This window comes from Eubalaena glacialis, chromosome 19, assembly GCF_028564815.1.
Source record: "Eubalaena glacialis isolate mEubGla1 chromosome 19, mEubGla1.1.hap2.+ XY, whole genome shotgun sequence".
In the NCBI taxonomy this organism is placed as follows: domain Eukaryota; kingdom Metazoa; phylum Chordata; class Mammalia; order Artiodactyla; family Balaenidae; genus Eubalaena; species Eubalaena glacialis.
Window position 1 is genome coordinate 43509888 of NC_083734.1, and position 68885 is coordinate 43578772.

The 68885-nt window shown below is 52.7% G+C and overlaps 4 protein-coding genes across 4 annotated transcripts in view; all 4 read left to right on the plus strand.

The window, feature by feature from the left end:
• The first annotated feature begins 4818 nt into the window (after nucleotides 1–4818).
• LOC133080404 (keratin, type I cytoskeletal 14-like) lies at nucleotides 4819–9061 on the plus strand. The gene is made up of 8 exons (XM_061176295.1): nucleotides 4819–5337; nucleotides 6599–6681; nucleotides 7278–7434; nucleotides 7589–7750; nucleotides 7834–7959; nucleotides 8057–8277; nucleotides 8371–8417; nucleotides 8964–9061. Exons 1-8 carry the CDS (start codon nucleotides 4819–4821, stop codon nucleotides 9059–9061), a joined length of 1413 nt encoding a protein of 470 aa, XP_061032278.1.
• A 10094-nt stretch (nucleotides 9062–19155) lies between these two features.
• On the plus strand, nucleotides 19156–41517 carry KRT9 (keratin 9). Its single transcript, XM_061176924.1, is given in 15 exon segments — nucleotides 19156–19519; nucleotides 19522–19560; nucleotides 19563–19732; nucleotides 21420–21502; nucleotides 21617–21773; nucleotides 22049–22142; nucleotides 22145–22229; nucleotides 22924–23041; nucleotides 23167–23304; nucleotides 23306–23394; nucleotides 24115–24196; nucleotides 24199–24357; nucleotides 36057–36178; nucleotides 41223–41349; nucleotides 41440–41517. Coding segments are annotated over 15 exon segments (1905 nt in total).
• Nucleotides 41518–57855: 16338 nt separating this feature from the next.
• On the plus strand, nucleotides 57856–61557 carry KRT19 (keratin 19). Its single transcript, XM_061176769.1, has 6 exons — nucleotides 57856–58358; nucleotides 59862–59944; nucleotides 60172–60328; nucleotides 60637–60798; nucleotides 60911–61036; nucleotides 61168–61557. Exons 1-6 carry the CDS (start codon nucleotides 57939–57941, stop codon nucleotides 61420–61422), a joined length of 1203 nt encoding a protein of 400 aa, XP_061032752.1. The 5' UTR covers nucleotides 57856–57938; the 3' UTR covers nucleotides 61423–61557.
• Nucleotides 61558–66806: 5249 nt separating this feature from the next.
• KRT15 (keratin 15) overlaps nucleotides 66807–68885 on the plus strand; it is a 4162-nt gene continuing 2083 nt past the window's right edge. Inside the window, exons 1-3 of the mRNA XM_061176768.1 lie at nucleotides 66807–67301; nucleotides 68130–68212; nucleotides 68296–68452. Of these exons, the coding sequence (XP_061032751.1) occupies nucleotides 66807–67301; nucleotides 68130–68212; nucleotides 68296–68452 (735 nt within the window). The remainder of the gene's footprint in view (nucleotides 67302–68129; nucleotides 68213–68295; nucleotides 68453–68885) is intronic.

Sequence of the window (68885 nt, forward strand, 5' to 3'; positions counted from 1 at the left end):
AGGCTCCTGGTTGCCTCCTGGGCCTGCAATCCTACCTGCCAGCCTGCTCCTGGTCCCCGTGCTAGCCCTACATTTCTGGCGACAGACACTCAGGTCCAGGTCAGTTCAGGTCCCAGCTTGTCATTCTTAGAAGTGACAGCCCTCAGCTCTAGGAGACTTAACCCTTGCTGTACACAGGTGGCTGGGACTTGGGGAGAGGGATGGGCAAAGTGAAGGGGTCTGGGCAGGGGAGAGTGTGGAGAGATGAGGAAGGAAGGGCAGGGGACATAGGACTCTGCCAGGAGGAGATGAGAAGCCCAGCCAGCAGACCCTGGAGAGGAAGGTGGTCTGAGAATCGCAAGGAGGGCTCCAACTGGTTACTTGACTGTGAACCTCTCTGGACCTCAGACTTCCTACCTGTGACATGGGGAGGACCTTGACTGTCCCTTCCTTTCCCCCATGGCTGGTGGGGGGCTAAGAAAAGACTATAGACATCAGTGGTTAGAGAAACACTTGGTATCTCTTAAGGGAAGAGGCCTGGGAATACCTTAGGGTACAGAGATGGTTTGAGAGGGCCCAGGCTGGCTTTGGGGCTGGACAAGAGAGGAAGAAAGAGTTCTTTCTTGGGCCTGGACCACTCCCCCAATGTCTCCTAAAAGCCACAGTCCCTCAAGTCTGGATAAATGAGGCTCTAGAGCCAGTGGCCATCAAGAGCTCTTTCCCTCCACTGATGGATTCAAAAACCAGTGGGTGAAAGTTTAAAGAGAAACAGGATAAGTTGCATAGTCTCAAAGTATCTTCCTCAAAGTATTTATTAGTTTCAGTGAGAAAAATAATATTACAGTGGAGAAACCTAGCAAACCCCACCTTAGCCAATGAACAAGGTTAATGTCACCAGCCCTAAGACACATCAACACACGGATGCCTGAGATGATGCACTGAGAAGACCACAACGACGCTTCTGTGCTTTTCTTGCCAAAATGCATCACCTCAATCTGATGTTGAGAAAATATCAGAAAAACCCCAACCGAGGGATATTTTACAAAATAACCGACCAGTACTCTTCAAAAGTGTCAAGGTCTTAAAAGACAAGGAACGACGAGGAGGGGCTGTCACAGACTGCAGGAGACATGACAACAAGTGAGTGGAATCCCGGATTGGATCCTGCAACAAAAAAGGATCATTGGTGGAAATACTGGTGAAATTCAAGTCTGTCGTTAATTAACAGTATTGGGTCAACATTAATGTGTTGGTTTTGATCGTTGTATAATGTTTATGTGATCTGTTCATATTAGGGGAAGCTGGGTGAAGGGTACACATAGACTCTGTACAATTTTTGCAACTTTTTCTGAAAGTTTAAAATTATTTCAAAATAAAAAGTTAAAAAAAAAAGAGCTCTCTCCCAGAGCCATTGTCTATTTGTGAAGGAGTCAGAGAAACTGGGTGATGGGGAGTGTGGATCAGAGACCTGAGAATTCTGTGCTTCCCTGCTGCTCCCTCCCCGGCGCCTTTACATGTTGAGTTAGAGCTGCTCCCAGAAGCCGTCTGGACTGGCCCTGCAAACATCTTATCACAACCATCCCTCCAACAAGTTTTCACCACTGCCTCTGCAACACGGATAGTTACGGGTCTGTTACATGGTGTAGTGGGTTGAATAGTGTCCCGCTCAAATTCATGTGCACCCGGAACCTCAGAATGTGAACTGATTTGGAAATAGGGTCTTTGCAGATGTAAGAATTGAGAGAAGATCATACTGGATTAGGGTGGGCGCTAAATCCAATGAATGTCCTTAGATAGAAAAGGACACATGGAGACACAGAGATGCTGGCCACGTAAAGACAGAGGCAGAGATTGGAGTTTTGTTGCCACAAACCAAGGAATGCATGGAGCCGCCAGAAGCTGGCAGAGGCAAGGAAGGATTCTCTCCCAGCACATCCATAGGGAGCATGGCATCTTAATTTTAGACTTCACGCCTCCAGAACGGTGAGAGAAGATTTTCAGTTGTTTTTAACCACCAGGTTTGTGATAATTTACTTCTGCAGCCCCAGGAAATGAATACACACGAATTGCACTTTTCTTATGTTTGTTCGTATCTTCAGTAATCCTGATGTGTAGCCTTTCTTTCCTTTCAGGCTGGGGGCTTCCAAAGAGACAGTCTCTTCCATTAGACCGGGCTCTGAGAGCAGGGGCTGTGCCTCCCTCCTCAGACTGGGCTGTCCCTAGGTCCCCTCCTTCCTTAGGATCCCATCCCCTGTGCCCAGCCGGGTCCTCAGCACACAGTGTGAGCTCTGTGGGGGCTGCCTCGCCCTGCCCCTTCACCAGTTTGGATTGGCATTGGTCCTGCCTACCACAGGTTGGTGCCGGGACACTCACCAACCACAAGAGGCACCGCCCCAGGCTCCTGACATGCCACACAAAGCCTGCCTGGGACTCCAGAGGTGGGGGGGGGGTACTCCAGCTCCAACAGACAACCCCCCATCACATTAGCCACGGCTGCCCCCGAAAGCTGCCTCTCTTCAAAATGTCAGGAACACCGGGCTGGGCTACTTGCATCTAGATCCCTGTGTGCAGGGGGAAGGGGACTGGCCTTAGGATGTGAGCCAAGGTCTAGTCCTGGGTGAAGGAGGAGATCAGACTTGATTCCCATGTTGGGATTCCAGGGTCCATGGAGGTAGAGAGGGGGCTGGCAAAGGTCTCTTCCTAGATGGTGTGCGTGAATTTATATGTCATGGGTTCCCTACCTTCTTTGTCTTTTGGATTCCCCTTGGAGAGGGGCAAGGAGGGAGCCTCTTTTGGGTTCCACTGAATCTAGTGAGAGGGAAGAAGAGCTTTTCCTGTGTCCCGTGCTCCAGGGATTCTATCTGTGGTTCCCTGTGGTGGAGAGAGACAGGGTGGTGGGTGGCACAGAGGAAGTGGGTGTTGGGCTCTGCACCCACTGGTGCCCCCCGGCTCCCTCTGGATGCTGCATTCTTCTCTGGAGAGCACCACCCCCCCTCCACCCCACAGCCGACTACAACATCTTCTAACAAAGACTTCCCCCTTCAGCCCAAATCCTTGCTGCCCCTCACTGAGGAAGAGGTAGGGCTGGGCCGGGCCTGGGGGACCATCCTCCGGAAGGAGATTAGGGGTCTCTGTCAGGGGTGGTCACTCACTTACTCACATACTCACATACTTGAGCGTCCTCAGCATGGCAGTTTTGGGGAGCCCACAGCCTCGAGTGTCTGTCTCAGCATTGTCTTCTAAGCCCCAGAGGCAGGGGGCGGGGAGGGCGGCTCCCTGACTTCTGCTTTGGGTTAGGGTGGGGGGAGAGGGAGGCTCCGCTCCCCTTCAGGGAGCAGTTGATCCTAGGAGGAGTGTTGGAGCCTCCAGCAGGGGCTGTTAGGACCTGTCTGGGGAGATGGGACGCGTCAGGCAGCCCCAGACACGACCACATTCCTCCCAACATTCCTGCCGGGGTCCGTGGGGCTGAGGGGCGGCAGGAGGGCGGGGTGAGGCCAAAGAGGGTGCCTTTGGAGGTTGTCTGGTAGACCTGGGATAGCTGAGGTCCCCATATACAAACCTCCAAGGCAGAACTTGATGGACCCCTGGACATGTCCCCTGACCCTCGGGGCCTCAGTAGTCCGGGACCCTTGAGTTCACTTTCAGGTGCCTGCACTCCTCCCGCCACCGAAAACAAACAAACCCCAAACATCCCTTGAGTCAGCTCCACAAGGGGCTCAAACAAGTGTGCCTGAGCCAGACCCTCCCACGAGGGGCTGCCCTGGGGGCCTGAGAAAACACCTGGGGCTGGAAGCAAAGAGGCCCCTCCAGTCCTGTTCCAGGAGTGCTGCTTCACCCGGTCTGGGGCCCAGACGGGGCTACAACAGTGCTACCCAGACTTTGTGCCACCCTCAGCTTACAAAACCCTTTCACATCCATTGCCACGTTGGATTCTCAGTGCTGACTCTGCAGTACTCCCACTTTACAGATGAGCAAACTGAGACTCCGAGGAGGGTCAGGGCCTAGGTCACACAGGAGTAAATAGCAGAGTCAGGACTAAGTCTGGCTCCACGCTCTTTCCCAGTGTCTCCTGTGACACCACCTGCCCTTGGCCAGACTGAGCAGCCAATGCCATGGGCCCATCCACAGATGTGTGGAGGATCTTAGGGTCTGTGCCTAGGGCTGGGGAGAGCTGCCTGGATTTCCCTTTACTGGGGGTGTCGGGATAGAAGCCTGAGCCACCTGACTACTGGCTGGGCATGTTTTGGGGATGTGACAGGCCCCATGGCACAGCCCAGCAGGTCAGAGTTGGGAGGGCCCCAAAACCTTGTTTCTTTTTATGGGTGGTAATGCTGAGGGGGCATCTCTGTGCCCCATGTGACCTTGCCATGCCGGTGTTCCTCCTGGAACATGGAGTGCTGGGCTTCCTCTAGGTGGATGTCAGAGACCCACCTAGTTAATGCGGACTAACAAGTCACTAGGTTTATGGTGCAGAGACCCTCTCCCACCACCTGGCTGAGCCCAGCACGCAGAGGGCTGTGATCCCAGGGCCCAAAGGGAAAGTGTAGCCTGCAGGCCCATACGTCCTCCTGTGAATCACACCCGGTGGGACAAGAAACCCCAAACACCCCGAACAATGAGTTTCCAGTAAAATATGACAGACATGATGAGGCGGAGGAGAGGAGGGATGTGCCTGGGAGTTGGCACTGTCCCCTGGGTGATGAAAGCCAAGGGGAATGGAAAATGCCAGGCCCGCCCTTACCCAGGAGTATAAAGCCTTGCATCCTTTTCTCACTCATCTAAGCACCTTTCTCTTCTCTCTGCCTGCTCACTCGCTCACTCACCTCCCTCCTTGGCACCATGACTAGCCGCCAGTTCACCTCCTCCAGCTCCATGAAGGGCTCCAGTGGCTTCGGTGGTGGCTCCTGCCGTGGGTCTTACCCCCAGGCCGGAGGCTCCTGCCTGGGCCCCATCACCTATGGGGGCCTGTCCTCCTCCCGCTACAACGCTGGGTGTGTCTACGGGCTGGGGGGCGGCTATGGCGGCGGCTACAGCAGCAGCAGCAGCTTTGGTGGGGCCCTGGGTAGTGGCTTCAGTGGAGGATATGGCGGTGGCCATGGCGCCAGCTCCAGTGGTGGCTTTGGTGGTGGTTTGGGTGGTGGCTTTAGCTGTGGCGATGGGCTCCTGGTGGGCAGTGAGAAGGTGACCATGCAGAATCTCAACGACCGCCTGGCCTCCTACCTGGACAAGGTACGTGCCCTGGAGGAGGCCAACACTGACCTGGAGGTGAAGATCCGCGACTGGTACCAGAGGCAACGGCCCACTGAGGTCAGGGACTACAGCATCTACTTCAAGACCATCGAGGACCTGAGGAACAAGGTGCGTGGATCAGGCAGCCGGAGGTGCTATTCCAGCCAGCTCATTTAGGGGCAATGGATGCCTCAGGCCACTGGTTGCTTGGGATTCTTAGACAGGATAGCTTCCAGCTCCAGATCTCTTCTTTTGGCTCTGGATGCCTCCAACAGAGCTGGTCTATGAGAAGATGGTCTCCCTTCCCCTATCTTGCTCATGCCTCTCTGAGCTCCAGATTCTCAGACCACAAGAGACCAGGGATTCCTACCCTTACATTTTACAGAGGAAGAAGCTGAAGCTTTGGGCTGTCTGCCCAAGGTCACACAGCAAATTAATGGCCGAGCCAAGGCTAAAGCCCTTGTGCCCCACCTGCCAGTACAGGAGGCAGCAACCCGTTCTCCAGCACCGGGGAGGAGCGGGGCTCTAACTGCACCAGGCTAGACATCCAAACCACTCATTAGCTCATTAGTCTGGGCTGTGGCGGCTGCCGCCCATGCGCCCTGGCACAGGTGGCCCCTCCCCACAGCCAGGAGGGCATGGAAAACCCACAGAGACAATCACTGGTGGCCCACTTTACGTGCCCCGCGTAGGAGAGGGCCTGGGTGGCTTGTGTCATCTGACTCCAGCCCCCGTTCCTTGCTCCCATGTCACCCCAGGAGTCTGCTCTTCCTGCTTCCCTTGGTGTCTGGCTCTGATGCTTTGAGTGGATTAGGGAAATTAGATGATGACGGAGGGAACTCTAGCCAGTCCAGGGTTCAGTCTACCTTTTTTTTCTTTCCTTTTGCTTCTTCTTTTCGAAGCCCCTGTGCCAGATGGATCTCAACTTTCGGGAAAGCCCCACTTTGAGGTCCTGTGCTCTGAAGACTTGAAAAGGAGTGTATGTGCCTACAGAGGACTGGCAGGGCTGGCTTGTGCAGAGAGAGGAGAATTCAGATTAGGAAGGGGGTCTGGAGAGTCCGGTCACTCCCTTCCTCTGTGGGTAGGGCGCTCGAGGGCCTGAGACCCATCTCAGGTTTTGCAACAACTCAGTGGTAGATACAGCATCAGAACTCAAGGGCTTTTTATCTAAGGTCAGGGCTCTTTCTACCCATTCTGCTGACCACAAGTAGCCAAGTCCTGGGTCAAATCTGGACCACTGGAGTCATCCTTTAGGCTGCAGTGGCAAAGGCTTGTGAGGAGTAGCAGGGACTCAGGCAGAAGCATGAAAGCAAAGTCCCGATGCAGGCTGCAGTCAGGTCTGGCTAGTGCTGTCCACTGGACCAATGACCTGTGCCCTTTCCACCTGCAGATCCTTGCAGCCACTGTGGACAATGCTAGTGTCGTGCTGCAGATTGACAATGCCCGTCTGGCCGCTGATGACTTCCGCACCAAGTGAGTTTGCAGTGGTGTTTCAGAGCATCCAGTCTCCCCTGGGTTGGGCATTTTTGGAGAAGTGTTCCCTGAACAGAGCTGGCTAGTGCCACAATGGCTGTGTTGAAAACCCCTTGGGGTGTTTGTAAAAATACAAGACCCTTGGGCCCCACCTTTGGAGTTCTGATTCAGTTATTATTATTATTTTTGATTCAGTTATTTTTAATAGGCTACCTGGGTGATCCTGACCCACAGCCAGATTAGGGAGCCACTGCTTTAGGGAGGGGCAGTCCCCACTTCCCCGCCTGCCCCTGAAGTGCAGGAGGTAGTCATATCTGGAGGCCTTGTGTGCTACTGGCTGGCTGAAGCCAGAAGCATCGCCCCTCCGTGAATTCTATAGCACGATCAACTGTCTTATTCTTGGCACTGTCCCCTTCCCCAGAATTTCAGATCTGAGGAATAATGGGCTCTGTGTCCATCCATGCCATCTTCAAGACTGGCTCACTAAACCGCCCACAGGATGCCAACTATGGGCAGAAGCTGCAGGGGGAAGAGAACAGAGCCTTCAGTGTGACCAGGGAGGGTGTCTCATTCCTTTTTTTGCTGGGTCATTCCAGGTACGAGACGGAGCTGAACCTGCGCTTGAGCGTGGAGGCCGACATCAACGGCCTACGCAGGGTGCTGGATGAGCTGACCCTGGCCAGAGCCGACCTGGAGATGCAGATCGAGAGCCTGAAGGAGGAGCTGGCCTACCTCCGGAAGAACCACGAGGAGGTGAGAGCAAAATGGAAAAGCCAGCTTAGAGGGTTCGCTGGGAGGGAAGAGATGGTGGAGAGGAACGTTCAGACCAGGAACACCTCTGACTAGGGAGCCCTAATCCGTTGCCATAGTGAGGCCCCTGACTGTGGACCGTTCTTTGGTTGTGCAGGAAATGATTGCCCTGCAAGGCCAGGTGGGCGGGGATGTCAACGTGGAGATGGATGCCGCCCCCGGCGTGGACCTGAGCCGCATCCTGAACGAGATGCGCGACCAGTACGAGAAGATGGCAGAGAAGAACCGCAAGGACGCCGAGGACTGGTTCTTCAGCAAGGTGGGTGGCCTTCGGAGTGGAAGGGACCCAGGACGCCTGCCTCCCTGGAACTTCCAGCGCCAACGATGTTTTCTTTTCTGCAGACGGAGGAACTGAACCACGAGGTGGCCGCCAACAGCGAGCTGGTGCAGAGCAGCAAGACCGAGATCTCAGAGCTCCGGCGCACCCTGCAAAACCTGGAGATCGAGCTGCAGTCCCATTTCAGCATGGTAGGGGCGGCTGCCAGGCCTGGGGCGGTGTCCAGGGCCCTGGAGGGAGAGAATGACCACCCTCACTGATTCCTGATCTTCTCTCCTTCCCTCTCAGAAAGCATCCCTGGAGAACAGCCTGGAGGAGACCAAAGGCCGCTACTGCCTGCAGCTGGGCCAGATCCAGGAGCTGATCAGCAACATGGAGGAACAGCTGGCCCAGCTGCGCTGCGAGATGGAACAACAGAGCCAGGAGTACAAGATCCTGCTGGACGTGAAGACGCGGCTGGAGCAGGAGATCAGCACCTACCGCCGCCTGCTGGAGGGCGAGGACACCCAGTGAGAAGGCCCCCCCCACCCCAGTCCTGCCCCCCACTGTTCACTCACTGCCCCCTGTGTGTCTGATCATCTTGCCCCTTTCTGTCTTCACAGCCTTGCCTCCTCCCAGTTCTCCTCTGGCTCTCAGTCATCCAGAGATGGTAAGACTTTCCTCCTCATCAAGCCTGGACTCAAGACCACCCCCTGTCTCCCAGCATGTCTAGGATGTTAGATGGGGGCTTCTGGAGGGCTTGAGCTAGGGTTTTCTCACCCAGTATCCCTTATGCACGTCTGTGGGTAGAAGAAGCCATTTTCTAAACCCTCCTTATGGCAAGGAGTTGGTGGCCCCCTATTTGTGGCAGATCCCATAGTTCTCGCGGTCAGCATCACAGGCAGAGCCCCACATGGGTCTTCCCACCAAGACCAGTCCATGTGGGCAGATCTGGATGGAACCATTTTGGGCTGAGTTATTAGGAAGCTCCAGTCTGAAGACACAGACACTGTCCCTGACCTTAGGGAGCTCTAGTCTGAAAGAAATGTGCTGATGATATCAGTGCCGGGGCAAGAGCAGTGGGTGAAGTGGTAATCGGGGGAGAGGGCAGCAGGGAGACAGTTTGTTCCAGTGCCCTCGGCTCCTTGCCCTCGCCCTCCTGATTTCTCCATTGCCTATCCGCCGCTGATAACGCCCTCTCTCCCCTCTTCCCCAGTGACCTCCTCCAGTCGTCAGATTCGCACCAAAGTCTTGGATGTGCACGATGGCAAGGTGGTGTCCTCCCACGAGCAGGTCATTCGCACCAAGAACTAAAGCTGTTCTGCACTGTTCAGGCCTAGAAAGCTCCCCATGTGGACGCAGATTTCACTGGGGGAATCCCCTATCCTGTCCCCCACCCCCCCCCCCAACCACAAGCACTTCACACCTGAGCCCTGTTTCACCCTTGCCCCTCCCAGCAATCAATAAAGCTTCATTATCTGAATTGCACAACTCCCGCCTCTGCCTGGTCATTGTCAGGAGGGGTGGTGGGGAGAAAGCGGAGGAAGCTTCTCTTTGGAGCTCTCATAGCACCTGGCTATGGCATCCGGGACTGGGAGAAAGGACCTGGGGGCAGATCAGGCTCAGGTCCCAAGATTGCTTTCGCCATCGCAGAAGATAGATGTGTGTACCAGGTCATTTGTGGTGTCTCCTGGGGCATGGAGGAACATGCATTCATTTACTCACTGATCCATTTACTTATTCATTCAACAGATATTATTGAGTAATTTTTGTAAGCCAGGCACTGTGCTAGGTGAGGGAGTCTTAACATTTTGGTCTTTAGGGATTCCTTTGAGTATATATTGAAAACTGTAGATCTCTTCCCACCCCCAATAAGCATACACACATTTGCATATAATTCATGAGATTCACGGGTCCCCTAAAGCTCATCAGTTGAGGTCCATGAACCCAGTAAGAGAGTTTTGTCTCCCTCCATTCCACCTGCCCTTGCCCCCACAGCTGGGTCTGAATGCTGCCTGCTCTTAGTTGACATAGAGCAAGTTGATTAGCATTGCCAAGCCTCAGTTTCCACATCTGTAAGGCGGGCACAATGACAGTACCTACCCCGGGAGTTTTTTGTGAGGATTTGCATGTCAGGCCTCTACCGCAGTGCCTGGCACAGTGCAGGCTCAGGGCACGGCTGTGTGAGTGATACTGTGTGAGCTACCTATTGTCCATGGTGACTCTCGTCCATAATGAGAGCTTTTTTAGAGGCTTGGGAACAGACTGACTGGTTTCTAACCCTGGCTTTGTTCTTCTTTTAAATTTTTAAAATATCTTTGCTGGAGTATAATTGCTTTACAATGTTGTGTTAGTTTCTGCTGTACAACAAAGTGAATCAGCTGTACATGTACATATATCCCCATATCCCCTCCCTCTTGAGCCTTCCTCCCACCCTTCCTATCCCACCCCTCTAGGTGGTCACAAAACATCGAGCTGATCTCCCTGTGCTATGCAGCAGCTTCCCACTAGCTATCCATTTCACATTTGGTAGTGTATATATGTCAATGCTGCTCTCTCACTTTGTCCCAGTTTCCCCTTCCCCCCCGTGTCTTCAAGTCTGCTCTCTACATCTGTGTCTTTATTCCTGCCCTGCCTGGCTCTGTTCTGAATCAGCTCCATGACCTTGGAGAGTCTCAGTTTCCCCATTTATTCAGTAAGCATGGTGAACTCTGCTTCTTGGAGTTCATATGGGAATCCAGTGAGTGAATGCACATCAAGAGCCAGGGCTGTAGGAGCCTCCTCTGGTGGGGAGTGTCTTTTCCTCTCTTTGGGGGGCTGGAAAAAGAGGAGGAAGGGGAGGACGTCGCCTGAGTGAGGTGGGGAGGGCTCACCGCCCCAAGCTAGGAAAGAGTTGACTAGTAACTGTGTCACTTTCTACAACTCATTCATTTAGCCACATGAATGAAGCTTTGAGGGGGAGTCAAGGGCGGGACTAGGGTTAAAGAAAAGACTTAGTCTTTGAAGGCAAGGGGACTAAAAGCCTGGGCTGGAATCAGACATCCTGAGTTGGAGTCACGGCTCCTACACTGACTAGCCTGGAAGAATCTGGGCAAGATCCTCTTTTGCAAAACAGGCAACGAAAACCCTCACTGCATAAGGCCATGGAGGATTAAATGATCTCATGTAGGAATGGGTTTAGCATTGGAGTTGGCACACAGCTGGCGCTCCGTAAATGGAAGTGTAAGAGTGTGAGTTATTAGGAAAAGGAATGAAGTAATGTTGGTTTCTTTGACCTCATTTTCACCTCAGGAAAGGAGGCCTGAAACTCTGGGATGTCTTTTTACCTGAGTTTTGGCTCTAAAAAGGGTTTATCTGGGGTGATCTCTGGGTGAGGGTGGGCCATTCTGGAGGTGAGTGACAGAGTTTTGGAGGAATGAGGGGACAGCTCAGGGAGGAGGGAGGTTTGAAAGATCTTCCTCGGAGACTGGGAAGGGATGGTTTTATGGCCCTAAAAGTGATAGGACCCTGGTGGGGAGGGGCTGCATGATATTCCTAGGGATGCTGGACCCTGGGGACCAGTGTTCTCAGCTGGGCAATGAGCTCAAGTGGCATGGAGTCTGGGGAGTGGTCCACATTCGGGAGGCCACATGGGCCCGGGCAGAGAGCAAAACATATCCTTAGTCACCGATGAGGACTGCATTAAGAATCCCCAGACATCACTCTGCCTTGGAGGTGGTGCCGGATTAAAGTTTCCACCCCCAAAGGAGATCTGCTTTAGAGGAATATAGAAATGTGAGATTTCTTAGACCTGGCTGCGGTGGGGTGAGCTTCCTCTCCTTGTGAGTAGCTGCTTGACGGTGAAGGTGTAGCTGGGGGCTGCCTGGCAGGGGGCAGGCTCGGAAGTGGGAGGGGAGGAAGTCAAGCAGTGCGCTTTGAGGTGGTCCCACCCTGTATGCTGGGCCCTAGAGGGAAGGAGCAGACAGGCAAGTGTCTAAGAGTCCCACATGGAGCCCACTGGCTCACCACCCTACCCCACTAGGGAGAGTGAAGCCAACACTTTGTGTCCAGCTGCTGACAGGGCTCTCCTCCACAGGCCCTGGCGCCACAAGCACCCACCCAACTAAAGACCTGGGCCATTCCCTCTGACGAAGGCAAGACCGCCTACCCCCTCGCCACCCCAGATCTAGATGATAGGAAACTAGGAGAGTGACTTCATAGCACAGTCTAGCGCAGGCAGCAGCGGCTGCCTCTCAGAGTCCTGGGGCCGGTCACGGGGCCCCTCTGGCTCCACTTCCCCCGAAGCAATTAGGGAAGATGACCCTCTCTCCACCCTCAGAACACAGCACAGAAGGGCAGCGCTGAGAGGGCTGCAGAGATGGCTCCGCCAACCTCCTCCTCTTCGGGGCCTGCTCCGGGTCATACAGACGGAAAGTGGCTAAGCCCAGCCCCGCTTCCTGGTCAGGTTTGTCCTCATTCCTGTTCTGTAGTCTCTCGGGATGAAGCTGAGAGCCCAACAGGACCGAGATGAATTTCTCCTAGCTGACTCCAAGGTTTTTGTTTCATGGGATAGTGCCCATTTTGATATTCTGGGGTCTCCTTTAGTTTGGGGGGGGCTCCTTTTTATTGTGAAAAGACCTGAAACATGTCCAGGGGCTTTTACAGGCAACAAGTGGTCTATCTCCCTATGGTTCTCTGATCAGGTGAAGGGCACGTCCTCACGGCAGCAGGTGATCTGGTTTGGATAATGTAGCCAGCTAGTCTCATGGGCTGGTGTTGGACGAGGCAGCCCCAAGGAGGCCTGAAGCCCAGGAGGATGGCGGTCCTGACGTCCTGACCTGACCCTCGCTGAGATCGGATGCTGCCATAAAGGGGACAAGGGGGCACTAGGGACTTCCAGGGCAACGCCTGGACTCAGGCAGACACAAGACAGGCACCAGCTCCGAGAGCTGCCCTTTGCCAGGCCAGCACTTTCCTGATGGGGTTCCCAGTGCAGTACTAGCAGCTGTAGGGCAGGCCTGGGAAAGAGAGTTTTTTTCCTTTTTCGGATGACCTTTGGGGTGATGGCATGGGAGAGAGGGTGAAAAGAGACACAGAGAGATGGAGAGAAATAGACATGCATATAGACAGAGAGAGAGAAAGAGAGAGAGAGAGGAGTCAGAGAAAAAGAGACAGAAACAGAATCAGAGAAAGACAAGAGTGAAGGCCCTGGGCTAGGAAAAGGTAGTGAGGCTCATTCATTCATTCATCCATCCATTCATTCATTCATTCATATGTATTTATTGAATCTTACTCTTCTAGGTGTGGAGAAACCTAAGGATGAATTGAGACAGACTGAACAAGGAAAGAGACAAAGTGAGGAGGCTGGTGGTGGAGAGAGGGAGCCCCGGGCCTTGTGCCCATCTTAGCTCGCACTCACTGCAGGACAAACCTGCTCCACTTCCTTGTTTAGCTCTGTGACTGTGGCCAAGATACCTACCCTCTCTGAGCCTCAGTTTGCTCACTCGTAAAACGATTGCAAAATCAGTAGCTACCTCATAAAATGACTCTGAAGATTAAATACGACAGGGCAGGCAAAGCAACAGGAGTCTTACCTGGAGGCCTGGAGGGTCTCTGATGGAAGAAACCATGATCCTCCAAGCTTTGTGTGCCCTTCTCAGCGCCACTTAGCACAGGTGAATGGGAGCTCAACAGACTAGGAGGATGGACTTATTATCGAGAGGGCTGAGAGCTGAAGTTGTCCATAGTCCAAGGGGAAGTTGGGGGCATACACTGCCATTGACAGTCAGAAAAATGTCTTGCTGTGTACCAAACCCACACCCACGGATTTACAATATTAGCTCTTTTGAACCTCACAGCAACCTGGTGAGGTCAGAACTGTTTTTCACCACCCAAATCCTTTGCTTGACAACTCACTGCCCTTTGGCCATATTGGCCTTCTGTTCTGTGACCGTATTGCTCCTCCTCACCTCAGGACATTTGCACATGCTCTGTCTCACCACCCCCCGCTGCACGGCCCAGGATGCTCTTCTACTGGCTCACTCGTACTCACCCTTCACTCAAGGGTCTCTTTCTCATGGCGACACTCCCTGATCTTCCTGACCGGGCCACACCCTCATTATGTGTATCCCATTCTCCTACGGACAGCAGCACTCAGCCCAGTTTTGAATTACATATTTATTCTTGAGAGTCTGTTTTATCCCATAGCCGCCCAGGAAGGCAGGGGCTCTGACTGACTTCATCACCTCATCCTCAGCACTCAGTACAATGCCTGGCACATGGTAGGTGCTCAGTAAAGGATGAATCCAAACTTACAGTGAGGAAATTGAGGTCCAGAGAGGGGAAGCAACTTTCCCCAAGTAAGTGGAAGAACCTGGCTTTAGACTCAGACCTGTTCTGCTCCAAAGCCAGTGCCCCGAACTCCTCTGCTAGGCGAGTCCTCGCAGACACAAGGCTGGGGTGTTCCAGGCTCAGGGGAGAAGCCTTCTGAGGACTGCATCCCCCCTGCCCCTGCCCCTGCCCGTTGGTCTTGGAGGAGGGGAAGTCTGGCTGGGTGGGGTGGTGGCAGGCACCTAACATGTGAATAAAGACTCAGCCTTGACAGAAGGTTGCAGGCTCCTTGGCCCTGCTTAGGTGGCTAATGGAGGGGCAGGCCTACGCACCACGGCTGCCTTCCCTCCCCCAGCAGCCAGCTACATGATGACTCAGGGCCCTCCCTGGGCCCCTCCTGGGCTCAGTGACAGACAGCAAGTCGGGGGGAGCAAGTGGGAGGTGTGAGCAACTGGCTACAGGCCAGCAGCGGGGTCCCTGTGGCCAGGGGAAGGCTGTCATTGTCCCCTAAGTCCCCATAGCCTCCGTCCTTTGGCATCCCAGTGTGGCAACATCAGTCCTTGAAGCCCCTTCTCTCTGTGTGCTGCTCTGCAATCCAAGGGCACGGCCGGCACGGTGGATGCTGGCTGCACTGTGGTGCCGGCTGCAGCCTTGCCCAAGGGGCTGCAGAGGCAGCTGACTCTGCCTGGGTCTCAGGCGCCAGGGTGTCCTGAGCTGCGTGTGTGCCGTGCCTCACTCACGCCCTGGAGGTTTCCCATGGCGGGTGTTGGAGGTGGGCTCAGAGGGCAGCCCCTGAGCCCCGAGAGGGGAGAGGAGTGAGCCATATCACATGGCCTAGAAGAAATTGCTTGCTCAGGCCAGGGCTCTGCCAGCCTCCCTCATCCCTGACCCCGCCTTGCCCAGTCGGCTTCCCTGGGCCAGACAGAGAGCTCGGGAGAAGGGAAAGGACGGGCCCCCAGGTCTGACAGGAGTAGGACCTCATTTCTGCGCCATAGGAGCTGTGAGCACTGAAAGCTCCTTTTTGTATTGGAGGCAGGGCCAGATGTGGAGAGGACAGATGTGGGGAGCAGGGCGGCACATGGGGAGTAGTGGGCACTCATCGAGAGGCCCCTCCAGGTAAGGCCTCACACGCACTGTCTTTATGGCCCCTGACAACTCTGCACGCAGCAGCTTCTCATGAGGCAACTGAGGCCAAGGCCCCAGGGATGGGGACAGTGGGGCTGGGAGGCGGCTCCTTCTCTCTCCAGCCCACTGCTCCCCCGAGCCCCAGGGGGGAGGGCCAGCTGGTGAGAGCAGAGGCAGCCTTGGGAAGAGGCAGCAGGCACTGCAGCAGATGTGCAGGGATGCTCAGAAGTGGGAGGAAGGCCCCGGCCCTCTTAGCTCTCAAAGAAGGGAGGGGAGCTGGCAGTGGTCAGGGTTCCCTCCATGCGGGCAGAGAATCAGCCAGAGAAGTCCAAAATTCAGGGGACAGTCAGGTGTAACAAGCAACCCAGAGCAAATAAACTGTCAAGTTCTCATCTCGCCGACCCTGGGAAGGGGGTGTGGGGAGAGGGCCGGCTGTGCAGTGGTTCCCGCGGGCAGTCAGCCTTCCAGGGCAGCTGCGATGGAATTCTCAGGACCGGGCCTTGCTGCTCTGAGCTGAATGAGAGTTAGGGCAAGCCTGGAGGGTGGGAAGTCGAGGAGGTGGCTGAAGGTAGGGATTGGTGGGCTTGGGACCAGGGCTGGAAATAGGCCATTTCTCACGAGAGCCAGCAGGGAACCTCTGGTCAGTCAGGCGGGTCTTGACTACCCTGATACGGACAGGCCTGCATTCTTAGGGTCCCCCAACATGAATACATTTGCAGGGAGTATACATGCAGGGTCCCAGAGGTGCTGTTTTTTTTTTTAAAATAAATTTATTTATTTTATTTATTTATTTTTGGCTGTGTTGGGTCTTCGCTGCTGTGCGCGGGCTTTCTCTAGTTGCGGCGAGCGGGGGCTACTCTTCGTTTCAGTGCACGGGCTTCTCATTGCGGTGGCTTCTCTCGTTGTGGAGCATGGGCTCTAGGCGCGCGGGCTTCAGTAGTTGTGGCACGTGGGCTCAGTAGTTGTGGCGCACGGGCTTAGTTGTTCCGCGGCATGTGGGATCTTCCCGGACCGGGGCTCGAACCCATGTCCCCTGCATTGTCAGGCAGATTCTCAACCACTGCGCCACCAGGGAAGCCCCCAGAGGTGCTGTTTTGCTTGCTCCCCACCCCCCAGCTCAGCTGAACCTTTCCTCCATCTAGCTCAGGCATCCAGGACCTGGGGTTTCCATCCCAGTGTGGCAACATCAGCATGGGGATGGGGGCAAGAGATAGAAAGGACAATAGAAGTGGGCCCAGGTCTGGGATAGGGTCTCCAGTCACATTGTAGGTGGATGCTGGGCTCACTGGCAGAGCTTGGCGGAAGCCTGGGAAAGGTTTACAACCAATGCTCTCGTCACCAACCTTGGTCTAAGAGTTTTCTAGGTGTTAGGCATTCACAAAATGCCTTCAATATTTTTTGTACTACCTGTTTAATTTTTTATTTAACATATTTAGTCCTAGCCATTTAATTATTTAGTGCATTTTGGTACACCAGCTCACCTTTCATTTCAACAAAGATGAATTATGAAGGAAATCCTATGTTACTATATTACTACCAAAAAGTGAAAATCAGAATCACTTGCCAGAAACAGAAGGGAATGATATAAATCAGTACTTAACTTCTAACTAGATACTGTTGCCTCCTAAATGTTCTGAGTCCAAGGCTGGCTTTGATTTTGTTTTATGGGGTGATTGTCAAGTGTGGAAGGGTGTTGGAGAGGCCCTACGATCTGAGATTTTCTCCTTGACTGAGCAAAGGATTGAAAAATGGAGAAAGGAAATACTTTTTTCACCAAGTGATGTACTAATTTAACATAACCTCTGTACATCACCTAAAAGCATCTCAGGAAACACTGGTCCTTTATGAAACTTAAACATCCTTTAGCTGCAGCCCAGAGGTCATTGCCTCTTCTAGAGGTCGTTGTTGACGACCTTAGCCTCTCTCTTCTTAACGCTTAACTCTTTTGTTTGGCTCTTAGCGTCTCCTACCTGGAGCCATCAGTTATCTTTCCTTCATCCAATTTGTTGGGATCCTATTTGGACCAGACACAGTGTTGGACACAAGAACTAGTTCAAGATGAGCAGCGGAGGCACAGAGGAACTTATCCTGTTGATGGGGGGTCGGGGGTTGGGGGTACGGCGATACACCGTGGAAACTGTAACGGAGAGAAGCACAAAGCCAGAGGGAGAGAACAAGGAAGGCTTCACAGAGGAGGGGGCACATAGATGGTTTGCCAAAGAAAAGTAGGAGTTTTCTGGGTAGAAGAGACGAGAGGAACTTTTTTAAAAAAAATTTATCTATTTATTTTTGGCTGTGTTGGGTTTTTTTTTGTTGCTGTGCGCAGGCTTTCTCTAGTTGCAGCGAGCAGGGGCTACTCTTCGTTGCGGTGCGCGGGCTTCTCATTGTAGTGGCTTCTCTTGTTGCGGAGCATGGGCAGGCGCGCGGGCTTCAGTAGTTGTGGCTTGCGGGCTCTAGAGCGCAGGCTCAGTAGTTGTGGTGCACGGGCTTGCTCCACGGCATGAGGGATCTTCCCGGACCAGGGGTCGAACCCATGTCCCTTGGTTTGGCAGGCGGGTTCCCAACCACTGCGCCACCAGGGAAGTCCCGAGAGGAACTGGAGGGAACTGCAAGTGTGCACGTTCTCTGAGGTACACAGGGTGCGTGGGAGCATTGTATGGTTTAGTTAAGGGGTCTGGGGAATGGTGGGAGATGGGGCTGGAATGAAAGATCGGGATGGGCCTTGAATGCCAGGAATGTGGACCCTGTCTTGGGGGTGAAGGGAAGTCAGTGACGGTCAGATAGGAATGTCTACTCGGCTTCTTGCGTGGAGGAGTCAGAAGGCCTGAAAGAAGCAGGGAGAACAGCCAGGAGCTGGTGGCAAAGGTCTGGGTGAGGGCAGAGTGGAGAGGGACTCAGGGGGCTGAATGAGCAGAGGCCAGTCTAACATTTGTCAGGTGCTTCTCATGCGTCTCTTACTAGGAGATGGGCTGACTACTAATATCATCATTTTATAGAAGAAGGAACAAAGGCATAGAGTAGTCAAGTAACTTACCAAAGTCAAACAGCTAGTGAGCTTTGAGCTGGGATTGAGCTCAGGTAGCCTGGCATCAGAGCCTGCTCTCTTCTTGTCTTGCCCACCAGAATATGCTCTGACTTTCTGCCAGGAGCAGCGGCTTGTAAATTCCTGGAGGACAGGATAAGTCACACATCTCAGTATCTTTCCCAGGGCTCAGTATGGGCTAGACACCTGGGAAAGGTCAATTCCATACTCATTGCTGGGCCCTGCTGAAGGACCAGGACAGTCGAGCCACTTGCCTTCCTGCTCCAAGGTCAGCTAGCGTTAGCAGTGCTTTTATTCAGTCTACTCTCTCCCAGTTCCTTCGTGTGAACTCTGCTTGCTGTTTTCAAGTATTGGGGGGCACGCTGCTTTGTAACTGTCTCAGCCTTTCTGCCATGCCACTCGTCTCTTCCATCAGACTGGAGACTCTGAGAGCAAGGACTGAGCTCCCCAGCAGATTGGGGCTCCATGAGGCCAGGGGTCGGGCTTTCTACCCACACAGGCAGCTCCCCCATCCTCTGTAACAACTCCTTGGTAGCCTGGTCCCAGCTCACTCACAATGGGCACCAAGTGGGAGCGGGGAGGGGTGCGGACAGCAATGATCCTCAGTGGGGGAGGTGACTCTGTTCCAGGGAGTTTCTATCCCGGAGGGGCTAAGTCTCAGATCTGCCGTCGGGCCAGTGGAGACCAAACTGTAGGATCTAGGTCACCCCCTTGGTGGCAGAGCTGATTTATGGTGCCCCTGACAGCCTAATATCGTCACGTTACCCCACACAGTGGAGAGAGGCTGGGCCACCTCCAGGCAGTCAGCAAAGGATGTTGAGCCTGGGGCTGCTTGGGGCAGCCCGGCCACCTCCTGGATCTCAGCCCTCCTTTGGAGTCTGTCTGGGGGAGACGGGGGCAGACAGCGGGCACACCCAGGCGTGCCACCATCATGGAGGGTATAAGTAGGCAGCCTCGGGAACTGCTCTGCATCCTGGCTCCAGAGCTGGCGGCACTCCTGCAACTGCTTTCAGCCACAAGCTGCGGGCAGTGTCGTGAGTTGCAGACAGCTCTCATCATCCTGCTGGAGCCGGGTCGGGGAGGCACGAGGTCCTCCTTTAGCCGCTTCAGCTCCTCTGGGGCTGGTGGAGGAGGGGGCCGATTCAGCTCTACCAGTAGCTATGGTGTGGGGAGCTCTGGGGCCTGTGGGAGGGGAGGTGGCGGCAGTTCTGGCTCCAGTTATGGCAGAGGATCTGGGCGTGGTTTTAGTGTTGGGAGTTTTGGTGGAGGCTTTGGTGGAGGTTCCAGGGGCTGCGGGGGGGAGGCTTTGGCGGTGGTGCTGAAGGCGGAGATGGGGGCATGAACTTAATAGCCGGCTGGCCTCCTACTTGGATAAGGTGCAGACACTAGAGGAGGCCAATGCCGACCTTTAGAGTAAGATCTGGGACTGGTACAAAAGGCAGGGGCCCAGGACCGTCCAAAAGGATTACTCTTGTTATCATGACCCCATCTGGAATCTCAAGAACCACGTAGGCCCTGGAAACTCGGATCTCTGTCTCCCCGTCTCTCTCTCTCACACACGTGTACACACACGCTCACACACTCACTCACATGCTTTATCTCCCCCCAAAAGGCAAGATGCTGGACTCTAAGCTTAGACAGTACCTGGAGAATCCGACTCTTGGAAACTTTAACTTAAAAAAAATTTTTTTTTAAATTGAAGTATAGTTCTTTACAGTGTTGTGTTAATTACTGCTGTAAAGCAAAGTGATTTAGTTATACATACATATGTACATTCTTTTTAAAAATATTCTTTTCCATTATGGTTTATCATAGGATATTGAATATAGTTTGTGCTCTACAGTAGGACCTTGTTGTTTATCCATTCTATATATAAAAGCTGACATCTGCTCACCCCAGCCTCCCACTCCATCCCTCCCCCAACCCCCTTCCCCTTGGCAACCGCCAGTCTGTTTTCCATGTCCGTGAGTGTGTTTCTGTTTCATAGATAGGGTCATTTGTGTCATATTTTAGATTCCATGGAAACTTTAACTTTTATCAGAAACAACTCTTGGCCTGGCCTAGGTGGGGAATGCAGAGGCAGTGTGGAGGGAGCATAGCAATGGGGCAACCCGGTCCTGAGTCTGATACCAATTCACTGTGTGATGTTGGGAAGCCCGATGCCCTGTCTGGGCCTATTCTCCCATCCTTTTAATGCAGAGGATGGCCAGACTAGATTTCAGGTCCCTGTTGGTTTAAAATTTCTGTAATCTTATGAAAAAAAAATGAGAGTGCTGTGGTCCAAAACAGGTGGATCGTATGCCTCAGGAGAGGGGAGCATCTGTGCCTGTCTCTCCTCTTAACCCCTAAGAGTTCAAAGCTTTCTAGTTAGGAAAATTAGAAATCCTATCTCTCACTTCCTACTTCTCCTGGGCTCCTATAAGGACCTGTCTTGATTTTTCCAGTTTGGCTGGATCCAGATACACATGATAGCTGTTCAAGTGATGGAGAGGATCGAGAACTCTGGGGGTAGACATCATCTATCCACCCATCCATCCATTCAGCCATCCATCCATCCACATGTCCGTCTATCCACTCAACTTAGAGACTGAGTACCCTCAGTGTTGCTCTGGGCAGACATAGTGATGTCCCAGACATGGTCTCTGCCCTTGAGGAGCTCATAGTCTAACTAAGTCACAGTTTCCACCTGTTTCCCTTGCCTTCACAGCTTCTGATGAACAGCCTCTGGATATCTTGTTTCTTCTACCCCAAATCTCTTCCATCTGTTTATTCATGTGTGACCGTAGCCATCCTTCAGGGACCAATTCAATTGCCACCTCCTCCCTGAAGTCTTTCTTGATTTCCTGTAACCATAAGTCAACTCTCCTTTCCTTGAACTCTTCTAGGATATTCTGGACTCTGTAGTCGACTGTGGCCTCCTTGAGGGGCAGTATCTCATTGATCTCTAAACCCCACAGTGTGCTTTGTAGTAGATCTTCAAATATTTGTTGAATGAATGAATGAAGGCCACACTGAACATCCCTGCTGAAGCCTGAGGGATCTGTGCCATGTACCAGCTGTTGGAAGCTCCTCCTGCCTCTTGGGCATTTTCCTGGATGGGATCCTCACCTACTATGGCTTTGCCCGGCCTCTTGCTCTCCCAGAAGTGGGTCATAGCAGGGGTGCATGGGTTCCATGCCATCTCCTCTTTTTTAGATTGTGTACATCACAGTGGACAACAGGAAGATTCTCCTGGACATCGACAACAGTCGCATGACCCTGAATGACTTCAGGATGAAGTGAGTCCTGCTCCCGCTCCTGTCATCCATCCTTCCTCCAGCCCCTGGTGCTCTGGAGGTCCCTGTAGGGGCTGGTACCCCCTTGCTCATGCCCTACCCCTGGTTGGTCTGCAGGTTTGAGATGGAGCAGAGCCTGCGGCAAGCGGTGGAGGCTGACATAAATGGCCTGCAGAAGGTGCTGGATGATCTGACCATGCAGAAGTCTGACCTGGAGATGCAGTATGAATCTCTGTGGGAGGAGCTGGTGGTCCTCAAGAAGAATCATGAGGATGTAGGGTCCTGGCTACTTACCACTCGTTGGGGAGAGGGAGGAACAGAAGTGCAGGGACAACTGGGGGTGGAGGGGAGCTCTGGACCATTGCCTGGGAGACACCCTCTCCCTCACACTCGAGGACGACACGCCCAGCCTACGGTGGTGGTCGGGCTTTGACTTCACAACTGTGTCCCATCCTATTTTTGCACCCCAGGGGGAGGGGAGGGAGAGGGCTGAAAGGTGATGGAGAGGATCCCAGCCCCCTGACTTCATACCCCCTTCTTCCCTGGCAGGCGATGCACCAGCTGTGAGGGCAGGGCACCGGGGATGTCAGTGTGGAGATGAACGCTACTCCTGGCAGAGATCTCGCCAAGATCCTCAGTGGCATGTGCAGGAGTACGAGCAGCTCAGTGCTAAGACCTGAAGGGACATTGAGCAGCAATACGAGACTCAGGTAAGCAGCCTGGGACACCAGTTCAACCTTTTCTCCCTCTGTCCACGTATCCTTCTCTTCCTCCACCCGGCCCTCCATCTCTGAGCCCAGCTGGGCTTCTCAGTCATCCTTCTTCAAATGAATTCACTGCCCACAGGTGTAATTATCGAGTAGCTTCCCAGTGCCAGGTTTCATGTGGAGTGCTGATGTCTCAGAGACGAGTCACACAAGATCGCTGCCCTCGAGAAGCTGCTCAGTGTTTATTGCATGTGTGAACAAAGGCAGAGGATGAACAGCTTACGTTAGGCTGTGTGCTGTCAGACTCTAGTAGAGGTACCCAGGTGCCCGTCACACTGCACTGAGCTCCTTGATGACTCCCTTCCTGCTGGGTGTCCAGCACCTAGCGTAGAGGTGGGCACAGGAGGGCATGATCTGTAGTGTGTATGCGTGCATGTGTTTGGGTGGCACTTTGAAATAAGGTTAAAAAGTGGTTTAGGGACAAAGTATGAAGAGCCTTGAAGCCCTGCTGAGAGGGCATGTTGAGTTGAGAGAAATTGACAACCCTGCCTGGCTGGAGGGAGCCAGAACTCAAGACGACTTGTCTTTGGCTTTGGCTCAGTCTTGGTCCTGGAGGCGAAGGTGCTGACGAGTGGGGAAGAACCTTCTTCATTCAATGAGCTGCCCAATGAGCTTTTGTTGTTTGAGGATGAGCCAGATTGAGCAGGGGGTGACAAGTTGTGGCCAGGAGGTGACAAGTTGTGGCCAGGAGGTGGAGTCCAACAAAAAGGAGGTGACCAAGCTTCGACACAGTGTCCAGGAGTTGGAGATCGAGCTGCAGTCTCAGCTCAGCATGGTTGGTAGCCCTGCTCTGGACCCTCTGCCCGGGTGGGGCACAGGAGGCTGGGCACGATCCCCAGGGGAGGGAAGGGGAGCAGCTATGAGGTAGCATCCCTCTCAGTGCCTCCTCCTGCTGCCTAGAAATTGGCCCTGGAGAAATCCTTGGAAGACACAAAGAACCGCTACTGTGGCCAGCTGCAGCGGATCCAGGAGCAGATCAGTAACCTGGAGGCCCAGCTTACTGAGATCCGGGCAGAGACTGAGCGCCAGAATCAGCAAAACATACAACCTTGTGCTCAGTACCAAGATGTGGCCGGAGCAGGAAACCAACTTCTACCGCAGCCTCCTTGAGGGTGGCCAGGAGGACTTGCATGTGCCTCAGGGCTCTGTGGAACCCCTAAGAAGTCCTAGGCCCCTGATGCTACTGCTGTTCTTCTAGATAGAGGCGGCTGGGAAAGTTCCTGTAACACCAGAGTCTGATGGATCGAGGATCTCTTCATCCCATGAGGGGAACCTCGGGGCCTTTGGGCTTTGAAGAAGGAGGATGATGACAACGAGAGAAGGGACTGCTTCCTGTTCCAGGCAGAGGAAAGCTCTCCCCTCCCAGCTGTGGTGCTAGCCCAGCCTCTGCCTTCTGCCTTGCAGAAAGGAAGACTTAGGAGGACTCACATTTGGGTCTTCTCTCCAGGTTCATCCTTGTATACGTATGTGGAGGTCACTCATTTTATCTCTGTGTTTTCTTTCTTTGTTTTTTAAAGAGCTCCTGACTTATTTATTTATTTATTTATTTTTAATTTTTTGGGCTGTGTTGGGTCTTCGTTTCTGTGCATGGGCTTTCTCTAGTTGTGGCAAGCGGGGGCTACTCTTCATCGCGGCGCGCGGGCCTTTCACTGTCGCGGCCCCTCTTGTTGCGGGGCACAGGCTCCAGATGCACAGGCTCAGTAGCTGTGGCTCACGGGCCTAGTTGCTCCGCGGCATGTGGGATCTTCCCAGACCAGGGCTCGAACCCGTGTCCCCTGCATTAGCAGGAAGATTCTCAACCACTGCGCCACCAGGGAAGCCCCCATCTGTGTTTTCTTTACTTCTCAGTGAATCTCATGGAGCTGGACAAATTGGCTTTGGAGGTGGCAAAAGAAGTGGATCTCAAGGTGAAAGTGGAGGCAGTTACGGAAGAGGAGCCAGGGTGGAAGAGGAGGCAGCTGTGGAGGAGGAAGTGGATCCAGGGGTGGAAGTGGAGACAGCTGTGGTGGAGGAAGTAGCTCTGGAGGAGGACGTGGAAGGACATCCCAGCCCCCATCCTATTCCTCAGTACTCGTGGCTGTGATACACAAGGTAAGGGACAACTCTAGGTTGTGGGGTGGGGGAGGAACAGGGGTTACCTGTCAAGGTACCACCCCTTTGTGAATATCCTTGAGCCTCTCTAGAGAGAGAAAAGATATTCTAAACAGAGCTAGATTTTAGGGAGGTCTCTGGTGAGTGCCATAGACTTGTCCTTGTTTCTGAATTGATCATTATTTTTGACAGAGCCTTAAGTAAGGCTAGGACACACGTGGCTTAAGTCTCAAAAGCATAGGAGATGAGTTGGAAATGGTGTATTAGCTTGTCTATTTCTCCCCACACCCTACGAGGTGGGTATTGTTATTATCCCCATTTTAGAGATAAGGAAAAAGAGGTTCAGAGAAGATAAGTAACTGACTTGAGGTCATACAAATCATAAATGAGAGATCAGCTCTGTGGGGCCCCATAGCCAGTACTTTTAATCATCATGAGGATGGGGACACCTGGGTCAGCCACGGTTCAGGTAGAAAAGAAGCTCAGGGGTTGTAGTCAGTGGTTGGCTTGGGCAAGCCAGTTTTATGATGAAACTGCCAAAAGGAGCATATATTAAAAATAAAGTCTAAATGCAAGAAAGAGTCACACAGGTGAAGTGGTCTCTAGGTCAGAGAAAGTTCTCCTTGTGCACGTTGAATCTTGTAAAATAAAAATTTACTATGAAGTTGTAGCGAAAGGCTGGTTAACATGATTGGGAATGTTTGGCTCAGAGAAGCCTTGAGGTGCCTGGGAGCTGGTCTTCTCTAGAGAGTCTGCTGTGGTTTTGTGTGTCAGGTGGCACTGCAGGGCCATGGATGTGCATCTATGGGCAGAGGCTGAGGCCATCTTTCCCTCAACATGCAAGGGATTTACTAACAAAAACTGTTGCATGGAGGAGGGGGCTGCCTCATGAGCCTCCATCCTCACATATGGGAGAGCATCTGCCAGCTGCTGCAGGAGATCTTCAGGAATTGGATGGGGGCCACTAGGACCCGAGGGTCCTTCCATCTCAGCATTCTCCAGCTCTTTGAGCTCTAGCCTCCTTGCTCCCAGTTGCCTATCTTCCTCCAAGTCCTGGTCTCTCTCTCTTGCTCTAAGTCTTCTCTTTTCACTCTCACCTCCCTTCTGTCTCTCCATAGGCTACCAGCTGCGATACTAGAGCCCTTGTAAACTTTCCCAGCCCCGCCTCAGCTGAGCATCCCCCAGACAGGCAGACCCTGGATGCAGCCTGCTCATTGCATTGTGACATTGGGAATAGCTAGAAACAAGCCTCCAGGCCCATTTGGAACGGGGCTGACTGGGCATGTCGTTCCTCTGACTGCCCATTGGCTCCCTCCTCTGGGAGGGTTGGGGGGACCTCTCTCCCTCTGTCTGTTCTGGGGGTGACCCACTCCCTGTCTTATCTCGACTTCCCAATAAAGCTTTCTTACTGCAAATCAGACTTGGACTTTGACCCATTGTTCTTTGGGATTGAGAAGGGGCAGAAAGGAGGTGAAGGGAAAATCAAGTGAATCCACTCTAAGAGTGTTGGTTAGCTTTTCTATCAGTTAGCTTTTGCTTGTAACAAAGCAACCCACAATTTAGTGGCTTAAAATCACAACCATTTATTTAGCTTGTGCTTTTGCAGTTGACAGTTTGGACTGGGCAGTTCTGTTTTCCTTTAAGCATCTGTGGTCAGCTCCAAGTCAGCTGCGTAGCTCTGCATCAGGGGCTTGGCTGCATACTGGTTACGGGTGAAAGGGCCACATGACTCTCATCCTCCAGCCAGCTGGCTCAAGCAAGTCTGGATAATGAACAGAAGTGTGTAAGGTCTCTTACCTACAGAGGGAAACAAGGCAAAAATGATGTGGGCTTTGCCTTGGAAGATTTCACAGATGGTGAAACATATAGGCACAAATAAAGTGCTCCAAGGCAAAGCGAGGAACATTTTCACAAGACAGCAGCTGACAGTGTTCTCCAAGGATTCTGACTAGAGACGGATTCAGACAGAGCCCTCAGCTTATGTTCCGGATGCTACAGCTGTGTATCAAACCTCCCCAAAGCTTAGAGGCTTAAAAGAACAATGTTGATTTGGGGGCTTGGTGGGAACAGCCCACTTCTTCTCCACTTGGTGTCACCGTGGCTCATAAGCTGGGGGCTGGAGTCATCTGAAGCCTTGCTTGCTCACATGTTTGGCCCCTGAGCTGGAAACACTCAAACCTGGGGGTGGCCCTGCAGGGGCTCCTGGGCATCTCTGCATGAAGACTCTCAGTGTGATCCCTCCAGCAGGGCAGCCTCAGGGTAGCCAGACTTCTTACATGCTGACTCAGGGCTCCCAAGACATATGTTCTAAGCAAGAAAGAACCAGGAAGAAGCTGTTTTTCTTCATTGCCTAGATTTGGAAGTCATGCAGTGTCACTTCTGCTGTACTCACAGGCTTGCCTAGATTCAAGGGGAGGAAGCATAGACCTTGCAGTAGGCAGAATTCTAAGATAATCCCAGTTATTCAATCAAAGACAGACTTAGGTGCTGCTGTGAAGGGATTTTGGAGAATTAATTAAGGTCTCTACTGTGTTGGCCTTAAGATAGGGAGGTTATCCGGTGGGCCTGACATAATCACGTAAGCTCTTTAAAAGCAGATAGCTTTCTCTGGTTGGTTGCAGAAGAGCAAGTCAGAGATGTGAAGCATGAAAAGATTTCAATATTCCATTGCTGGCTTGAAGATGGAAGGGGGCATGAAGCAAGGAATGTGGCTGGCCTCTAAGAGCTGAGAGCCACCAAGGAAACGGGGACCTCAGCCCTTCAGCTGCAAAGAACTGAGTTTTTCCAAGGATGAGAAAGAGTTTGGAAGTAGATTTTCTCCCAGAGTCTCCAGATGAGAACTCGACCTGGCCAACACCTTGGTTTCAGCCTTGTGATACCCTGCAAAGAGAATCCGGTCACACGTGCAGAACGGCAAGCTAATAAATAGGTTCTCTTTGAAGCTGCTACATTTGCAGTAATTTGCTTGGCAGAAATAGAAAACAAAGACCCCATCTCAAGATGGAGGCGTGGCAATGTCACACTGAAGGACAACATGTGGAATGAGATATATTGATCTTTGGAAAACATAATTTGCCACAGACTCTCTGAATCATTGGGGGAGGGATTATGTAAGGGTAAACTTAGGACATTAAGCAAACACGGAACCTCAGGAAAACCCAAGATCCTGGGATTTATGGAGGTGGAAGCTGTATGGTGTCTCTGGGTCCAAGATGGCTCTAGCAAGATGCCTGAGCAGTGAGAATTTGTGATCCTTTCTCTAGTGCTTTGCCCTTAATGTGCAACTGGTGACAGTCTTCTCTGGTTCTCTTCCTGCTACCAGCTCTCTTCCTCTCCTATCTTCTCTCTATCTCTATTTGGGGAATGCTCCATCTTGAGTCTGAGACTCCCCAAGAACTGGTTTTCCCAACTTCCCTTGCTGCTAGGGCATGGCCATGTGGCATAGCTCTGCCAATCAGGTGCTCCTACACAAGACTTTGATTTGTATGTGAAGGAAGCGCTGAGTGGAATCTAATATGGCAGGAACAGGGCTGGGGCAGAGACAGGGAGTTTATTAAGGCTATAGTAGTGGTGGTTCTGCAGGGATATGCAGTGCCCAACATCAACGGTTCGAGCTGCAATGTCTGTGGCCAGCAGTGACAGCAGTGGTGTCTTCCTGGAGCAATCATTTAGTGTGATTTGGGCAATGGCTTCTGTTTTTATAACCCCCAAGTCTGATTCTCTGAAAATGCTGGAAAAGATGTACTGCTTTCTCTGTAGGTGAAAGCAAACATATTCTGGTATTCTTTGCTTATTGGGATAGAGAAAAAAGAAGTTTCTATATCAGGTGCCAAGGATTATTGTGATCCAATGTGGATCAATGATTGCTATTAGAATAGACATGTAATAACTTGTAAAATAATCCTTCCCTAACATCTGCCCATATTCTGCACGGAGAAAATGACAAGTTAATTGGAAAGTGATCAGAGTCATCAACCCTGAATTTATCAGATCTTTCATATGGCACTAATCTCTCTCATTCCCTTAGAGATATAATGTTGTTGACTCTTCTCACCACAATAATCCTTACTCCATGGATCAGGGAGCCATTTACTGTCTTCTTCTATTCCATTTCAGAGACTGGGAAAAAAAACACAGGCTGGGTCCAGGGTACTATTGGGCTCAGGAGAGGCAGACTTAGGTCAAAACTCCATTTGCCATATGATCCTCTGTAATGGTCAGATTCTCAGCTGCAACCAACAGAAGCTACTCTGGCTGTGTTAACAAGTAAGGGATTTATAGTTGCTCTAGATAAATCAAAGAATCATTAGGAGGGTTAGAGAAATAGGACCTATGCTGAATTTCTAACATCTCCCAAAATGACACAGCAGAATGGGTCTGCCAAGGGAGCTGTTGCCTCTGCCAAGACTAGGAAGTTTTCAAGTCAGGATGCAGCCTTCTGAATCAACAGCCTCCCCAGCTTGGGCTTCAGGACAACACTGTCTCTGCCATCCATGCCAGCAAACTAGATGCCCCAAGTGGAGCCCATACTTCACATACCTCCCTTCTAAGTCTCACATGGTGCACCTGATTGGTAGAACCTAAATCACCTGGCTTATCTTAGTGACAAAGGAAGCTGGGAAATGTAGTTTTTGGATTTACCTGGGAAAGAATAGTGATCGAAATGACAGATATAACCTACCCCCACATAAGCTTTCAGTCTAACTGGTGAACCACAGTGTTGTTCTGCATTTTCAGAGATTAGAGTTAGTTTGGAGCCAGAGTCCAATAATCCCCAAAGGTCTGGATATTTTCCTTCCCCCAGTACACAGCTACTCTTGTAAATGCTCACAGGCTCCTATGTGGAAGGTTAAGAGGTAGATGTACAGTACTTGCTTGTGATGTTATTGCAGAGCCCTTCCTCAAGGGTACCTGGACTTCCCTTTATTCAAAGTCCTCCGGGTCTAGGAGCTGATTCTGGTCTTGGAACTGGATAAGAGTCTGTCATTCTCTAACACAAGGCTTAAGACAGCCTTCTTCCTGGCCTAAAGTTTTCTTTTTGGGGGGTGGGGTAGGAAACTATGGCAGATATGAGAGACCGACTTGCTCATATCAGTGCCCACATCCTTTTAGTGAACTTTCCTATTCTCTAGAGGCAGATAATCTTTAACCCTACTTTTTCTAGACTCCCTTACAGTTACAGATCTAGGTGTAATTTGGGTTTTTCCAATCAGATGCACTTCTGTGGGACATGAGTTGAGTGGAAAGAGATCTGGAGGAAGGAAGTGTTTTTTGTTGGAATAGATCTACCAGTTACTATATGGTCCTAGGGCCACTTATTGTGTCAGACCAGGAGTTCCTTTGGGGGGTGGTTCTGTGGTGTTAATCTGGGAGCCCTTCCTAGAGGCTCAATCTAGAGTCTGCTCCTCCAGCCTTCTAATGATTTTGTAAGCAGCCAATGCTCTGTATTAAATTCCTTCCTGTTAAGAAAGTGAGATTTGTTTCTGTTACTTTAAACTGAATGTTCACTGAAGCAGGATTTTGGTGGTCTGCCCTCGTCTTTTGGTCATAGAGATCCAGGATGAACTAATCATCATATGGATCCCTACAGGTCTTATCATTCTGCTTACTATTCCAGCCCTCCAGCATTGAAGGGTCCCTACTTGTCCTCTGCCACCTGGGACCCCATTTCTATAGAAATCAGGGAGGCTAATTCAACTGTAGCATCTCCCATCCACAACCCCAAAGAACAACTGCTACCATGCTTTTCAAAGACACTGTGTTCCCTCTGGTCTAGGTATTTCTTAATTGCCAGAGTCTAGACAGTGTCTTCTGGGCTCTCATAGTTGGGAACTGGTTGAATGGGTTCTACATGATAACTCCACCCCAACATTTCTGTTTCCCTGGCTGGTTGCATTTCTTCTTCTTTATTCCTCTTCCTTTATTATTATTCCTTCCTTCTCTGCAACAAGGATTTTATGGAAACTCAAGTTTATTTTGTATAGGCCACTATTCAGTTCAGTTTCTGCCACCCAACTGAACTAATATTTAGACCAACTCCTAGACACTCAAGCTAGCAGCTGAATTGTGAATCTCTGGTTAATGCCTCTATATTGATTAATTCAGCCTGATCAAAAATTAGGGTCCACGCCCAAACCCAGTATTCACATTTCTGCTGATACAGATTAGTAACATCTTGAAATTCTCTTGGCGAGTAAGCCTTTTTCTCTCAGCTTTGGCTTTATAATGGACCTCTTCCCTTGGGGGTCTGATTTATAATTTTGGAGACGATAAAGGATGGTAGGGTGGAGTGTGAGGATAATTTGGAGTTTGGGGGTACTATAAGTCAATTAAATTGACTCATATATTTCTCTTCCAGTTCTGTAGGTGCCCCTCTTTCCTGATCGATGGTCTAAATTTTACATAAGAGACTTGGCAAGATTATGATTTCAACTGATGCTGTGGTTTGGCAACTTGGAGAAGTCAACTTTAAGATGAACTATTAGTTACTTCAGCCTTGTAAGTACAAGAAATAAGAGATCTTTTCTGTATTATCATGGAAAGTCCCCAGTCCTGTGACCATCCATAGAGTCCAGATCTTAGGAATTTGAGTATATTACTCTTTCTGGAAATTCTCCAGTGCAGCTAGAAGAAACTAGACAACCCCTCTTTTATCACTGCATGCATGGGCTTCTAGAGTCCCATATTTTAATAATAGCTGGATTTTCACTGCCTTCAGGCCCATCTAAGCTGGATAACCATTCTGATTCTCATGTCATTCATGCAACAAACTTTACTGGATAAATATACATTAAATTCCTTCTATGCAAGACACTGTTCAATGGACAAAAGAGACAAAGATTCCTGCCTACGTGGAGCTTACAATATAGGTAGGGGGAGGGGAAAACACTAAGTGTCATAAATAAATTATTACATTTTAAGGTGATAAATGCAAAGAGAAGAAGGGAATGGTGGGGGGATTGGAGTGCTGTGGTGGGGTGGGGAGGGTTGCAACCTTAAATAGGGTGGCCAAGGTCAGGGCCATTGAGAAGGTGAAATGTAAGCAATGACTTGACAGAGTGAGGGAGGCAGTCAGGTGGGTATACGGTGGGAGAGCAATCTAGGCACAGGGCTTGGGTGTGTAAAGGCCCTAAGGTGGGAACGTATTTCATATGTTCAGAGATGAGTAGGGAGGCCAGTGTAGTTGGAGCAGAGAGAGTGAGGAAATAAGTGATGGAAGACGAGGTCAGAGGGATGAGTGGTTACCTCATTTAGGGCTTTGTGGGACCCTTTAAGGAACTTGGCTTTTATGCCCAGTGAAACGGGAAGCCACCGAAGGCACAGGTGAAAGTGAAGGACTCCAAGATGGCAGATGGCAGAGGATAGTAGAAGCCTGAATTCCTGAGTTCACTGCTTGGAGGGGAGCTAGGAACAATCACACAGTCCTTACGTGAGCAAGTGACAAATGTTCATCACGTTAAGCCAGTGGAGTTTTTGAGGTTGTTACAGCAACTAGCACTGCCAAGCATGACTAGCACACAGGGCTTCGAGCTGAGAAGTAGCCCCATCTAAGTTATGTCTTAAGAGGATCTCTTTGGCTATTGTTTGGCAAGAGGCCGAGAGATCAGGGGTAGAAGCAGAGAGATCGGTTGGGATGGAGGTAATCTTAGTGAGAGACAATGGCACTTGCTGTGGAGATGGTCAGAGGCAGTTGGTTCTGGACGTAATTTGAAGGTAGAGCCATCAGGATTCTTGAAGAAAGGAAGGAGTCAAGGATGTCTCTGAGTCTGTTGTCTGAAGAACTGGATGAGAGGGGTTGCCACCCACCGAGATGGGAAGACTGTGAATGGAGGCGGTTGGGGTGAAAGGTGAGTCTGTTTTGGACATGCTAGATTTACAAGGTCTGTTAGACAATGTTATGGGCTGAATTGTGTCCCCCCAAGTTCATATGTTGAAGCCTTAACCCCTGGTACCTCAGAATGTGACTGTATTTGGAGATAGGGCCTTTAAAAAGGAGATTAAGTCAAAGTGGGACTATTGGGGTGGCCCTAATCCAATCACTCTTATAAGGATTGGTGTCCTTATAAGAAGAGGAAATTTGGACACACAGAGAGACATCAGGGTTGTGCTTCCTCAGAGAAAGACCGTGTGAGGACACAGCAAGAAGGCGGCCATCTGTAAGCCAAGGAGAAAGGCCTCAGAAGAAACCAAACCTGCAACACCCTGATTTTGGACTTCTTCCACCCCCCAGAACTGTGAGAAAATAAATTTCTGTTGTGTAGGCCACCTAGTCTGTGGCATTTTGTGGCAGTCCAAGCAGACTAAGACAGGCCCCCAAGTAGAGATTTCTTAGGTGTCTCTTGCCTGCAATCACTCCTTTTACTAAATTCTGTATCAATCAGTGTTTTTACCTACAAAGATCAGAACCCTCACTTCGAAGCCAGTTTGTTAAGGGATGTGAGGTAAGTCCTAGAATCTTCAGGAAGAACTTCCAGAGAACGAGGCTTGAAGACTGCACAGCTAGAGGAATCCCACTCGTGCCACCATCTGTGAGCACAGACCTGGCGGCACGTTCCACTCGTGGCTACTGCTACATCTCTGGCATTGCTGCTTCTGGAAGCTGGATGTCTCTGTGGCCACTCCTGCCAGATGGATTCCATGGAGCACCTCCTTCTTAGGACATTAGCTCCCAGCTGCAGGCTTTTGTGATGTGTTTGTTTGGGGGATCCTGGTCATGTCACATATCTGTGCTCCAGAGACAAGGGAGGCTGGAAGGCTAATTTCTGGCTTCTACAATGGGGAGCATAGCCACCAGATAGAGAATTACTTTTCAAAGGAGTTGGGTGACCAAGAGGAAGAACAACTGTCCACAAAAGGAATGGGCAGGGTCAAGCATTCACTGAATGCTTACTGCGTGCCAGGCACTGTGGTAAACCCCTTATATATATTACCTTATTCAATCCTCACAGCAACCTCACGCTGCTGCTTATATTTTCACTTTACACATGAGTACACTTGCTGAGAGGGATTAAATGACTTGCCCAAAAGATCACACAGCTTCTAAGTGGTGGAGCCAGGATTTGAATATGGGACGTCTGATCCAACAAAGCAGGGGTTATTATACCCATTTTACAGATGAAGAAACTCTAGCTCAGAGAGGTTAAGTAACGTGTCTGAGGCGACACAGCTTATCAGTGACTGAGTAAAGACTGGAATCCAGTTTGGCCTGGCTTCAAAGCAGGTGCGCTTTTTCCTGCCCTCTCTGTCCTCAAACAATTATTGAGCCCCCACTGAATACAGAGACAAACAACTCCCATAGGCAGAAGCTTGTCAGAAGTGCCCTGCGTGGGAGGCAATGACTCTACAAAGGACTGGGAAGAAGATGGGTGACGGACTTCCCTGGTGACGCAGTGGTTAAGAATCCGCCTGCCAATGCAGGGGACATGGGTTCGAGACCTGGCCTGGGAAGATCCCACATGCCGTGGAGCAACTAAGCCCGCACGCCACAACTATTGAGCCTGCATGCCACAACTACTGAAGCCTGCGCGCTTAGAGCCCGTGCTCCGCAGCAAGAGAAGCCACTACAATGAGAAGCCCGCGCACTGCAATGAAGAGTAGCCCCTGCTCGCCGCAACTAGAGAAAGTCCATGAGCAGCAACAATGGCCCAACCCAGCCATACATAAATAAATAAATAAATAAGTAAATTTATACAAAAAAAAAAAGAAAAAGAAGATGGGTGACTTCCCACGCATGGATTCTTTCCCAGGACCTGATTCCCCGCCTAAGGCCCTGGCTCAGTGCTGAACAATGGGAGGTGCGGGTAACTGAGCCGATAGTGGAGGAATGAGGGTGACAGCTGGATGGTCTCCAAGAATCCTCTTGGCTCCTGCATCTATTACTCCAACACTCATATGCCCCGAGTGCCTTGATCTCCCTGCGTTTCCCTCCCCTTCGAGTCTCTGCTACATGTCGAGGCTGCTGCCGGCCGTCTTGGCCTCGGGGCCCTGAGGCTCTCTCTCTCTCAGGCCCAAACAGGAACATAATCAGTTCCCTTCTCTGTAACTCTTAGTAGACTGAGAACCTCTGGGATTATCGGAGGGGGTTCCTGTGGAACCGAAAATAAAGTTCAAGGGGACGAGCCACCACCATCAGCAACAAATAAAACCCAGCAGCAACAGTACAGTGTGAGGTTAAAAGATGTAATTGCTTCTTCAGATCATTCATTCATCTGTTGATTCATTCGACGAATATTTATTGGTGCCTTTTCTGGGTCAGGGGGTGGAAATCGATAAAACTGTGAACGAAAGAGATGAGGTCTGTTTCCCCATGGGGCTCGCAGTCTAGTGCTGGGGGCAGATAAGCAGCCTGGTCATTGCTAGATGATGTGGTGTGTGCAGTCGGTGATGGGAGGGAACAAGGGCTGGGAAAGCACACAGGCCCGCTGACCTGACCATGGCGGCAGGGGACGCTTCCTATGACAGGTGTGGTACAGGGATGTTCCGTAACATCTCATTATTTCTCACAACACCTGTGAGAGGTAGCTATTGTTGTTTCCGTTTATAGATGAGGAAACCAGGGCTCAGAGAGGGAAGTAAGTTGCCCAAGTCACACACACCAAGGTTGTCCTGGCTCCAGATGCTGCCATCCTAGTACTGCCTATGTGGCCTCTAACAATTTCTAGCACTTTTTTTTTTTTTAGCTTATTTTATTGAAGTATAGTTGATTTATAATGTTAATTTCTGCTGTAGAGCAAAGTGATGCAGTTATACATATATATATTCTTTTTCATATTCTTTTCCATTATGGTTTATTCTAGCACTTTCTAAGGTCAGAGATGGGCTTCTGAAGAGCAGAGGAGAGCTGTTTTGAGACAACTGTGCAAATAATTAGGCAAGCTCTGCGATGTCTGGCCTCAGTTTCCCCCATGAAGGCACTTTGTCTGAGCTTGTTGAAGGAATGAGTGAATGAATGACACTAAGGAAGGATGAGGGTTTTGGACCAGATGGTCCCTAAGGACTCCTCTGCCCCAGCACTGTCTGGTTCTGACACTCATACATCTTCAGATGGCTTTGATCTTCCTGAACTTTGGGGAGTCTCTAGTCCTGGAGACTCTCGATCCATCTTTGCTGCCACCAGCACCCTCAGTCGCAGGGACTTGCCATTCTCACCTTAACTCAGGCCCGACCCAGCCAACTGTGATCTCTCTCATCTGTTCCCCTAGGCATGGCTGAGACACGTGGGCCATTATCAGAAGTACTTTCGTCAAGGGAGAGGGAAACCTCAGGAAAGTGAATCAAGAAAACACAAAACCTGTAAGAAAGAGTCAAGTCTGAGATCCCAAGGTGGGGTAGGGGTGGGGAGGAAGCTGGCTCCTCCGAGCCTCCTGCTCATGGGGGTTCCCAGTGGAGCCCGTGTCTACCTTTACCAAGTCATTGACCCCTTCATTCACAACACGCACTTATCCAGGGTCTGCTCTGTGCATGCTGCTGGTTACTGGGGCTACGACAGGGACCCAGGCGGACACGGGCTCTGCCCCGGAGTCTTACGGGGGGAGACCAACAAGTAGCAGAAGCACAAGCCAGGGTGCTGAGCTCCACTCTGGGAAGCCCGGGAGCCCTGGGGCACACAGCAGGAGTCCTAACCCAGCCTTGGGAGTCAGGGAACATTCCATGGAGTCAGGGCTGGGCCGAGACCTGAAGGACTGGTTGGATTTATCCAGGTGAAAATCGATGGGGGTGTGGTGTTTGTGTGCATGTGTGTGTTGCGGGGAAGCCAGTGCTCTGGGCAGGGGCAGCTGTCAAGGCCTGGAGGTGACACTGAACTGGATCCCGAGGGCCCCAGGTAAGCCCGTGCCCTCTCTACACTCACCTTTTCCCAGCCCTAGTGTGGGGGACAGAGCCCTATTGGCCAAGAAGTGCCACCATCTTTGGTCCGGATGCAATCCTCCTAGTAGAGAATGAGTCTGGCAAGAAGACACATGGTCTCCAATCTGGTCGGAAGCCGCACTAGAGTTGGGAAGCATCATTTATCAAACTCCCAGCACCTGCTTTCTCTGAGTAAACATCATGGCTGAGTTGTATCCACGGCTTCAATAGCTCCCTGTGTGCGCCCATGACACCCATCACTGGTGAGGACCCCGCCCCCCAGCTTACAACTGTGCCTGAGTTGGGTCCCTTCCTCTCTCCAAAGCTATGCTCCATTGGTAACAACTATAAGTCTCCTTGTCGTTTTTGTCCTCCGCCTCCACCCCATCCTCATCATGATTGCAGCTGCACCTCTTTTATGCTAGCCCCGTGGCAGGCCTTTACGTAAGTCATCTACTTGATTGCCCACAACCACCCAACTTCACAGATGGGAAACTGAGGCTCAGATAGATGACATAACTCAGCTGACAAAAGATCTGGGTTGGTCTGACTCACAAGCCCACCCTCATCATCTCATGCCATCTAAAACAGTCCCTGGGCACCTACTGAGTGCAGAGATGAACACCTCCCACGAGCAGGAAAGCTTTGGAAATTCTCTTCTTAGGAAGCAAGTAGCCACAAATGAACAATGAGTCCCTGTCTCAGCTATTTCTTGTCTCTGGACCTCAGTTTCCCCACTAGAGGTCTTCAGTGTGTGGAACAAATGGATTGACACTGAAGGGATGAGGGCACTGGGGTGGGTGGTCTCCACGGACTTCCTGAGCCAGGGAAATCCATCATTCATAATCCCTCTGAATTTTCTCTGCCCCTGGGGTCTTATATCCATCTGTCTTGTTGCTACCCCCTCAAACTCAGGGCCACACCATCTTCTTTCTCTCAGGCCCAAACATGAACCAAACCAAATCCCTTCCCTCTGTTCTCTTCAACATGACATGCTGGGATTTTCCAAGGGAACTTCTGTCAGCCCTGGCAGATACCTCAGATAAATACAAAGGAAACAAAATTCAAAATCCACTGCAAATAGTTTTGTTTGAGGTGCAAAAAGTATGTATGTGTGTTGGGGTGGGCTTGCTCAAAGCATCCTCTTCATAATAGTTCCTAACAGAAGCCCCTTCCTAGATTCTTTGAGGCTCTCAATTTTCCAATGTATTTTCCCGGGGGTGCCAATAAATATAACGCCCCCCCAACCAAAACTCTTGAGATCAAATCCAGTGGGAAACATGGAAGTAAACAAGTCAAACAGTTTTCTGTATTTGCAGGACTTTTTAAAGTCTTTGTTTTCTTAAAGTGCTTTGTGAGTTTCCAAGAGGAGGTAACAGTACCCAAAATTCCCTCATCAGTTTGTTGAAGAGCTGGTGCTCTCTGAAGGATGCTGATGGGGTGGTTGGGGTCCCCCAACCCACCTTCCTCAGCTGGGCAGAGAACTTCTAGAAGGGGCCCCCACTGAAGATGGACACAGGTCATCTCAGAGTTTCTGAGAAACTCCAGCCCCAGGGCACATGGGACAAGGGAAAACAGAGTTGTGGCTCTACCTCAGTGTGTAGAAGCGGAGCGTGGGGAATGGTAGAAGCATTCCTTGCCTCCACCACCACCTCCCAGCCTATCTCTCCTCCCAGCAACTATCAAGGCAGAGCCTTGCCATTGTCCCAACGGATGTCTGTGTCAGTTCATCACGCGTTGTTTTCACCATCACGCGTATTAAGCCCCTGAGCTGGGGACCTTCTCTCTTGCAACGTGTGCCACAAGAACCATATTACAACTACTACTACTAATTAAAAAAAAAAACAAAGTAAATGACGCCCATTGGTCGAGTTTCGGCTAGGTCCCAGCACTGTCCCAGGCAGGTTAGATATGCTGTTTCATGAATTCTCACAACCACGATTTGAGGAAGGTCTTGATGTCTCAAGATCCTGAGTCTTAGAGGTTCACCAACTCACCCAAGGTCACTTAACATATAAGTGACCAGGTTTGGCCTGGCTCCAAAGTGGCAGAGAAGACTTCCCATCAATTCTCCGATGACAGGGGTTCAGATAGGTGAGAACCCAAGCTGTGCTGACTTCTAAACCAACCCCTTCTCCTCTGTGGAGGGGCTGAGGTCTATGCTTGTTGAACACATGTTGAAGTGTAACTGATGAAAGAACAGCGGCCAGGGCTGGGGACCCTCTGGCTCTACTGATTTAAGATTCCGAAACTCATCAATCTCAAAGAAAATCTGCATTTTCCTCAAGCTTTCGCCTCCCTGCAGGGCCTCTCATCTCTCTCTCCAATGTCATGGCTCCCCTCAGCCGCAGGGGAAAGTTGCTCTAGTTTTTTCCTAGGCCCAAACACGAAAAAAAATCCTCTTTTCTCTTCTCTTGGTTTTCTTCCTTTCCCTTCTCTTCTTGGTTCTGTCTGAGATGCTTTGGAATTTTCAGAGGAAATGTCTGGGAAGCACAGGGAGAACTTTATGGGAATGAACAAGGAGTATTCAGAGCCTCTAAGACCCTGTGAGATGGAGTGAAGCTTGTGGGACTAAGGGTAAAGGAAAACAAGAGAGGCTGTGTCCAAAGCTGCTCCTGCCGTTAAATCTGGGTCCTCAGTCCCCTTCCCAGGTCATCCGTGCAGTTGGCAAATCTTCCATGAGCGCATAGCCCCTCATTCCCATGGACCTCACCACCCACTAGGGACACACAGGTAAACATGGGGAGGAATACAGGCTGGGGAGCTCGGTGCAGGGACTCCCAATCTAGACTAGCGAGAGGATTAAGGAGACACAGGTGGGAGAGGACAAAGTGGAGGTGCTGCTGGTGGTGGAATGGGTAATAAGGAGGGCATATGCAGAAGCCTGGAGGGAAGGGCCAGCCTGGCACATTTGAGAAGCCAGGGGCTTCCCTGGTGGCGCAGTGCTTAAGAATCCGCCTGCCAATGCAGGGGACACAGGTTCAAGCCCTGGTCCAGGAAGGCCCCACACGCTGCGGAGCAGCTAAGCCTGTGCGCCACAACTACTGAGCCCACGAGCCACAACTACTGAAGCCCGCGTGCCTAGAGCCTATGCTCCACAACAAGAGGAGCCACCGCAATGAGAAGCCCGCGCACCACATTGAAGAGTAGCCCCCGCTTGCTGCAACTAGAGAAAGCCCGTGCACAGCAACGAAGACGCAACGCAGCCAATAAATAAATAAGTAAATAAAATAAATAAATTAAAAAAAAAAGAAAGAAACCAGAAGAAGTTTGGAATGGTGGGAGGGGGAGAGTGATGAGGGTTGGAGGTGGAGAAGTAGGTTGGGCTGGATCACAAAGGATTTTCAAAGCCATGCTGGAGAGGGGTACCCATGTAGAGTCCTGTGTTCAGCCTGTGGATCCTTCTTTTTAAAAAAAAACTCTTTTCCATTATGGTTAATTACAGGATATTGAATATAGCTCTCTGCACTATACAATAGGACCTTGTTGTGTATCCATTCTATATATAATAGTTTGCATCTGCTAATCCCAAACTCCCAATCCAACCCTCCCCCGCCCCCTCCCCTTTGGCAACCACAAGTCTGTTCTCTATGTCTGTGAGCCTGTTTCTCTTTCATAGATAAGTTCATTTGTGTCATATTTTACATTCAACATATAAGTGATATCATATGGTATTTGTCTTTGTCTGACTTACTTCACTTAGTATAATAATCTCTAGGTCCATCCATGTTGCTACAAATGGCATTATTTCATTCTTTTTATGGCTGGGTAGTATTCCATTGTATATATGTACCACATCTTCTTCATCCATTCATCTGTTGATGGACATTTAGGTTGCTTCCGTGTCTTGGCTATTGTGAATAGTGCTGTTATGAACATAGGGATGTGTGTATCTTTTCAAATTAGAGTTTTGTTTGGATATATGCCCAGGAGTGGAATTGCTGGATCATATGGCAACTCTATTTTTAGTTTTTTGAGGAATCTCCATACTGTTCTACATAGTTGCTGCACCAATTTACATTCCCTACAGCAGTGTAGGAGGGTTAGGCTGAGGAATCTTCTAATGTCACATCTCTAGCGTGATCTCAAGGGTTGCTCTGAGGCTGCTATGAGCCCCTTGCCTATGCCCACATTTCCTATCTGTGCAGGGCAACTGCTGGGGATGGCGGGAACTTGGGGGTGGGTCCCCCAGTTCAAACACTGACCCCACCTGCAGAGGGTTTCCTCCTACCAGGTGGTTCTGGGAAGAAATCAAAGTTCAGAGAGGTTCATTGACTTGTCTAAGGACCAACAGCTAGTTGGGGACTCCCTACCCTCCTAGATTTGAGCCCACGCACATGGGATTCCATGGCTGACCGGATTTCCTTTTGGCATCTTGTCTTAGCCCCTTGCAAGGGATTTAGGGGTGTTTCTAGGTCTCACTGGATATATGCTCCTAGTTTGCCCAGCTTTCTGTAGCTCCATCTCCTAATGGTCCCACTAAGCTCCACCCCCAATAGAACTATGAATTGAGGGGACTGTCCTATTCTGGGAAGGTTGTAAACATTTGGGTTACATTATGATTCCAGCAGGGATGGTACTGGGAGGAGGGAGGCTGGGCTGACTGCCCGCGGGGTCGTGGCGGGGCTGTGGCGCGGCCAGGTAGTTCAGCTGGGAAGGTGTGGCCAGTTTCTATGAGCTCCAGCTTCTTTCATAGCTGTGGCTGCAGCGGCCCCTTGTGGCCATTTTGCGCGGAGGCAACTAAGTGTCAGACAAACTACAATTTTAGAATTGGGAGGGGAGGTACGTTTCCTTAGATGGCCTCCTCCACTCCTCTGTTGCCCAGAGAGGGAAAGACACACGCCCAGGGTCCCACAGGTAGAATCTGGGTCTTTGGACTTCCAGCCCTTCTGGGGCTCTTTCTTTTGTACCACTCTCAGCTCAGTGCCCGTTTGCTCTCCATAGGGAGGCCAAGGAGTAGACTGGAGTGTAGGGCCTGCCCTTGCCCAGACAGACCTCTCTGACCCTTCCTCTCTTCTCAGAACTGAGCAGTCAGAGATGCAGAAAGGGGAGGGCCGCATCCCGTGGCAGGGCGGCGAGTCCCCATGCGGCCTCCAGGGGGCGCTGTGGCACCGAGTTGGCCTGGTCTTGGGCGCCCGCCGCACAGGCGTAATGAGCTCAGCACGCTGAGGACAAAGGGAGCTGCAGGCGGCCGGGGAGCTTGTAAAGTCAGCCCGGTGGCCCGCAGCCTGCCCGCAGCCTGCTCTTTCCGAAGCCGTGGCTGGCTGCGGGGCGGACACCACCGCCTCCTTCCGTGGCTCAGATGCCAGCCTCTGATCCGCCTTGCAATTCCCTGTTCTCTCAGACAGAGCCCAGACTCCATCCAGTGCTTTGGACTCGACACCCAGCGCCCTTTCCTCCATACGGTGACTTCCCTGAGTTTGGCTCAGGGTAAACGGGAAAGCCGCCGTGGCTGGACGCAGAGGGCTTTGGAGTCCGCTCCACTGCCACCTGCCCCTGTGGCTTTCAGCAAGTCACTTACCTCTCTGTGCCTCAGTGTCATCATCTGTGAAATGGGTGCTGGTGATCTCCCTTGGAAAGTTGTACAAAATGGATGTAACGCGTTACATCCGGGCGCCTGGTCTAGGGTAGCTAGTGTTGGAAATGTGGGGTGCGCCGGGTCTGGGCTGGGACATCAGAGGCCTGCTGTATCTCCGTGAGGCAGGGGCGAGCTTCCCTGGATTCTGGGGGTGCAGAGCGTGGGACAGCATTGCTCAGGCTGTTGGAACCAGTCAGGGGCAGGGTCAGGGTGTGAGGGATGTGGGGTGAGTCACTTAGCAGCCCAGACCCTGGGGAGTGAAGGGGAAGGAGTACGGCAGCTGGCCAGGCCTGGTGGCACCAGGCACCAGACACCAGGCACCGAGGCAGCCCTGCAGAAGGAGGCGAGGGCGTGGCACCGTGCCAGCCCCACCCCACCAGCTCCTGCCCTGCCCACGTGCCCCAGGAGCAGGGGTGGAGCCAGAGGAGAAATGTGGCTGGGATCTCTCCAGGTGTGGGCAGTGGGGTCCAGAGAACCTGATGGGGGTGAGGGCCAGGCTGCTTTGCTCCACCTGCTGCCCACTCCCTCCTGCTCTCCCTGCTTGCTAAGGCTTTTCTTCCTGCCTGCGTGGCTGGGGGTGGAGGAGAATGCTCCGTGGGCCTCTCCCAGCCCTGGTGGAGTCACCATCTAAGACAGAACAGACCGAGGCGGTGTCCACACGGGCAGCAGGCCCATTGCAGCTGACTGCCACGCCTGCATGGGTCAGGGTGCCCGCAGAATACAATGACTCTTGGGGTCAGCTGAAAGGACTTTAGAGAAAGAACTATTTTTGGAGGTCTGGACAGGAGCAGGGATGGGGTAGCAACTGGGGAGGGGGGGAGCATGGGAGCTGAAGGGACAGTGGAGGGGGGAGCAGTGTGATGGGAGCTGGTGGGGGCTGAGGCCAGGAGGGCTGCTCTGCAGAAGCAGCGACCACAGCTGCCCTGGGGGGGAGTATATGCCCAGCCTCTTTCTTCCCTCCTTTCCATATCCTGCAGCTGCCCCCCACTGGCTGATCCAACGGGGCAGCCAGAGATTAGCCGTCGGGGCACAGAGCAGGGCCAAGAAGGGTGGAGAATACATCTGGAAGGATGCAGAAGAATTATCAGGGCAGTGGGGACACAAACATAAAGAGCCAGACCTTGCCCTCAAGGAACTCACCGTCTAGTGGAGGAGATAAGAGCCAACTAACTCTCAACAGGTGGGGAGAGGACAGCCCCAGGAGAGGGTCAGATAAAGCACCAGATGGGCTAGAGGAGGGAAGGAGTTGGGGTGGAGAGGGTGCCAGGGTCGCAGAGGCTTGAAGGAGGAAGTGGTGTATTGATTTCCTATTTCTGCTCGAAAAAGCTACCTCAAACTTAGTGTCTTAAAACAACACAATCTTAGTATCTTATAGTTCTAACGGTCCGAAGTCTGAAATAGGTCTTATGGGCTAAAATCAAGGTGTCAACAGAACTGTGTTCCTTCTGGAGGTTTTAGGAGAGAATCTGTTTCCTTGCCTTTTCCAGCTTTTAGAGGCCACTTGCGTTCCTTGGCTTGTGGCCCCTTCCTTCTTCAGTGTGCATCACTCCAACCTCTGTTTCTGTGGTCACATCTCCTGTCTCTGATTTTGACCATCTTGCTTCCCTCTTATAAGGACCCTTGTGATTGCACTGAGCCCATTTAGATGATCCAGGATAATGTCTCCATCTCAAGGTCTTTAACTTAATCACATTCGCAGACTCCCTTTTTGCCATCTGAGATACATAGTCCCGGGTCCCGGAGATTAGGATTTGTACATCTCTGGAGGGTCACTATCTGCCTATCACATCGGGCACTGGAGAAGGGGTAGGGTTCGAGCTCTGATGGCCGAGGGCAAGGACACCGCAGGTGGAGGGGATGGCGGAGCAGAGGCAGGAGCCTGAGGACATAAGCAGCTCCTGCCGCCACCTGGTGTCTGGTTGCAGGAAGGTGTGGTTTTGGGGAATAGGCCTGGAAAAGCTGAAAGGCCAGTGCCTGCTCCATTTCCAAATCCACATAGTTGGCCTCTGAGATGAGGGGGCAAACATTGCCCCAGAGGGATGGTGGGGCTGGGGCGGGCCCTGTGGGTACCGGTTAGCATCACTGCTTAGCTTTCATTCCCCTGCTTTATTGAGGTACCAGTCATGGCCAGTTTGGCCTTTGTAATTGTCCCTCAGTGACTGTTCTCCATTTAGCCTGCTCCCACCCATGTGACCCCCGCAGCTGACGGCTTTAGAATCAGTACCACTCTCTCCCCCGTGGAAGTGTGGGTCTGGACTTTGCTCCCCTCCATGACCTTCCCCAGCCTCCACACCTCCAACTTTACTTCGCAGCCACACTGAACTGCTCCCAGCTCCTGAATGCCCTGCATTCACTGACAAAAATCAGCACCTGCTGAGCGGCCGTCCATGCAGGGATGGTGGACATGTCACATCCAATCCTCCTATTGGTGTTACAAGCTATTGGCTGTTGAAGGCTCTCCCTATGCCAGGCACTGTTCATTATGTATGATTTTTATTTATCTCGCACAAGCCCTCTGAGGTTGGTGCTGTTAGCCCCATGTCAGAGATGGGGAAACTGAGGTTCTGAGACGTTAAGTAACTGGCCTTGGACGACATGGCCTTAAAATAAATAGTGGATCCATGAATCAAACCCAGGCCACATTTTATAGGGGAGGAAACTGAAGCTCGGGGCGGTGAAACAACTGGACCAGGCTAATGAGTAGTTCATAAACTGAGGTGTGGCTCGTTTCAAAGGCCAGTCACTGGCCTACTACACAGTCACTCATTAATCTTAACTGCTGCACTAAACTGCTTAGCCTCTGCCCCGTAGTTATGTGTACAGATCTTCCTTTGCTCCGCCTCCACCTTGCCCACTATACAGGGGGCTGGCCAGGGGCTGGGCCTGGGTCTCTTTCATCTCTCTCTGTATTCTGCACCTGGCGCAGGGCCTGGCTCAGAGCACATGCGTGGCAGACAAATGAGTGAGGCAGTGAATGATGCTTTCTGGGCGTGGCTCTGGACACAGGTCAGGGAGGCCACCTGCAGCCACCGAGATCCAGAGGGGCTGAAGTCTTGAGGCCCTACTGGGCCCAGGCTTGGGGTCCCAGGCCATCCAAATTTCTTGGTGGGTCTGAAAGCCCAAGTTTGTTTTTTTTTCACAAATGTATTTTATATGTAGTTTTTGGAAGAGGTGCTACATGCACAATATAGTACAAAATTTAAAAGTACGAAGGATAGACAACAAAATGTTAGTCTTCCTGCATCCTTTGAATCCAATCTCCTAGCTCCCCTCCCAGGAAGCATTCCTTGCCATCACTTTCTTGTGTATTTTTCTAGAGCTATCCTGTGCATATATATGTGTGTTCAAGTTCTTCCCTGGAGCACACATACAAAGGGTAGCAAACGATATTCTTTGCTCTGCAATCTTATTTTTCATCTAAGCATTTGGAAAATCTTTCCTGTCAGTCCCATATAGAGCTGCCTCATTCTTTTTGATGGTTGCACAGTATTGTATTGTATAGAGGTATCATATAATGGATATTTAGATGTTTCCACCTTTTGCTATTATAAATAACACTGCAATGAACATCCTAGTACATCATGTCATTTTGCATGTGTGCAAAAATACACCCAAAAGATAAATACCTGTAAGAGAAGTTGATGGGTCAAAGAATTATATTTAAAATTTTGATGGAAGTTGGAAATCACTGTTCATAGATTTTATACTGATTTTCCTGCTATCAACAATGGGTGGATTTTTCAGTTCCACATATGCCCAACAAATAGTAAGTTATCAACCCTTTTCATCTTTACCAATCTGACATGTAAAAAATGAGAAATCATGATAGTCTAAATTTGCATTTCTCTTATTGTGAGTGAGGTTGAACATTTTCATATGTCTAAATGCAATTTGTATATCCTGAGGTATATTATATATATATATATTCTGGGAACTCTTTGCTCACATGCTTGGCTCTTTTATCCTCCTGGGTTGTTGATCTCTTACTTGGTTATTTGTAGGAACTCTAAGTGTCTTAGGGCTATTGGCCGTGGGTTCATGATATAGCTTGCCAATATTTCCCCTTGGTTGTTCCCACAAATTCTGTAGTGAAAGGCTACTCATTAGCCTGGTCCAGTTGCTTCACCACCCCGAGCTTCAGTTTCCTCCCTTATAAAATGTGGCCTGGGTTTGATTCATGGATCCACTATTTATTTTAAGGCCATGTCATCCAAGGCCAGTTACTTAACCTCCCAGAACCTCAGTTTCCTCATCTCTGAAATGGGGTTAACAGCACCAACCTCAGAGGGTTTGTGTGAGATAAATAGAAATCATATGTAATGAACAGTGCCTGGCACAGGGAGAGCCTTCAATAGCTGATAGCTTGTGACACCAATAGGAGGATTGGATGTGATATGTCTACCATTCCTGCGTGGGCCCTCAGTTTCCTAGTTGGTAAAATGGGGATATTGCTGTTTGCAACAGTATCTACAGCACAGGGGAGCTTTTATGATTTAAACAAATCAGTGTTTGCTACATACTTGAACAGAGCCAGGCATGTAGTAAGGATTCAATACATTTGGGCTGTTTTTACAGCATCCTTTCTGGAACTTTCCACCCATCTGCCACCTTGGTGTCCTCACTCTGCTCACCCTGGGCTCTGCTCACTCCGCCTCCTCCAGGGGTGCCTCCCTGCTCACCCCAGGCCTCACACAGCGGCTTTCCTTCCCTGAGCTCCCGCAGTCCTCTGTACGTGTCCCTCCTCTGCCCCTGGCCTGTCACCTGCTCTTGTCAGGAGCCTGCAGTGTTAACCTCTTTCTCTTCCGTGAGCTCAGATCTTCCCCTGGGGGCAGACAGCTTGGTTCCAGGGCACCTGCCTGCTGGTCTCAGTTCGGCTGCGGGAAACCAGCTGTGTGACCTCAGGGAGGCCAAGTCTCTCTCCTGTCTCTGTCTCCTGACCTACAAACTGATGGAGTTGGGTGAAAGTGCCAGTCGTTGAGCTTTAGAAGAGGGGCAATCCTCTGCTCAAGCAAAACCTTACAGGAAGCTGGCTGTGCGAAACCAGTGAGAGCGGAGCTGCTTTGGATGGAGGAATGTGAGTGTGTAAGTGTGTGTGTGTATGTGTGAGCATGTGAGTGCGTGACTATATGAGTGTGTGCACGTGTGTGAGTGAATGAGCGTGTATGCATATGACAGTGAGCATGTGAGTGTGTGTGTGTGAGTGTATGTGTGAGCATGCAATTAAGTGTGGAGGGTGTGAGAGCGTGTGTACATGTACAGGTGTGTGAGTGAGCGAGTGTGTGCACACCTGTGTGAGAGTGAGTGAATGAGTGTGTATGTATGAGTGTGAGTGTGGGTGTGTAAGTGTGTGTGAGTGTGTGGGGTCAGCAGAGGTCTGCTCAGTTGGCATCTCTGCGGAGGGCTCCTCAGGCCAGACTTGAAAACCTCGGGGTGAGGAAGTTTCCACCCTCCCATCCTACAGGTGTAGGAGTTTCATCTGAGTCCTCTTGCTTGGCCTGCAGCGCAGGTTTACCGTATTTCTTAGTGGTCAAGATGCCGGTGAGGACAAGGTAAAGTGGGCCTGGCAGGAATGGCAAGTTCCGGGTTCCCGGAGCCTCCCCTCCCCGTCCCTGGCTCAAACCCTTCCTTCTGAAACCCCAGATACGGATCTCTGCCTGAAGGTGTTGGTTGGGTTTCTGCCCGCCGGGGACCTCTCTGTGTGTTTACTGAGCTAGGATTGATGTCTTCGCTGCATGTTCTGGTCTCCTCAGGCCCCTGCCCTAATCCCAGACCAGGCCTGCAAAGGAAGTCCCCGCCCCCCCTCAACCCCAGTACATTCCACTGGAGGGGGCTGGGGCTCAGGCCGGGGTGGCTGGAGGGCTTCCTGGCCCTGTGGCTCCAGAGCTGATTCCCCGGGCTTCCCTGGTGGCGGCTGGGAGGCCTCAGGCCTGGTGCTTGGGTGCCCCGGTGAGGGCTGGGGCTGGCATCCCATAGGTCCTGCCTGGAATGGCAGTGAAGCACCCAAGGGAGCCAGTGAGGTTTCGTCCTCCATTAATGGGGTGTGTGTGTGTTTGTCTGGGGCGGGGCGCATTTTCCCTCCCAATCGACTGTAGGTTGACCAAAACGCCCTTTGGATACCAGGCCCCTGGCAGAGGACGGGGCCTCAGTCGTTCCTTCTCTGGGCAAAGGGCTTCTCCCCCAGCACACCCCAGACCTGGGGCCCTCCTTTGTTCCCAGCTTCTGGCAGCCCGCCTTGTTCTGGGATTCTTTTCGGTTTCTGCTTAATGAATGTTTATCCTGCAGCCGGCTGGAGCCAGGAGGGGCCAGGAAGAGCCGAGAGGAGCCAGGAAGGGCCAGGAGGGTCAAGGCTCAGCATGGTGTCTCCAGAGGGCTGTGAATTCCGGCTGCTCTCAAGAATGTACCCCCCCTCGCCCCCCAACACACACCCTTCCATCTGCCCTCCTCCCTGGGGAAGTAGCTGTTTTTCCAGGAGCTTGGCCAACCTGATCACCCCTCTCCCAGTCTGCTGGGCCGCACTTGCCAGATTGAGGCCACTGAAGCCTAGGGCAAGTCAGAATTGAAAATATGTAAACACGTTCCATCCCAGATTATAGAGGTGATACATGTTCACTGTTGCTCTGTTGAGATTTTGGAAAACGCAGGTTCTGGTCAGAAGTCACCTCCGTACTCCTGGCCCTGACTGTGGGCTCTGTGTGGGCAGGGCCTGTGTGGACACAGCCTTTGTCTTTCCCCCTCCCTCAGTGGGCATCAGCGCTGGCAGACATGCGCACAGGGAGTGCTTGGTGAGTAGAACCCAGTTAGAACCTATTCCTGGACTTCATCCAAAGCAGATCCAGGGATGACCCTGGGCGGTGACCACTGACCTTCTGGGGGGCGGAATCGGATAAGCCACGGCTCCAGACCAGTCCTCTGACTGCAGTGCAGATGCCAGGCTCAGGCCCCAAGCTAGGAGCCATCCTAGATTCCTCTTCTTCCCTCGTGCTCCTCGTGACTCCATCAGCTCCACCCGTAGGCTCTGCGTCAGGATACGCCCCACGTCAGGCCACTTCTCACCAACCTCTCACATCTCCTTGGATCCAGCCCCCAGCTTCTCTCGCCTGGACTTTTGTCAGAGTCTCTTATCAGATCTCCAGCTTCCTCCGTTGGCTCCTGGTCTGTGATCTGGAGAGCGGCCACAGGGATCCCAGGGCTCCTCGGATCAAAGCCCCTTTACTCTCAGAATAAAGCCCAGCTCCCTAGTAAGACTGCTGACCTGTGTGCCTGGCCTCCTCCAGGACTCCCCTCCTGCACACCCGCCCCTGGCACATGCCTCTCAGCTCCGGGCATTCTTCCTCAGGGAGTCTGCCTCTGCTGTGCCCTCAGCCTGGTCCCCAGGGATCTGGAGGCTCCTTTGCCTCCCTCAGGTCTCTGTCCATGTGCCACCTCCTCAGGGGCCTCTCTTCCATGCCCCCCCAACGCCCTTCACTCTTTCCCTTCTTTGCTTCTCCCCCTGTGCCCCTCAGTCCTAGAATCACACTGTCTGCCAGTGTGAAAGCTGGCAGAAACCCAGCATGAAAGCTCAGGAGGGCAGGGAGATTTTGACTGTTTTGTTCTAGAAGCCCAGAGTCTAGAAGGTGACTGGCACATAGAGGGTGATCTGTAATTATTGGTCGAATGAAAACAAAAAAGGTCTTCTCCCTTTTTCTTCATCTTTTCCAGCAAATAATTATTAAGCATTTACTCGTGCTGGTGTTGGGGCTAGATGCGGAGGGGAAGCTCTGTCTAGCTGGGGAGACAGAGCCAGGGCATGTGATGGGGCGAATCCGGGGGCTGGGGCCGGGGAGGCTGGGAAAAACTGGCCCAGCCTGAGTGGCTCAGGCGGACGTCCCAGAGGAGGTGATGCCCAAGCTGAGCGCTGAAAGAGGGACTAGAGTTACTGGCATCCAGGTAAAGGAGGCAGGTGAGAAGGGAGGATGCTCCAGGTCTGAGGAAGGGCCTGCTCCCCTCCTGGAGGGCAGGGATGTGGCCCTCACAGCCTCGGGTCAGCCTCTGGTGCACAGCAGGTGTTTGGTGAAAATGCTGAGATAGCTTGAGTCCAGGAACCACACCTGATTTTGAGGAAAACAGTTTCAGTTCCCGGACAGGAACCTTGCTGTGGGGAGGTCAGCAAGGGCTCTGTAGGGTTCAGAGGATCAGATCAGTTTTGAAATGGAAAGGATCCCACATCCTAGAGCCTCTGCCCCTGAGGGAGGAAGCGCCGGTTCCCTTGAGGATGCTGGTGGGAGGGAAGGTAGCAGAAGACCACTCAGGGGACCACGGTGGGCTCTAGGAAATCGGGGCAGACACGGGACATTTTTCTTTCTCTCTGTCCTGTGTCTGGCCCTCCCCATGCCCCAGCTCACGTGGTACTGGCCGAGGTTTGGCGCAGGACTCTAAATGGGGCCCAAGTAGCCCAGAATCAAGGCAGAGGCAGAGAGAGGTACCCCTGGCGGAGAGGTCGCCCAGGGCCCTGCTTGTATGGAGAGGAGCTGAACCTGGTCACGTACACTCAGCCCTGTGGGAGGGGCAGGGCAGGGAGAGGCCCGTCCTGTCTCCCTGGGGCGTGGAATGTGGCACTTGGGGGGAGGTTGACCCTCTCCCTCCCCCACTGGTCTGGACCTGGGGCAGTTCCCCAGGACTCAGCGCTCCCTCCCTTCCCCCATGCTTGGTCCCGTTCCCGTCAGGCTGGTTTTTCCTCCCCTGGGGACTCTAAGAGGAACACCTGGGGTCATCCTGGGCCAGCCTGCTGTGTCCCACCTTCCCTGGGTTCCCACTTGTGGGAAGTGACAGCGATGAGTTGCCGCAGAGGGAGCCGGACTTGGGTTGGGGGGAGCTCCCACCCCACTGCCGGCCTCGGTCCCGTGACACCACCCATCTGGCCTGAGCAAGCTGCTCCGTAGCACGGCCAGCCGTTTCTTGTCTCCATCCTTTACTCTACATCATCAATCCTAGGACTAAGTCCAGGCCCTCTTTATCCCCAACGGGGACTATCTCAGCAGACCTAACCTGGTCTCCCCACCCCTGGCCATGCCTCGCTCATCCTACCAACCCATTCAACACGTGGAACCCACGGCAATTTCTAAAATATGAAATTGACCACATCACGTCCCTGGTTGGAATGACTTTCCACTGTCTTCGGGATAAATCAACTCCTTGGCTGAGATTTACAGCCCCTGTGACTTCTTCCCTGGCTTTGCCCCTCCCCCACATGCCCCCAACTGAACTGAATGTCCAATGGCCCCCGAGTTGGCCCCAGTGATCCCACTCTCCCAGGACCTCCCGCCTGATAAACACCAACAGGTCTTTCAGCCTCTTGCTCGAGGGTGGTGCCTCTGTGAAACATCTCGCTCCCAGGCAGAAATGAGGGCTCCCTCCCATTGCCCCCCTCCCCGCCCGCCCGCTCCTGCGTGGGAATTCCCGGCACCCACACACCCGATTATACTGATTTGTTTGAGGTCTACATGCCTGCTGGCTCAATAGTTTTATATATATATATTTTTTTTTTTAAAAAAATAAATGTATTTTTATTTTTTGTTTATGATTTTTTTTGGCTACGTTGGGTCTTTGTTGCTGCATGGGGGCTTTCTCTAGTTGCGGGGAGTGGGGGCTACCCTCCGTTGCGGTGCGTGGGCTTCTCATTGCGGTGGCTTCTCTTGTTGCGGAGCACGGGCTCTAGAGCACACCGGTTTCAGTAGATGCGGCACGTGGGCTCAGTAGTTGTGGCTCGCGGGCTTTAGAGCGCAGGCTCAGTAGTTGTGGCGCACGGGCTTAGTTGCTCTGCGGCATGTGGGATCTTCCCGGACCAGAGCTCGAACCCGTGTCCCCTGCATTGGCAGGCGGGTTCTTAACCACTGTGCCACCAGGGAAGCCTGACTCAACAGCTTCAGAACGGTGGCCCATGGAGTGGCTACCCTCTCCAACACCCCTAGAAACTCCCCCACAAATGTCTCCCATGTGCTCTCAAGGTGGCTGCTGGTTGCAGGCTCAGGCGGGGGTCACTCCAGCTCCAGCTCACCCGTCCACGTGCACTACCTGGGGAGGCTGGCTGCCCGTCGTGAGAACGCCCAGGTCCCCGCCAGAGGGTGACACCGGGTATTCCTAAGGCTTCCAATCCTTGGGGAACCAGAACAGAAGGGACCTCCCCCCCCCATGGGACTTCCTGGTGGTCCAGTGGATAAGACTCCGTGCTTCCACTGCAGGGGGCGTGGATTCGATCCCTGGTCGGGGAACTAAGATGCTGCATGCCACGTGGTGTGGCCAAAAAAAAAAAGAAAAAAGAAAAGAAAAGTTCTGTCGCCTTCTCTTCTTTTCCCTTCTCACCCTCTTGCTTCATAAAGAGGGAAAATCAGAGCAAAGGACCCAGGGGTAGGGGCAGGAGCCTAGAAACCTTTTGTGGGGGGCTCTTTTCTCCCCACATCTACTGCTCCTCTTTCCAAAACTTCCTCTCTCCTTTCCTAACCCAAGACTAGAATGTCAGAGTGTATGAGTGGGGACACAGAGGTCCGTGTTGTGGGTACAGGGAGGGGAAGAGGGATTTACTGTATTAAATATGGCCAGTTCTAAATGTCCATCATATAGTGTTTCCTAAGAAATTATTTTTAATTAGCAATTAATCATTTTTAATTAACTAGTAATACATAAATACATTCTTGTTGTAAAAATTAGAATAGCAGAGACAAGCCTGGGTCCCCCTGACTACTATCCTTCAATCAGCTTCTCTCCAAGGAAATCTCTGTTGTCAGTCTGGTGTGTTTCCTTCCTTATTTATGTGCTTATGTGCATATTCATATGTACTTGTAGAAATATCATCTTTTAAGTGTATGTCAGCATTAATTATGTTATATGTATTGCTCTCCCGCTGCTTTTATTTTACCCAGCAACTGGTTCTTTAAGATTCTTCACGTCACTAAATATTGACATGACTCATTCTGTTTAATTCTTCTCACATCATGTGAATGTTACATAGTTTACTCAACTGTCCCCCTACCTGTTGTTGTTTCCGTCTTTCCTTTATTACAAACAATGCTTCAGAGAATATCTTTTTATATGCCTCCCTGAATATATGAACAAGGGTTCTTTGGGGTCAATGCAGAAGAGTGGAACTGGGGCTTGCAGGGTGTGTGGATTTTTTAAAAGAAAGACACTGCCAAATCGCCCTGCAAAGTGGTGGCTGCAACCTGCCTCCCACTAATGTGTCTGTGGGAGTTCATTTGCCCACATCTTCCCCAGCACTTGACGTTATCAAACTTTGTAATTTTCCAGTCTAATAGGGAAGAGTGAATCTCCCATCTTCTCCTGGTTGCCCTTAGTTGGGCTGGGGATCTGGGAGGGGAAATTGGTGCTGTTTTTTTTTTTTTTTGCCCATGGGTCATAGTTTCCCAACTCCTACTTTATTTTTTAATTTTTATGTTATATCGGAGTACAGTTGATTAACAATGTTGTGTTAGTTTCAGGTGTATAGCAGAGTGATGCAGTTATACATATACATGTACATCTATTCTTTCAAGTTAACTTGGTGCTGTTTATAGAAACGTCTAGCTAGCCCTGTTCACAGTCCCATCTTCTACTTCTCCTTTCAGGGTCCCTGGTGCCCCAATTCCCAAGCTTCTGGGTTTTGTGTTGAGAATCTTCTCGCTTCTGTGGATTTCCTGCCCTCCCCTCCTCTGTCCCCTCCCTATGCTCCCGAGCCCTAGGTCTCAGCTTCCTCTTGTCTGCTTTTAGTTATCATTTTCGAGCTTTAAAATTTTTGTGGCCATTTATCATCTTCTGTTGTCTCTTCTTTTATTCTTTTAAAATAGTCCTTTACTGTCAGCTTAACAGGGTTTTAGGAAGGTGCAAAGATTAATGTGGGTATTCAATCTACCACATTTAATCAAAACGAAATGTCTCTATAATCCCCTGCCAGACTGTCAGCTTCTTAGAGGCAGGAAAGGCTCGTTTTTACTTCTGTATCCCAGCATCTAACATCTTGCCTGGCAAATAGGGGATAGGACTTGATACACTTTTGTTGAATGGAGGAGCGAGTGAGAAAGTATTGATAGCCGAGCATCTTGTGATGATGGTCCTTAGGAAGGGGATGTTGCTTAGGGAAGGGTTACCAATTTACATGACAGGCAAGTTCATGAAGTCTTGCATCCTTTTCCTTTCTGTCCTCCAGGTTACAACTTCTGTTCTATTTACATACACGAGCCCATCTCCTCTTCAAGGCTGAACTTTGAATCTTGTTTGTATGACCCACTGACTGACCAAATAGATACTTGTGTATCCAAGCAGGGAGGACAAGTTGGGACCTTGGCAGGTGACACTATGCCTTTCCCAACTTGATGACCCTTTCTCCAGACCAGTGGAAGAAGTCACCTTAACCCCCAACTCATGAGAGGAGGGACAGCGTTAGTGGTTGGGACTACAGCTTTAGGGAGTTAAAGATTGGGGCTTGAATCCTGGGTCCACTATTTATTTGTGTGACTTTGGTCAAGTCAGTAACCTTTTTGAGCCTCAGTTTTTTGGTCTGTAAAATGGGAATGATAATACTTTAAGTCCCAGGATTAGCTGAGATAATGTATACAAAGTGTTTAACCTAGAGGCTGGCCCAGTAGATGCTGGCTGTCATCATCGTCACCTTCGTCATCATTATCACCTTTGTCATCATTATCATCGTCGCCCTTATTGTCATAGTCACACCATTTCTTTCTACCCAGGGACTAGGACTCTCACTTCTTTCCAGTGGTCCCCAACCACTATTTCATTTCCTCAGGGATGATGAAAACTCCCCTACCTTGAATCTCTCCCCTCTGGGAACTGCAATCTGCATTTGCTCTAGTGTAAGAAGCTTCTACGGTAGGTCCAGGTGGAGATGCAGAGAGAACCGTTGGCCTCAGGACTTGGACACAAGTTAGCCATGTGACCTCAGGCGAGTCACTTTACCTCTTTGAGCTTCCTTGGACTGGATCAGCTTTTCTTGTGATATATGGATTATTAATAGGCATTACCTGACAAAAGATGCCATGGTCCAGTATATTTTGGAACTGCTGATTAAATGAAGTTAAATAATAATACTTATAATAATATAATACATGTATATAATACATTATATACCATCAAATGATAAGTATTTATTGTGTTACATTGTTATTATTAAATAGTACATTACTATCTATCTAATTAGCATCTATCTAACCACTGAAACAACTCCAGGAACTAGATTGTTATTATGATTATTATCCCTATTTTACAAATGAAGGACTGAGGTTTTCACAGCCTTTAGTACTGTGCATTGTGAATTTCCAAAAGGGAGTGGGGACAGCAGTGTTTCTGATCCTATCTGACAGTGGCCCCCCTTTCCCACAAGGATGTCGTGGGGCTGCGGCTCTGCAGCAACAAGCGGGGGGAAGGCTGGGCAGTTTCCTCTCTGGGATCCCTTCATGCTCAAACATTCCCTTCTCATCACTCCTGACCCTGTGTGCCCCTCCTCTGCAGACTGCGGATCACCAGGCTGGAGATCAGGACTTGGGAAAGGAGCTACTCCGATCAGGTTCTACAGGTTCTTGCCCTCACTCAGCCAGGGGCAGATCAAGGACTCTGCTCGTGGGCAGTCTGTTTACCGAATGGGAACCGCAGCTTGATTCCTCAGTTCTGTCTCTGGGGGTGGTGGGGTGGGGGCAGACTTTACAGTTTGTTCTCTTGAGTTCTTGATGTGCCAGAGAAGTGTTTAAAAGCCACACAACTCATGGTGGAAGGTGCTAGGCACTGTTCTGGCCAGAGTGGGAGCAGGGGACTGTCTTTGGAGTTAGCCTAGGATTTGGGGGGAAAGAGACCCAAAGGAGTTGTTTTGGAGCTGGGACTTCCTTGGAAGGGAGAGTGCAGCCTTTGTTGCACTCAGGAACCCAGGCCATGGGGCTGAGGGTTAAGAGGCTGGAAGCCAGAATCTGACACTCCTGGCTGTCCCTCTCGAAGCTTCTGTTTCCTCATCTGTAAAATGGGCATAAGAATACCTTTTCCACTGGGCTGCTGTGGGGATCCAATGAGATCTGAAAAGGCTTTGTAAATGGTACTACTCTGCAGTCAATTGTTCTTATGGCTTTGGGGTAGGGGGCTGGGACTCTAAGCTCTTCTGAAGTTTAGTGAACTCACAACCCGTTAATCTTTGGAGGAGAACTGTTGGTCCTATTCTTTGTTTCCTAATGCAAAGTCCCTTCCCAAACTCTCCTATCAGGCCACAGAAGCAGAGGTTCCAGCTGGGGCTTGGTGTGCTAGCAACTATCTGGCCAATCTCCCCCTTCCCCTACCAGGAGCAGGCCTCCTCCTTAAGGCCAAATAGCGACTCACGTCAGATCAGCCCTGGCAGCTACAACCTTTGTGAAGGCCCAGCCACACCCTGCTTTCAGGGCCAGCCTTGAGTTTTCTTCCCCCGTGGAGCCCCAGGACCCACTTGTAGGTCTGATTCACTAGTTCAAACAGCCTCAGGCTGGCCTTCCTAATGGCTCGGGGCTGCTCCTGGTGGATTATGGGTGTGTGTGTGTGTGTGTGTGTGTGTGTGTAGGTGTGTGTGTAGGGGGGGTTTGCTGCCCCTGTTCCTGGATCAATTGGTGGCCAGAAGACAGTTTACTGGGGACAGGTTTCAGAGGCTGGGGATAAGTCTTCATTTAGCCACAGGTGACCCAGGTGATAATACGCAGAGAGGAGGCCTAAGATTTCACAGGAAACCGAGAGTAACTGACCCATCTCCCTACCACCCTGTCAAAAGGGCACCGGGCCTCTGTCCTGAGATTGGGTGGCTGCTCTGACATAAGGATGCAAAGGAACTGTGGGGACAGTTCTGAGGAGGGGTGAGGTCCCTGCGGACGGGAACCGGGGTGAGGCTGCTTCAGGGCCCTGCAGTGTCTGGCAGGGGAGCCTCCAAGGCGATCAAAAAGGTGGGTGGAATTACTGAGCTGGATGAAGAACGGGGCTGGGGGTTGTGTGTAGAGCGGAGGGACTCCTTCCTCTATTATCGAAACTCGCCACGTTGTGTGTGGGCGCCCTCCCTAGCAATCCAGTCATTCATCCATGTACTGGGACAGGACTGCTAGGCACAGGAGGATTCAGCCTCTGACACCCTCCTTGGAGATGCTCACAGGAGGGAGGGATTCCATCCTGTCTCTGGGCGGCAGGTGCTAAAAGTCTCATGGGCGAGTTACTCACCTCCCTTAGGCTCAGATGCCTCACTACAGCATCACTTCAGTAAGTCTGTGTCGAATGCATGCTTTTGGGGTTGGAGGGTAGAGGGTTGTCCTGGTTGAGGGGTGGGGAGCGCGGGTGGATGGTTGGTGAGAGTACTGAGTCGGGGGTTCAGCTCCCAGGTGGGGTTCTGGCTTGAGCTCGGGATTCTGAAGGTGCCTTTTACAGTCCAGCTGCAGAACCCCTCCCAGCAGCTGTTCCCAGGAGCCTATTGTCACCTTGGGGCTTTGTATGGCCACAGCAGGGTGGGGCGGCTTTGTCTCAGGAGGCCTGGGAAGTTGCAGCTCAGAGCACCTCATGTGGGGGACTGAGGGGGGTCAGGGTGTGGGTGATCCCCAAGGGGCAGGTTCTGAGAGACTGTAATTCCCAGTGGGGCGTAGGAATCAGGTGAATGGACCTTGGGGGGGTTAATTTTGATCACAAGGAAGGGGCTCAGAATATGATGGGGGGACTCTGAGTGAGGGATCACTGGGGGTGCTGACGTCTCGGCGTGTACTCTCAGAAAAACTGTAATTCCTGGGGGGGTGTCAAACTCTGGGTGATCTTAATGGGGGAGGGCCAGCATGTGAATTGCGGGGATATCTAAGTGTGCGTGTGGTGGGGGTGAAGATCCGAACGAGTGTGCCAGCGGGGTGTGTGGCTGGGCCTCGGCGTGGGCTGGTGTGGGGCAGCTCTCCGGAGGGCAGGAGCGTCTGGCCCCTGGGAGGGGAGAGTCGGAAGCAGAGCCGCCAGGAACTGACCAATGGGGAGAGCGCCCGTATTTGCACTCAGGAGCCTGCAAATTCCTGGGCTCTCAGATAGCCGCCCGACACCGTCCCCCCTCCCCCGCCCAACCCCGGGCATAAAAGGCGCCAGGTGAGGGCCTCGCCACTCCTCTTGCCGACTGCAGCCACTCCGACCGGTGTCGCCCGCGTCCTCCTTCGCCATGACTTCCTACAGCTATCGTCAGTCGTCGGCCACCTCGTCCTTCGGGGGTCTGGGCAGCGGCTCCATGCGCTTCGGGGCGGGAGGCGCCTTCCGCGCGCCCAGCATCCACGGGGGCTCGGGTGGCCGCGGCGTGTCGGTGTCCTCCGCCCGCTTCGTGTCCTCGTCCTCCTCCGGGGGCTACGGCGGCGGCTATGCGGGCGCCCTGGCCGGCTCCGACGGGCTGCTGGCGGGCAACGAGAAGCTCACCATGCAGAACCTCAACGACCGCCTGGCCTCCTACCTGGAGAAGGTGCGCGCCCTGGAGGAGGCCAACGACGACTTGGAGGTGAAGATCCGCGACTGGTACCAGAAGCAGGGGCCCGGGCCCGCCCGCGACTACAGCCACTACTTCAAGACCATCGAGGACCTGCGGGGCCAGGTGGGAGGCGGCCCGGCCGCGGGAAGTGCACCTGCCGCGGATACCCAGCCCCGCGGGCCGGGTGAGGCCCGAGGCGGGGGCGGCGGGCGCCAGAGCCACCTCCCGGCCGGGGCGGGAGCGAGTGTTAGGATGGGGGAGGGCCCGCAGGGTGGGGCGGAGGGAAGCCGGCCGGTGAGGAGGGGCAGGACCACGGGGCAGGAAGTGGAGGCCTGGGGTGGGGGGGTGGTGGCGGGTAAATGTGGGGGACTGGAGGGCGGGAGGAAGAAGGCGCGCCGGTCGGCTAGGCCTGGGAAAGGGGAGAGGAAGGAGGGGGAAGAGATGGGGCGCGCTGTGGGCTGCCCTGAGGTCTGGACCTGAGTCGCTGTGCAACAGGGAAATGCAAGAGTTTGGCCAGGGAGGAATCTGGTTCTCGCAGGGCCAGACCTGCCTTCTGCTGCCCCCGGTGTGAGGCCCTCTGCATTCCTTTTCTCCCGGCCGGGCGGGTCTGGTTTCCATCACGCTGAGGCTGAAGCCCCTCCCTCCGCCCAGGGGGCCACTAGGGACTTAGAGGCGCTCTAGGAAGAATGGGAGAGACCAACTCTGGCCCGTGGTCAAGGAGGGACATATGCTGTGGCCCCCGAACTGGGTAAAGGAGAGACGAATGCTGAGCTTGTGAAGACCTCTGTGGAGAGGCCCAGTGCCGTGTGGGTGGAGACCCCAGGTCCCAGCCACAGCCTCTTGCTGGGGGGCCCTCAGGGTCCTTCAGGGTGGGGCTTGGTCTCTGCCCACAGGGAACAGCTCGGAGCTGGGATCTCGGTCCAGAAGAAATGTTTCAAAAGCCAGTGGGACATTTAACAGCCTCACACGTTGGGTCTCCAAACGCACAGTCCCCACAGCGTAGGCCTGGGCCCACCCTGTGCCTGGCGTGGTGCTGGGTGCCAGGGGCCTAGACCAGACCCGTAGATGAGGGAGAGCTAGAGATGTAAACAACGAGCGTAGTGCTTTCAAACTTTATAAACTGTGACCTGCACGAGGGAATACATTTTGCCTCAAAGAGGAGGCACAAAGTGCCGGCACATAATAGATGCTCAACAGAAGGCTTTCCCTTCCCTGAAGGCAGAATGTGCTTTGAGTGGGGGTCAGACCACAGGGTGACCCCTGTGCTCCCTGCGTCTGGTTTGCGGATCACTAGAAGTTGCCTCCCTACGAGCATTTAGAGTTTCCCTGGGTGCAGGTCGTGGAGACTTTTCCCCCAGGCTTACCTCCCTGCCCTTCCCGTTTCCCCCTGGCTCAGCCTCCCTCGCAGTAGTTTCTCCTGCTCCAGCTCCCGGGCCTGGACCCATTCCAAGGCCTCCCAGAGAGCAGGCTGATGGGCAGCCTGGGGTGGCCGAGGCTTTGGTCTCCTGGCGGTGGAGGCACACAGGCACGCATACTCCTTTGCTTTTCTCTCTCCTCTGGGAAGAAAGTGGGTGGACAGTGCCCATATACTGAACTGGTGCCAACCTCCTGCCTTCCGCCTTCCAGATTCTTGGTGCCACCATTGAGAATTCCAGGATAGTCCTGCAGATCGACAACGCCCGTTTGGCTGCAGATGACTTTCGAACCAAGTGAGTGTCTCTGCCTTGGGGGCTGCAGGAGCCAGGGCAGGGGAGGGGGGCAATCTCAGGCCCTTATGGGGCTCAGTGCCGTGGGGGGAATGGACTCTGCTCTCACCCACCCCAGCTGGTCTGAAGCACACCCCATCCCCCATGGGCCCCTGAACCCAGGGGAGGTGGGCAAGTCTTCAGAGGTGCAGAGGAAATGCTGGCCTGACTGCAACTATTTCCTCTGAAAGGTTTGAGACGGAGCACGCCCTGCGAGTGAGCGTGGAGGCCGACATCAACGGCCTGCGCAGGTTGCTGGACGAGCTGACCCTGGCCAGGACCGACCTGGAGATGCAGATCGAGGGTCTGAAGGAGGAGCTGGCCTACCTCCAGAAGAACCACGAGGAGGTGGGTTTCAAGCTGGGCTTCCCATCCATCCCAGCCCAGCTTCCCAGAGCTGAGGACACTTTTTTTTAATCCTGTATCCTCTGACCGTGGCCACATTTGCTGCACCTTAGACCTGGCCCTGAGTGTGTCATGTGGATCCCAAGGGTTCCAGCAGGGGATGGTGGTGACCCCGTCTGTACCCCAGTGCTGGCTTCTAGGTCTGCACCTGAAAACCAGCCCCCCTATGGCCTGGGGGATAGGGGAGTGACGTGGCTCAGGCCCAGCAGGCTCTGGGCCCTGACATGCCCACCTCTGCTGTATCTTTCTAGGAAATCAGTGTCCTGAAGGGCCAGGTGGGAGGCCAGGTCAGCGTGGAGGTGGACTCCGCTCCGGGCATCGACCTAGCCAAGATCCTGAGCGACATGAGAAGCCAATATGAGGTCATGGCTGAGAAGAACCGGAAGGATGCTGAGGCCTGGTTCACCAGCCAGGTATGGAGGGGGAGGCAGGTGCCCCTCGGGGAGGTGGCAAGGAGAGCGGGCTTAATGCTCCCAGGCAAGGGTCTGCCTCAGCGCTTACTCCCTCTGCCTCCTCTCACTGCAGACCGAGGAGCTGAACAGGGAGGTCGCTGGCCACACGGAGCAGCTGCAGATCAGCAAGACGGAGGTCACCGACCTGCGGCGTACCCTCCAGGGTCTGGAGATCGAGCTGCAGTCTCAGCTCAGCATGGTATGTGCCCTCTGCCCTGTGGGACGCACACTCGTGTCCTTGCGGCCTCGGGCAGCCCGGATGGTGGCTGGGCCCGTGCCGTCGCTGGGCACCAGGCTCTACTGAGTCTCCTTCCCTCTCCCTGCCCTCAGAAAGCTGCCCTGGAAGGCACGCTGGCCGAAACGGAGGCTCGCTTCGGAGCCCAGCTGGCGCACATCCAGGCGCTGATCAGTGGCGTCGAAGCCCAGCTGAGCGATGTGCGTGCCGACACCGAGCGACAGAACCAGGAGTACCAGCACCTCATGGGCATCAAGTCCCGGCTGGAGCAGGAGATCACCACCTACCGAAACCTGCTGGAGGGCCAGGACGCCTACTACAACGACCTGCCCACCCCGAAGGTCCTCTGAGTCTGGCAGCCTCCTGGCCTTCCTACCCTGCTGCAGAGGGATTCCCCTGGGTAGGGGCATGGGAGGGGAGGGACCCTTATCCCTGGCTCTCCCCCTGACCTTCCAATAAAACTTTATGGCCCAGGGGAGGAAGGACGTTGAGTTTGTTATTTCAGCCCATGGCGGTGGGGGGGGAGGGGGGCCAGACCTTGGCACTGTTTAGGTTTTATTGTTTAGGTTTCATTTGGACCAGAGTCCACGCTTTCCCAGGAAAGGGGAGGGAGGGCGCTCACAAACTCCAGCTGCTACAGTAATTCCTGTTTGCAGAGGTCTTCCTGTATCTCACCTGTTCCCTAAAACAAGGTTGTTAAATAAGCATTGCTCCCATTTTACAGAGGGATAAACTAAGGCTCAGAGAGGCGAGGTGGGTTGTTGTATATATAACTGTTCTAACACATGGCAAAGGTGGGATTTGAAACTGGTTTTTGCTTCCAGATTTAGTTTTCTTTCCACTGAACTCACCCCAAGTGTTGGTGTGTGTTTGTGTATCTGTAATTAATGTTTACTGAGCACCTACTAAGTGCTATTTAATCAAACAACCCTGAAAGGTAGTATGAGTTATATCCTATAGAGTAGGAAACGGGCTCAGAGAGGTTAAGTAACTTGACCAAGGCCACGTAGCAACTACATGGCAGAGCTAGGACCAGAATTACATTTCCTGATTCTTAACCCACAGTGCCACCCCTGCACCCCGTCTCCTAGGATGACACTGCTTGTGCCATTTCCTCAGTACATTCCAGTCTTGCTCTGTGTGAAGGCCTAGGACTGGGATCCCCTGAGGCAGTTCCTCCTGACAGGTTTCTCCACCTAACTTAAGGAGAAACTGGGGCTTTGGGGTCAGGGGGCGGGCACCAACTCAGAACAGAGTTGGAGAGGGCGCCCTCGTAGGGGTGTGTGTGCGCATGCACTGACACCTCCATCCATCCCCTGGCAGCCCTGCGTAAGCCCCTTACGCCCACCAGCCCATACCTGGGCCCAGAGCCTGGAATAGGACCCAGCTGTGACCCAGACCTCCCACAGAGACCCCCAAACTGGCTTGCCTGGGGCCTGTCCTGGGCCCCCAAAGGAATGCAGGTCCCAGCTTCCTGGTACAACTCTGCCCTTGGGTTGGTATGGTCCTGCCCCTGTGGTTTACAGCTTAGCTGCCAAGAACGGAGGCCAATTAAAGGTAAATAAGTCCCACTTCCCCCAGCAGAGAGGTTCAGGCTGAGTGGGTCTGTTCAGGCCCCGTGGATCTGTCTGTGACAGCGGCCGACCCTGTGAGGGAGGGGGCTGAGTGAGGCGGAAGGTCTCTAGGGGGACAGATCGACGCTCTGCCACCTGTGCTCAGCACTGCGCTAAGGAGGCTCAGGACCCCGCCATACCTGGTGTTCATCCTGAAGGGGGTGCTTTTCTCGCCATTTTCCGTGGAGCTTGGTAGGCTCATTAGCTTACTCCAAATCACAGGCTGGTGACCCCAGAGCCCAGCTCTTCCCGCTTCCACTGCCGCAGCCCTGGGCCAGGAGCCCCTTCTGCCACCTCCCCAGCTATTCTGCTCTGGCCATCAGCACCTACAGACCCACTCTCCCACTTGACTTAGGAGGCCTTGGAGCTAGAGGCCAGAGGCCTGGCTGCACCCCCAGTCCCAGGCTGGGACTGCCCAGAGGTATTTGTCCCCTGTTCATGAAAGCCTCTGTTGTCACAGCTGAAACCCTCCCCTGTGCCCCAGAGGCCCCTGGAATGTGGCTGTGAGGCGGGGTCTGGGCCCCATACAGGTGGGGCTGGTGACTGGGTCTCAGGTCTGGGTGTCAGGAATAAAGCTTTCCTTTGTGTGCACGCGCGCGTGTGTGTGTGTGTGTGTGTGTGCGGACACTTTTCTGTCTCAGTCTGGGAGCTGAAACTAGGGGTACCGTGTTGACAGAAGCAGCTGGGATAGAGGAAAGGGAGCGAGAGGCAGGGGGAGGGGATTTGGGGGGGCAGGGTCTTTCCAGCCCTGCTGCTCATCATGACCACTTCAGTTTGCAAGCATTCCCAGTCCGTCATCTTGCTCCATCCCCGTGAGTCAGACTGGGCCAGAGTTATTTCCATTTTTCCAATTGGTAGACTGAGGCTCGGAGAGAGGAGGCTTGATTCCTCAAAGCCACATAACTAATAAATGAGAAATGAGGAATTCTCCAGGCCCCAGGGCATGCCCTCTCTCTGACCCTGGCATCTCCCTGGGGAGCGGAGGAGTGAGGGAGGATCCTAACGTCTGTGGAGGTCCCCACTCCCCCTGTGACATTGAATGCTCACCGTGGCCCTGTAGCTGGGGCCAGTGTTAACGGGGTCAGTGTTCTGTTTTTCTTTAAATTTTTTTATTGTGGTAAATACACATAACATAAACGTTACCATCTTACGCATTTCTCGGTGCACAGTCCTGTGGCAGTTCTGTGCGCTCACGTTGTTGTGCAAGCATGATTCCCCTCCGTCCTCATAACTCTTTCCATCTTGTAAAACTGAAACTTTATCCCCATTAAACTGTAACTCCTCATTCTCCCTCCCCACCCCTGGCAACCACCATTACACTTTCTGTCTCTATGATTTTGACTCTTCTTAGTACCTCATGTAAGTGGGAAAATGACCCAATTTTAAGTCAGGAACCTGGCTCGGAGATGTTAAGTCACACCCAGAGGTGGAGTCCAGCTCAGGCTCTTTCCACTGGGCTGCATCGTCCCATCCCAAGGAGGGAAGGCCGGCTCTGGGACAGTCTGTCTGCCTGCAGTGGGCAAAGGACAGAAACTGGCACAGCAACCCGGGCGGGCTGCCTGGAGGCAGGGCCCAGGTCTGCAGTCTGGGCTGGAGCCAAATGGAGCTTGATCTCCGCCCTTGCCCAGCCATCACCTTCTGGCGCTAATGAGTAGGCTCCGGCCACCCAGACCTTGAGCTCATAGGAACTGTTTGGACCGAAACCATGGATTTGTGACTGGGGCAGCTGCTGCCTGGCCTGGGCCTGAGAGTGTAGGGAAAGCCCCCTTGAGGGGCTGCTGGAGGGGAATCAGGGTGCAGAGAGAGGCTGGCTGGGGTCCAGCCCTCCCTCACCCCGGGGGTGATGGCACATAATTTTTCCCAGGGTAATTGCTGGGGCCGTAATGTCTGCAGAGGCTTTAATGAGCTATGGTTGATCTGAATTTGATTATTTTTCTTTCAGAGGAAAAGACAGTATCCTCCCACCCACGAGACAATACCTCACTGTCTGGGCCCAACACTCAGAGGCTGGCTTACTGTGATGCTGGGCAAGGAGAAGCCCACCCCCACATACCAGGAATACTCCACTACCCCTGCTCAGGTGCAGGAATCTGGGGTCTGGGGAGGGGAACACCTTCTTTTCCTGTCTCCTGTTTGAGTGGGGGGGGAGCGGTCAGAAGACCCAGTGAGTCCTGGCGATGCCCTCTTACTAGCTGTGCCACCTTATACAAATCACTTCCCTCTCTGAGCTGCAATTTCATTTCTTCTGAAATAGGGGCAGGGATCATCTTCTTAGCTGTGAGGAATAGAGGAGGCGTGGATGCAGAAGTGCTTTGTAAACTGTGAAGGATGCCGTGGAAGTAAGAATTTACTGTTATTAGAGCAATAATAACAATGACCTGCATTGCCCAATAGGTGCTGGTTATGGAAGAATATGGCAGAGTGTGACGGTCACTCACAGGGCAGATCTGATGCCCAAGGACAAAAAAAGTCCCCCCAGGTGATGGTACTTGGGAGTCCTAAGTATTGGACGTGCACCCCACTATCCGGAGCCTCAGAAGACGGGGAGCAAGGAGGAGGCAGGATGGGGGCTCTTGGGCCTCAGGGCTTCCCCGTAAGTGGGAGCTGAGAGTGCCCGTTGCCACAAGGAAACTGAGACTTGAAAGGTACCGTGTCCAAGGTTTTCCAAGCAGTGATGGGTAGAGCCAGGCTTGAAGCCAGGTCCCAGGGAATCCAGAGCTCCGTCAACTTCACGGTGCTGCAGCTGTGGTCCAGGAATCCTCCTCCTGACTCTCCAGCCTGGTCTTGCTCACTTCCCCACCCCTGGCTCTCTCTAAACCCCGCAGCCAAAGCCAGAGGGCCAGGCCACGCCTCCAGTGGCACTGCCCACAGGTATCAGGTATCCCCGGAAAGCGGGCCCCTGAGCTGGCGGCAGAGAAAAGGGCTCCCCTGAGTGTTGGACTCTCCTCTCCGGCCTCAGCATCCTGCTCTCTGAAGCGGTGCCTTGACCTTCAAGATCTCCGAGGTGTCTTGCAGCCCGCCCGCCAGGCCCCTCTATCCCCTCCCTCCTCATGGTGCTCAGGCACGTACAGCTTTCTGGATCGGGTCCCTCCCCAGCCCCGCGGTGCTTGACAGGACAAACAGGGTTAATCTAGCCCCGCTGTGCAGCGACTTGCCTCTCCCTGGAGAAAGCAGGGGCTTTCTGGAACTTGCTCCCGTCTTATCTGCAGAGGTTTGCCCCAACTCGTCCCAGGAGCAAGCAAAGGTTCAGTGACATGTAGTTGGCAGGTGGTGGGATTATCAATCAGCCCCTTGTCAGCCCTGAGCCCGCTGGCTTTTGTGAGGATGCCAGTGCCATGGGGCTGAGGGCGGGGGTGGGGGGAGCTGGAGAAGAAGGAGGGGGACTGTGGGTGGGGGAGGAGAGGAGGAGAGGGGTGGAGGAGAGGGGTCCATTTGGAGCATCAGGGAAGTGACAGATGCTGGCCCCTCCGGTCACCTCAGCTGGAACTTGACTCAGGATCCCTCTCCTGTCCTCAGCCTATCCCCGTGGGCCCTGCATTCCTCTGTGTACCTCTGCCCGCCAATCCCCAGAGCCCGCAGGCTCGCACATGGGGTCTGTGAGAGGGACCACACAGGGCAGCGATGGAAAGTGGATTCTCAAACTGAGAGCAGGGAGCCGGCCACATGCTGGCAGCAGAGAAGTCCAGCGGAGGGTGGAGTTGGCCTGAGCCTCTAAGAGTGCAGGCGGAGGCCTGGCAGATGTGATGCGAGTTTGCTCCTTTCGATTTTCTCCTGGAGTGTAGAGATGAACCTGTAATCCAAGTGTTAAAACCATGGCCCGGGGCAAAACACCGTTCATTCTGAATCATCACTTTTGTTGCATTAAAAAAAAAAAAATGAAAGCGAGAAAAGAAAAACCCCATACCAGCCACGTAGAGGTGTGCAGGTAGCTGTGTTTGTCAGGAACGCAGAAGGAGTTGGCTTCCCTTTGGAGGAGGAGACATGGTCCCACAACACCCTGGGAGGGGTATATAAGGAGCCTGGGGCTGGGGGTGACAGGCGCAGCCCTCGGGTTTCAGCCCAGCTCACGCCTCCTGCCAGCTTTGCTTGTGCCGCTGAGAGCTCAGGGCTGCTGCCTGGCCATGAGCACCACATTTCTGCAGACTTCTTCCTCCACCTTTGGGGGTGGCTCGACCTGGGGGGGTTCCCTCATGGCTGGGGGAGGAGGCTTTGGTGGGGGGAGTCTCTATGGGGGAGGTGGAAGCCGCAGTATCTCAGCTTCTTCTGCCAGGTTTGTCTCCTCGGGGTCAGCAGGGGGCTATGGGGGCGGCTTCAGTGGAGGGGCTGGTAGTGGTTTGGGTGGAGGCTTTGGAGGTGGCCTTGGAGGTGGCCTTGGAGGTGGCTTTGGTGGTGGCTTTGGTGACTTCGGCGGTGGCGGCCTCCTCTCTGGCAACGAGAAGCTCACCATGCAGAACCTCAACGAGCGCCTGGCCTCCTACCTGGAGAAGGTGCGCGCCCTGGAGGAGGCCAACGCTGACCTGGAGGTGAAGATCCACGACTGGTACCAGAGGCAACGGCCCACTGAGATCAAGGACTACAGCCCCTACTTCAAGACCATAGAAGAACTCCGAGACAAGGTGAGTCCTCAGGTGTCAGGGAGAGGGGAGCAGGTGGCTGGTGCCAGCTGCCTGGGGGAAATCCTTTCCTTCCCAGGTAATGATGTGTAACCTCGGCAAACTTGGAGCACGGGGAATGCGTTCCAGGTGTGGATGCCCGCAAACATCCGCTCAGCCTGGCAGTGCTGGGGATCCTGGCACGCTGGTCTCGACCAGTAGGGGCCGAGGTGGGGGCAGTGCTCACACCCTGCAGGGCTTTGCCTAGAGCGTTCCTTTGGTTTTTTTTGCAAGAACGAAGGTGTAGAGATGAACCTCAGGTTCTAGGAGTCCAGAACGCCAGGACTGCCTGCCTCACCCTTCGAATGTCTTGGGTGGCAAAAGCACTGTTGGACCTTAGGAGACCTGGAACTGGGTATGGGCTCTGCCAGTCACTCACTCACCCTTCACTCACCTGCAGCAGTTTCTGCAGCTGCCCTCCAGTTTCCCCCTGACTGGAATGTTCTGTCGATGCATGGCTGTGTTAAGGTGTGCAGGAGGCTGGCGGCCATGAGTTGTTTACAGGGGAGGCTGGTGGAGTACCCCCAAGAGGGCACCCTCTCCAGGCCAGGCAGTTTCCACAGGGGGTTCCCTGCAACCCTGGCTCCTTGGTCTTTCATGTTCTGGAGACGAGGAGGGTGGCTTGGGGCAGACCAAGTGGTGGCCTGGACTCTGCCCCGGGGTCCTACAGGCTTCCGTTGCTGGTGTCAGAGGGGAGATGTTTAGTGAGGGGTCCCGCCTGGGGTGCAGGGCGGGGAGAGCAGCAGGGAAGAGGGAGGGGTCCTCTAGACACCAGCTCCCTGTCTCCCGCAGATCCTGGCGGCCACCGTCGACAACTCCCGGGTTATCCTGGAGATTGACAACGCCAGGTTGGCTGCGGATGACTTCAGACTCAAGTATGCTCTCTCTGCCCCCTCTCCCGACTCAAGCGGCCCAGACCCCTCATCCTTCCTCACCTGGGTTCCCTCTTCCTTTCCAGGTATGAGAACGAGCTGGCCCTGCGCCAGAGCGTGGAGGCTGACATCAACGGCCTGCGCCGGGTGCTGGACGAGCTGACCCTGGCAAAGACCGACCTGGAGCTGCAGACTGAGAGCCTGAACGAGGAGCTGGCCTACCTCCGGAAGAACCACGAGGAGGTGAGAGCCAGGCAGTGGCTGGGGCTGATGGGAGGCAGAGTGGGGCCTCTGGGGTCTCCTCATAGTTGGGGGAAGGGCTTCGTGGTTCAGATATGCACGCCCCCCAACACAGGGGTCCCCATGGAGAGGAAGGGGCACTGTCGACCCAGACCCCTTTTCTCCTCTGATCCATAGCCAGGCCAGGCGGCCAGTGGGCACTGCTGTCCTGATTTGCTTCATGAACTCACACAAGGGCCCTACCGTCTTGAGGTCTTCCCTCGGCAGGACCTAGAGAGGAGGAGGGACCCTTAGTGCTGAGGCGCTCGTGCGATCAAAACTCTTCATGCGCAGTGGGAAACAGGGCCCCGGGGTGGGTACGGGGCAGAGCCAGCGTCACGTGGTGAGTTAGGGATGGAGCCGGGATTGGCACGTGGGACCCCAGACTCGGCTCTGG

Bases quoted from the DNA above. Each gene is read 5' to 3' on its own strand.
- LOC133080404 (XM_061176295.1), top strand. From the start codon at position 4,819: ATGACTAGCCGCCAGTTCACCTCCTCCAGCTCCATGAAGGGCTCCAGT. The intron at 7,960-8,056 runs GTAGGGGCGGCT...CTTCCCTCTCAG, and splicing joins TGCAGTCCCATTTCAGCATG to AAAGCATCCCTGGAGAACAG. The intron at 8,278-8,370 runs GTGAGAAGGCCC...CTGTCTTCACAG, and splicing joins CTGGAGGGCGAGGACACCCA to CCTTGCCTCCTCCCAGTTCT.
- KRT19 (XM_061176769.1), top strand. From the start codon at position 57,939: ATGACTTCCTACAGCTATCGTCAGTCGTCGGCCACCTCGTCCTTCGGG. The intron at 59,945-60,171 runs GTGAGTGTCTCT...TTCCTCTGAAAG, and splicing joins GCAGATGACTTTCGAACCAA to GTTTGAGACGGAGCACGCCC. The intron at 60,799-60,910 runs GTATGGAGGGGG...CTCTCACTGCAG, and splicing joins AGGCCTGGTTCACCAGCCAG to ACCGAGGAGCTGAACAGGGA.